This window comes from Manihot esculenta, chromosome 16, assembly GCF_001659605.2.
Source record: "Manihot esculenta cultivar AM560-2 chromosome 16, M.esculenta_v8, whole genome shotgun sequence".
NCBI classification, from domain to species: Eukaryota; Viridiplantae; Streptophyta; class Magnoliopsida; order Malpighiales; family Euphorbiaceae; genus Manihot; species Manihot esculenta.
Window position 1 is genome coordinate 4,489,497 of NC_035176.2, and position 72,089 is coordinate 4,561,585.

Sequence of the window (72,089 nt, forward strand, 5' to 3'; positions counted from 1 at the left end):
TTGAAAAATAATGACAAAAAGAATATAAACTTTTAAAATAATTTGCAATTCCACTCTAGATTATAATTTAAAAAAAAAAAACTTCTTTTGATTGTTATATTCGCCTTTTTGAATTCAGTAAGAAATATTCGATTTAAATTGAAAAAATTAATTAAATTGAATTAATTTAAAAATTCAGTTTGATTTTTTATTTATTTTAGATCGGTTTAATTTTTAATTTTAAAATTTTAGTTATTTTGATTCTGTTTAATTTTAATAAAAAAATTAAAAAAAATCGAATTGAATTAATTAGTAATAATAATATGTTATTTTTAATAGTATAGAGAAATTAAATTATATTAAAATTAAAATATTTTAATTAAATTTTAAAATATTTAAAATAAAATGTAAAAAATAAAAAATTTATTAAAAATTGAAATTGGTTAAATTGAATCAAATCGAATCAAATTAAATCGATTTGATTTAATTTAATTTCTGATTAAAATCAATTCGAGTTGATTTTTATAAATACTAAAATTTAAAATTTAAATTTATTTAATTCAATTTAATTTTAAATCAAATCAATGGACTGATGGTTTTATCCGTGAATGCTTAAATAAATATAATAAATAAGTTAGATTTTTAACTTTAGATTCGTCTGGAACAAAAAAGAAAGTGAAGTGAATAATTTCTAATGTCAAAGTCAATGAATAATAAAATATAAAGAAAATTGTTTAGAGAGCTTAAAAAATTTTGTAATAAATACACCTTTAATTCTTTTTTTTTTTAATTGTCTTTTATCTTTTATATGTTGTGGGTCATTAATTTTTTTTTGTGTGGCTATTACCTACAAGTGGAGCACCACCACTAAGCTTATGTATATGTTTTATCTTATGGCAATGTCAACGGTCAGCAATAGACATAAAATTTTAAAATGTTAATTTTATTTTTTAATGGATTATCATATTTAACCTCTCAAATTTTTAATAAAATTTTAAAATGTTAATTTTATTTATTAAGTGTAATTCATATATGATAAATTTTTATAAAACTACAATTATTTTTATTTTAAAAAAATTATAATTACTCAACTTTTAGTATTCATAAAAATATAACTATTGAATAATTAAAGTTAATTAAGCCCATTTTGAATATTTTAGTCAATTAAGTTTTATATACCTTAATAATAAATTATTATGTAAATTTAAATTTGATTCGTTTAATAAATAAAATAATATAAATTAAAATTTTTATCATGCCTAATATGGAATAATCTATGAATAGTGATGATCTGAGATACAGAAAATAGGGTTTTACAATGGGTTCTATAAAACTGAAAAAGCCTTAGACCTAAAGGAGAGTATTTCTCCTTTTATATGTTTCCTTTTGGCTGCTAGTGATGTGTAATAGAATGTGTATCATTGGACCACCTGCCCCTGCTACGTTGATACGGAAGCACGAGGGAATCAGAGCTCTGTCCCATGCATAACGGCCCCTGATTCTCCCCAGGTACGCATGCGGATGGTCCCACAAAGCGAATGGGCTGAACTCCTTCTGGGTTCCGAGCTGGGCTAGAAGATAAGGATAAGGCTAGGCTCAGAGGGGATATGTTCATTGGGCCGAATGAGCTGGACCGGCCTGATTGGAGAACCTGACTGGAGTCCGGTCTTTGAGCTGAGCGGGCTGGACCTGACTCTTAAAAGAGATTTAGAAGCCTTCGGATTATGGGCTATCCTAATGGGCCTGGCCTCAGTCCGGGGTGAAGAAACCCAGCGGTCATCAATTGCCCCTTTACCTTCTCGTCAGTTATTGCTTTGACTGATGAGGGGGTAAATCTCAAGAATCATTATGACCGCGTCTGTTTATGTACTGCTTCCTTCGTAATGCCTTTTCATCTTTTTGTCCTTTTGACTTTCGAGTCCCCTCTGTCTTTTTCCATTTCTGGCTTTCCTCTGTTCTTTATGCGTACTATCGTCTTCACTTTCTTGCTTTTATTTTCCAGATACGCCTTCCTTCCTTTTCTATGAATATCCTTTAAGGATCCTGACGCCGCTAGCCTAGAGTCTAGCATCGCATCGTTCAGCATAAGAACCTCCTTCTCGGGGTATCTCTCGATATCGCCCCTTTCTTCCCTTTCAGGACCTTCGCCAGGATGGAGGGGTCTTTCCTTCTGATCCATATACCTCTGGTATAATTGATCTTCATGCAGGTGTGAACTTCTTTCTCTTATTTCTTTTCTTCCATGGGATTTTTATAGCATTTCGAGATTGCTTCTCAAGTGTCAGCCACTAATTTTATTCTCTTCATATTTTCTTTTGAACCTATCTGTCCGAGCGGGGGTTTCACATTCATGAGGCATCTGTTTAGTACCTTATTCGGGCTGGTCAAGGCGAGCCGAAAATTTTATTACTTGTCCCTTATAGATGTCCGTTTTGATCTTGCTTTTGTGATTCTTGTTGAGAGCCATTCTGACTTGCCTCGGTTTTAGATTTTTTGCAGTTTCTTAGGTGAAGATGAATCAGATTGAACCCCCTAAAATTCTTACGCTATCCAGGGGGAGCCTGAATGTAGCCCCGGACGCCCTTCTGGTTGGGCGATCGGCGGGGGGGTTTACCCAGCTAGTGGCCGAAGTTATATCGTTCGGGTCGTCCAGCCGGCCTCCTTCTCTTGTTCCTGCCCAAGCTCCGGAGCCGAGCTTTCGCGGTGCCGAATCTTCAAGGCAGCCAAGTATTGACAAGTCCGTCTCAGCCGCACTAGTTGTTCAAGCTCTCAGGTTCCCTCGGGCTTCAAGGCCGAGCGAGGACTCCGGTTTGACGACAGCGAAGCCTGCCCCGTCTTTTGGCCATGCTTCTGGAGAGAGGCCTGAGGCCTTCATAGCTGAGATGGGGACCCTTGCTAGCAGGGCTGAGATCGCCTTTGTGAGGAATGTCTATGGGGTCCCTTCCGAGGTCGGTTCGACTGTCGAGGATAGGGAACTCAGCTTCGTGGATGATGGGGGTGTAGCGGAGAAGGTCGGAGGCAAGTGTCCCATTCTCCTCGAAGTGCTTGTCTTGGTTCGCGCTCCAAAGAAGTCTTGGGCTTCCGGGAGATCGGCTCCTGTCTTTCTTTCTCCCGGGGAGGAGGAGAAGGTTCTCGTGGTGCCCCTGATGTCTGCTCCTGACTCAAACTCATGGAATAACATGGTTTCTGAGGCTTACTGTGAGATGCAAGATGCTGTTCACACATGTAATATTAGCAAGGGTAATCTGCTAAAATTAGTCCAACATAGTATGTGTGTAGGTTTGCAACATTCACTTGTTCCATTGCTCTTCAGAATGCCTCGTCAATTTTCCTCGGCTTGCTCGAGTGTATCGTGCATCACACTTGGGCGACAGAAAGCCTGCTTATGACGGAACAGTGAGAGATGCTTATGGGGATCAACTTGTTCAGCTCTCCTATAATAACGAGATAGAGTTCGGTTGGCGAGTAGGGGACCTCTAAGGGAGTATAAGGAGTCCACCGAGCTAAAAAGGGAATAGGGTAGATAATAGCGCCTCTGGTTGTGTAAGTCCTTTGAGGATAGTTTTTCCTTCAGTGGAGTAGGCACTTGTAACATGCTATAAATGTACTTTTCTTTTAATGAAACTTTATTCTTATTTTGCTTGTTTTCTTCCTTTTGCTTTCAAACTCATCAGAACTAGAATTTTACTAATTGACTGAACCTTTGGCTTATAGACTCATTTATTTTGCTAAGGCATTCTTATCTGTAAGCTCTTTCCGGGCTGGACTCTCGTCCTGCAAGTTCTTATGATTCTTGCAAGGGCAGCCTCATTTTTTTCTTATTACTTCATTATTATGAGCTCAGTCATACAGCCCTTGTTTAATAGTAGTGTGTCAGATTGCGTACCTTTGAAGGTGATAAGCGGGGCTGGCCTTTTTGTTCTTAGTTCCAATTTGATAAGAGCTGAAACTGGGGTTTCATCTGCTCATGCCTTTGGATTTTACCTTGAATTGCCCCCTTTACCTCCTCAGCATTTATAACGTGAGTGGTGAGGGGGTAAATCCCTAAACTTCATTTGGAATGGCGCTGCTTCAATTTAGATGATTTTGCCTCTCTGTCTGGTGATGAGTTCGGGTATCTGGTTTCCTTTGAGGTTATCCTTTGTCAATTGGTGCGGTGTGGGCTGTATGCCCCACTGGTGATGATTTTGCCTCTCTCCTTCCTCTTCCTCTTCTTCTTCTTCTTCTCCTTCCCTTCTTCTTCTTCTTCTTCTTCTTCTCTTTTTCGATCTCCTTCTTCTTCTTCCCGATCTTTCACTCGACGTTTAGCATCCACTGGCTTAACATTTTGACTGTCACAATTATGCTTTTTCCCATAATTCATTACAGAATGATGTTTGTCAAAGCCACTAATCCCAGTCCCCTCTTGACTATCATCTATTGCAGGTATATCATCAGAGCAGGCACAGAAGTGATTAGGTCTCTCGCTCAAATTAGGTAGCTTTCCCATACAATTACTCTGATTTGTAGATGCGGAACCAAGTCCTTCCCCTCCTTCTCCAGATGCACTAGTATCCAACTTTGAAGTTCTCACAGCCAGAAATTCTTCCCTGGACTTAAGATTTTTCAATTCCATTGATAATGACCGCAATTTCTGCTGCAATTCAGTTGTAGTTTCCACGCACTGCTCAAGGTGCTGACGAACAAGAGCAGAGTTGAGTAATTCATCACAAAGGAACTTAAGAAGAAAGGAGATCGGAAAAGAGAAGAAGAAGAAGAAGAAGAAGAAGAAGAAGAAGAAGAAGAAGAAGAAGAAGAAGAAGGAGATCGAAAAGGAGAAGAAGAAGAAGAAGAAGAGGAAGAAGAAGAAGGAGATCGGAAAAGAGTAGAAGAAGATCGAGAAGGAGAAGAAGAAGAAGAAGAAGAAGAAGAAGGAGATTGGGAAGGAGAAGAAGAAGAAGAAGAAGAGGAAGAGGAAGGAGAGAGAATGGGTATTTTAGTCTTTTTAACTAAAATTAACGGTAATTTAACTGAAAATCTAACGGGAGGGACTAATGGCACAGTGACTAAATTGAAGGTTTTTTAAAACAGAGGGATGAAATGTTGCATTTCACTAAATTAGAGGAACTAAATTACAGTTTACCCTTAATATTATAATTACTAATAATAAGTCTTTATATTTATAAATAAAGAACTCTCTATTTATTGAATTCTCATATGTGAAAAGCAATAAAAATAAAAATTTAAATAAAAAATCTTATATTTCCTTTTTATCTTAATTAAATAAAAAATAATTGAGAAGAGAAGAGTTAGATAGTAAAAAACAATTTAGAAGTATATTGTGTCAAAATTCTTGATTTAATTATTATTTTATTATTTTATTATTATATATAAAATACAAAAATTTAATAAACAAGGGAGATTAATTTATAAAAAATATAAGTATTTATTTATAAACAATTATAATATTTAGGGATCGGTTTGTTAAAAATATAATCCAATGACTATTTTATTAATGAAACAAAATTTTATAACTAAAATTTAAAATATAAGAGCTAAATTATATGTTTTATTAAACTATGAAGTATAATAGAAAGAATTATTATCAAGTGCTTAAATTTTTAAAAATTTAACTATTTCATCCTTATTTCAAAATAATGTCCCTATATCTTATAAAATTAATCTATTTATTTATTCGGTCAATTAGTTAATTTATTTAAGTTTTTGGTAGAGTGGCTCAATAGTAAAAATATTTAAAATTACAAGGTTAAATAATATCTATAAAAAATTTATAAAAATTAAATAATATAAATATTTAAAGTAACAAATAAATTTTTTAATAAAAAAGCTAAAGAGTTAAATTTTAAAAAAGATATTCTAATGGTGTTAAAAAGGAAAACTTTACTTTTCTAGTAAAATCATATAATTCTTTTACATAAATTAAATTATAATATCCTATTTGAAAAAAACCCAACAACATAATATTTTTGTAATTATCTCCAAATATATTCAAGATCCAAACGTTATATTAAGCTTAGGTTTTTTGGTTTTTTTTAAGGGTCACTTACGGTTAAAAACTAAGTAAATGATTAATTAATATATCTTTTAATATTTCTAAGATATATTTTTTAAAATTATGAGATTAATTAATAAATTTTTACATATTATAAGATTAATAATAAATCTTTTATTTTTTATAATATTATCTTATTCTTGAACTCTTAACTGAGTGTGAGAAATGAAGATAAACTAAATAAGAGAAATAGAGAGAAAGCAAAAGAAGGCAATCTAATTTGTTTTAATAAGCTGAATATAGGCAAGATCATCTTAGGGATGTAGGTAGGCTGCGTAGTATTCGGTTCAAATCGAAAAAATAGATTGAATTGAATTAATTTAAAAATTCAGTTTGATTTTTTATTCATTTCGGTTCGGTTCGGTTTGATGTTTAATTTTAAAAATTTCAGTTATTTCGATTCGGTTCGATTTTGATTAGAAAAAATCAAAAAAATCAAACCGAACTGATTTAGTAATAATAGTATATTATTTTCAATAATATAGAGAGATTAAATCATATTAAGATTAAAATATTTCAATTAAATTTTAAAATACTAAACATAAAGTGTAAAAAATAAAAAATTTATTAAAAATTCAAATCGATCAAACCGAATTAAATCAAATCAAATCAGATCGATTTGATTCGATTCAGTTTCTTACTAAAATCAGTTTGGTTTTAGTTTTTATAAATACTAAAAATTTGATTTTTAATTTATTTAGCTCGATTTTAAATCGAACTGACCGAATACTCACTCCTAAAAGTAGTCCTACTGAGCCAACAAAAATATACATTTCATGCCTATCAAGTTTTAATAAGCGGAATATACACAAGATTTAGGAATGTAGTCATACTGAGCCACATGTCTATCAAGTTTTAATAAACTGAATATACACAAGCTTTAGGAATATAGTCATACTGATCGAATCAAATTTTAGAAGGCTAAAGTTTGAGTTCAAACTGACTTATAAAAACTTATACATGCTCGAGTTTAAGCTTGGTTCATCCTTTAAATTTAGAGCACAAGCTTGGTTCAAGTTCTAAAATTAGAGCTCAAACTCAGTTCTCCTATAATATTGAGTTTAGTCTGCGGAACTAATTTGTTCACAAATCTACTCAGTCAGTCAGCTCGCGAGTCTACTTATGAACTTAAAAATAAACCATACTCATGAGTTTTAACAAACCGAATCAGAATGAGTTTAATCTCGATTCGTTTATTAAACAAATTTAAAAATTAAATTCAAACTCAACTTATTTTTTAAATAAACCAAGCTCGATAAGTTAAGGTCAAGCTCAACTTATTTCTTAAATAAATCAAGCTCAATTGAGTTTTCATCGAGATGAGTATTAAATAGTTTACTTTGTTTAACCCTTATAAACATGTTTTAATGCAAATATTTTTTTTTTTAAATAGATCAAATAAGAAGACATAGAAAATGGAAGTTCTCTTCAATTATCCTTTTTTTTTCTTTCTATATACTCTATTTAATATTGACTAAAAAATTAAATTTATCTCTGAAATATACAATAAGAACTAAAAATACTTTATTTTGAACTATTATTAAAAGACAAATAATTATTAAAAGATAAATAAGGTTATCATTTAAAGATTTAAGAGTGAGCTACACTTTTATCGGTCTATTTATATTTATTTGTTTATTTGATATTTTTATAATAATTTAAAAATAAATTTAAATTAAAAAATAAAATTTGATATTTTTTATCTGTACAATATCCTTCAAATTTATTTCTTTTTCTATTCACTCCATTTCTCTATTCCAGACAAAAGCCTATGTCATATCTCTCTCTCCGTTTATAAGATTAAGACTAGGGGATGTGCAATGAAGAAAATACGTCCCATAAAAGAAGAGGAAAAAAAGATGGTAAATTCACCAGCTAAGTAGGACTGAACCAGAAGATTACTGCATCATCAATGCACCTGAATTGAAGCAATATAGTAAAGAGCTTGAAGGGTTTGTAAAGGGAAATAAGAAATGAAATCAATTAACCAGTATGAGTAAGAATAGTTGTAAAGCTTGGCAGCGACGTTGTGCTTATCTGATTCCACTATTCAATTAATTAACAGTAACAAAAGTAATCATTTAACAAAGTAATAGAATTTTTCTCCTTTGTGGCGGATGGCTTATCTGTGTAATTAGGATATGATAAGATCATTAACTCCTAGTGGAAATCCAGAAAATGGATAATATCCTTCTACCGGCCACCATGAAACCTACGTGCTGTTTCAATTGGTTTTTCACATTTACGTCAGCTTTAATTTATTTTCTATTGGATATTGCCTTTTAAGATTTGTGTGTCGTCAACAATCTTTTACCGACGGTTCATCACATATCCTCCCTGACGATGACACTTTCGAGTTTATCCTTGCCGACCTTATAATTAATCCAGCCACTGCTACTTGCTGCCTACTATCCAGTGGTTAATAGTGCTATCTTGTGGCATAGAAAATTAATAATATGATTAAATTAAAAAAAAAACTTTTGTTTTTTTAATTCATTTGTTTGAGTTAAAGCTCGACCTCCCAGTATTTAAGATTAGTTTATTGTTTTTTCATGTATAATGATAAGTTTGACTTTTATTTAATTCAATTATAAAATTACCATTTTATCAAAATTTGGTTATAATATGGTTGGATATCCAAATCCAGAGAGATTAATTTTCTGTGGACTCTAGAAAATTATTAATCTGGTGATAAAATACTTATTTTTTTATTGTAATAGGTTATATTAAATATTTGATAATTTCTCAAATCCATAATTCTAATTAAAATGAGTAGCTAATAATAAGATATATATATATATATATATTGTGAGACGTAAAGAGAATTGATCAAGTTGGGTGACAAAGCCTAAAGGGCTGAATCAAATAAACCCAAAGGCCCAATAGCCAGGTCCTTGACTTGGAATGAAGATCCGGAATAAGAGTGTTGAGTGCTCAAGAAGGAGGAAGCTTGTGGCGTACCCAAGAGAGCATGCTGTTGCCGAGGAAGCTACCACCCAGGGAAGAGGTGGATGGTGCCGTGGGGTCTAAAGTAGCAGAAAAGCTCGAGGGAAGTGGTTTCGCCGAGTGTGGATGGTGGGAGGCGATAATGCTCGAGGTGGAGCAGAGTAGGTGCAGGCCGAGAAAGATAGCAAAGACACGCTGCATCATCACGATCAGAACCAACATCAAAGAGGATGAGCCACCGTGAAGCACCAAATCCTTGAGTTTTAAATGAAAGGATATGCAATGCAAGTATAAAAAACTCACACTACTATACAAATTGGTCTAAAATTACAGTTGTAAATTATTATTTTATATATTTAAATTGTAATTATAAATCAACGACAATAGTTTATAAAAGTGATAAGAGCTACTCTACATTTAGAAAGAAGAGGAAAGAGCTTCTTTTAGCTATGAGGGGCAAGGGAAGCCATTGGAATCTACAGATAATGAAGGAGAAAAACCTAGAAACTCGACAGAGACATGGGAAAACTCTCTCACCAAAATGAGAAAGAGAGAAATAATATAAATCTTAGCACAATATTCAAATCAAGTAATTAAAAAAATATTACTCAATTAATAGGTTAAAATTTAAGTTCGACTCCTACTAATTAAGTTAAAAAGAAAAAAGAAAAAAAAAAAAAAAGGAAAAAGATGCCATGTTGCTGACTGTGGACAATCTAATTGGTAAAAGCTTAGCAGGACCAATTTGGAAGAAAGCCCTTTATGGCTTAGTGATCTTAAAATATAGCCACTTAATTAGTATAATTTTGAAAGAAAAGAGAGCTTCTAGTGGAACAACTCATAAATATTATTACCAGTAGATTGAAGCAGAAAGAGGACAGTTAGCATAGGCTAACGAGAAACTGATCATCCTCCACGTAAGCTGACAAATCAAGAACCAAAATTGCTGTCAATTACACTCTGTCCACTATCTTTCTGATTCAGAGAAACTATAAGATAAGAATTTCACAAGTCTATAAATAGGCATAATCCCATTCTCCAGTCTCACATCAACCCAGAAATTAAGATTCTTAATTCTTAGTAGTAAACGAAACATACAGTGACATTAAGTTCAATGGGTAAGTCAAGGTTAGTAGTCTGCCTGATAATTCTGGTTTTGGTCTTCTTTGCAAGGTCGGAGAGCCGTCCTCTGAGTTCAATGGTTCAGAAGAGGAACGCAAGGGAATTATATGAGGCCTTGAATGAGTTCGCAAATAGTGAAGCAAATAGCAGACATGATTATCCTGACAGGGTGAGCCCTGGAGGCCCTGATCCACAGCATCACGCAAGAAACAACTAGCTCCTTTGCATTACAAACTTTCAGACAGCGAGAGATGGTCTTAAAGTATGTGTCTGTATCTTTTTTTCTTTTTTTTTTTTTTTTGATATGGGCAATGTGCATTTCTAAATAAGGAGTTTTGGAGAGGTCAACTGACCGAGGACTTAGGTGTAATATGCAAATGTTTCTTGGATTATATATGAAATTGTTTTGATATAAAAAGTAGAAAATTTACTAATTTGTTCTTGAGTTTGTTATTGTTATGTTTTGGTCCTTTTATTCTAAATTGAATTATTTAATCTCTGAGAAATGCTTCCATTAAACTATGAGATCCCTTGGTGTAAAGTTTATATTAGTCAACCATTTTCTTAATCTAAAGTGAGAGAAAAAAAATTATTATACCTAAAATACCCTCTTTCCTCCATCATCCCAATAACAATCCCTCTCGACTAAATGAATTCTTACACTCTAAACTAATTGGGATTAATCTATTTAAAATTTAATTTTATAAAAATTATAACAATTAAAAATAAATTAATTATATTATCGATAATTTATTAAAAAAATTAAAAAATAATTATATATATATTGTTAATTGAATTCTAAATTTTATATTTTAAATTTTTATAAAATGATAAATTTACTCTCATTTAATTTATTTAATTCACTAAAATTCATAGCACATTCAATAAAATTAAGGGTATACCTACTCATATGTGTAATTAACATTGATGATACGACTAATTTATATTTAATTATTATGATTTTTATAAATTTAAATATTAAATAATTTACATTCAATTAGTTAATTTCAATTAATACAGTGGTGTAAATATGTATGCAGTCATCCCTCTCTATTGCATACACCAATTCCTCGTCAATATTCGAAAATTCAGAGCTATTTCCAGTTCAACAAGGATCAGTGAACCTAGGGTTTCCTCATATTAGAGCAAGAAACACATTACGAGAGTAGATATTTAGAGTATTTAATAAAATTGATTAATGAGAAATTTTTTTATCAAAAGAAAAATTAGATTACTTTTATAGAAAATAACTTATTTTTTTAAAATAAATTATTTTACACATTAAAAATTTTATTAATACTCTATATATAAATTTGTTAATATACTTAATTTTTAACATTATATAATAAAAAAATTGTAAATAAATGATTTATTAAAAAATATTATTCATAATATATTTTTCATAAACAAATTCTATAGAATATATCTTTTATGTAAACAAATTATGTTCTGAAAATTGATAGAGTTTAAGGTTTTTTTTATTTTTTAAGAAATTAACTTTTATTGAAAAATATTTCAAGAAAATAACTTATTTTCCTTTTTTAGTCAAAGTGTTAAACATAAAAGATGCTAATAAATTTATATATAGAAAATTTAATAGTATTAATAAGATTTTAAAATCAATATGTTTTAATTTTAAAAAGAGAAAATCACCTTTAAAAAGCCTAAACCTTTTTTGATAAAAAATATTTTTTATTAATTAAGTTTTTAAATATATCATAAATTATATGTAATATTAAAATATATTTTTTTATAAAACAAATAAAGATTAAATCATAAATTTAAAAATTCGCTCAAAACTTTAAATAAATTATAACAAAAGTGAACGTAGAAAAAGGAAATATGGCAGCTATGGGGAGCAGTATTCGGTTCAAATCGAAAAAATCGATCGAATCGAATTAATTTGAAAATTCAGTTCGGTTCGATTTGATTTTTAATTTCAAAAATTTTGGTTAATTCAATTCGGTTCGATTTTAATCAGAAAAAATTGAAAAAATTAAATCGAACCAATTAATGATAATAATATGTTATTTTTAATAATATAGAAAAATTAGATTATATTAAAATTAAAATATTTTAATTAAATTTTAAAATATTAAAAATAAAGTGTAAAAAATAAAAACTTTATTAAAAATCAAAATTGATCAAATCAAACCGAATCAGACCGGTTCGGTTCGATTTGATTTTTGACCAAAATCAATTTGATTCGATTTTTATAAATACTAAAATTTCAGTTTTCAATTTATTTGATTTGATTCGGTTTTAAATCAAATCGATCGAATGATCAGCATGTGGGAGAAAAAAAAGATTTAGGATTTTGTCCATAAACTCAAACAACAATAGTGGTTTTTAGATTTTGGAGCATTAAGGAAAAAATTAGAGCCACGTCCATCCTTAATCTTTTAGCAACACACAGTTTACTTGTAAAAAAAATTCAATGACTAGATTCCCACACATATTTATCACCACAACACTTCTATCCTCTTTGTCTCATATGCTTGCTTGGTGACAAAACAGTGCACAAACTTTTCATGCTTTTCAAAGCTCTTTGAACCGCACACTTTGGCTAAACATCACGCATATAGTCAATATATAACTATTTTAAATTGTTATAACGTGATTTTATATTCAACTATAATTTCATTTTTCCGACCAAATTGAATGCCCAGTAAGTGTCTGCATAAGTGTTAAGATCTGTACTAGCTGACTTGGTGAGATGAAGCCCATGGTTTGAACATCCTTTAAGACAGCGTAAGGTTCTGTTTCACAGCGGTCCAGTAATTAACAGTGATAAAATGGGACACATGATGAAATACATAGGAGACATCAGGGCGAGTGAAAGCAAGATATTGGAGACCCTCGACTATGCGGCGGTACAAGTGAGGATCCGGAGCTGTGGACTGTCTTTTAAGTTCAAGCACAGTTTAAGTACATGTAAGAGTGCTAACACTGTTACATTTGAACATGTTTGCCTTTAGTTTAAGTGAATCACAAATGTGTTGATGTTGAGTTAATATTATTTCATTGGGAAAGTGATGAACCTCGATCAAAGAAAACAATTAAGATTATCTATGTTGGGTTTTAATTAGATTAAAAGCAATAAATAAAATAAAAATAAAATAAAAAATTTTCCTATCAATATAGATCATAAAAGTAATAAAAATAAAAATAAAAATAAATAAATATTTTTTTTTGAACAAAATGTGAGAACGTTCATCTCGGTTGAATTGTTACAAATCACAAATCGTCCAAATCGTCCAAATAATTTTAGAACAATTCTAAAAGTTGAGAATAGGAAAAGTTTTGAGTATTAACTCTCTACCTTCCTACGAATTCTGAAAACTCTCTAAAGTCTATCACAATTAGCCGTTATAATAGGTCATTTTATACTAAAATGTAGGGATTTCAGTAGAATATTTATTTATTTATTTATTTAATTAAATAAATAAATTACATTCAAAACTTTAATAAATAAATTATATAAATCTTAGATAATTTTAATTAAGTCCCTACTTAATTAATTAAGTCAAAATCTAATCCTTTCAAATTATAATTTTATCCTAATGTCATAAAAATTATAATTTTATTGTAATTCTAACTAATTAATTAATTTGAAAGTTAAGAATATTGTTTAGTAACATGTCAAAACTATCCAAATATCTAGAATGTCAATAATAGTTTGACTTAACCTTTCAGTGTATGGTTTTTTAGTGCAATTAATATTTCTTTATCACAAATACTTCGATTTAATATTTTAATGCATGAAACGTGTTTGTTATATTAAATAATATTAGTTTTCATTTATTAGCCATTAGTCTATTGAATAAAATTTCAAATCTAATTTGCTAATTTCATTTCACCTTACGCAAGGATTTCATTATCAATGCTACTGAAGAACAAATGGAATGTTTTCTAAGAAACTTAGGATGATAAATCATATCTCAATCATTTAAACACCTTCATACAGTTTCTACTATATCTAATTTATGCCCATTTATTACTCATGAACTGAGTAACATGTAAGATGAATAAAAAACATATAAGTTTCTATATAAGATAATTTATTGATTACAAGTTAAAGGATCACTTACGCAACAATCACTTGAGTAATTCATAAACACGTGTTATTCTCTATATGGATTCCTCATACGGGTCAGTTCAGTATATTTATTTATAAAACAAGCAATATATTTATTTATAAAATAAGTACCAACATATTAGTTCTAAATATCTCACATATCTCAATTTATAAGATCAATTTCTTTCTCTAAAAGGAAAGAATATAATATGTATCAGTTTCAACAGTTTTAATTATTGTCCAGTAATAATAAGAATATTGACTAGAAACATTTAGAGAAATTATTTAAATGCAATAGAAATTTCACAATTACAGTCATATTATAATTTCATTTGCACAGTAATATAATTTTATAAACTTTACCTTTACATTAAAAATAAATAAATGTATTTATTACTGTATTAAATACTTAAAAATATATGAAAGATAATGTCTAACTACAACCAACTGATTAGTTGTAGTGCATATAACTAACAATCTCCCAGTTACATAAAACCAATCATCCATGTGTCTTATCCCATAAGCATCCATGTGGCAATTTTGTTTTTACTGGGACAATACCTTAGTGAGAGGATCTACAAGATTCTCATCAATCGGAATTTGCTTTATTTCCACATCATTCCTTTCAATAATCTCTCTATCCAAATAGAATCGCCTAAGTACATGTTTGGATCTTTGATGAGACCTGGCCTCCTTTGCTGGCATAATAGCTCCATTGTTATCATAGTACAAGGTGACTGGATCAACAATACTAGAAACCATACTAAACTCTGAAATGAACTCCTTGATCCAAACTGCCTCCTTTGCTGCCTTAGTGGCAGAAATGTACTCGGCTTTAGTCGTAGAATCTGCAGTGATTTCTTATTTGAAACTTTTCCTACTCACTGCCCTACCATTTAGAGTTAAAATATAACCAGAATGAGATTTTCTATCATCAGAACTAGCACCCGAATAACTATAAACTTTGAGTTCATCAGTCCCTCCATAAACTAGAAAATTATCCTTAGTTCTTCTCAAGTACTTAAGGATTCACATAAGTCTGCTTGGTATCTACTAGCCATACTCAAATCATATGATACATCTCGTCTAGTTTCATAGAATTACATATATTATGGATCCTATAGTAGAAGCATATGGAACTCTTTCCATTCTTTCTCTTTCAACTTGTGCCTTAGGACACATGTTTTTAGAGAGACAAACTCCATGTGATATAGGTAGGAATCCTCTATTGGATTCCTCCATACTAAACCGTTTTAGTACTTTGTCAATGTATGTGGATCGGAATAGGCTAAGCAACCTCTTAGATCTATCTCCATAGATTTTAATTTCCAGAATTTAAGTTGTTTCTCCTAAATCCTTCATGGAGAAACTCTTGGACAACCATATCTTTACAGGTTATAGTAAAGAAATGTCATTTCCTATTATTTATATGTCATTTATATATAAAATAAGAAATACAACTCCACTCCCTCTAACCTTCTCATACACACAAGGTTCATCCATATTTTTTTGACAAAATCAAACTGTTTGATTGTTTCATCAAAACGGATGTTCCAACTCCATAAAATTTGCTTAAATCCATAAATGGACCTTTACAATTTGCATACCTTATTAGAAAATTTATTGAATGCAAAACTTTGAGGTTGTGTCATATACACATCCTCAAGAAGATTCCCATTTAGGAATATTATTTTGACATCTGTTTGTCAAATTTTATAATCATGATATGCCGCCATCTCAAGTAAAATCCTTATGGATTTAAGCATAGCTACTAGTGAAAAGGTATCATCAAAGTTAATACCTTGTCTTTATCTCTAATCTTTAATAACTAGACTAGCTTTGTATATTTATATATTGCATTCCATGTCAGTTTTTCTCTTAAAACCTACTTGAAATGGATTTTATCTCTTTAGATGCATCAACCAAAATCCATACTTGGTTAGTGTACATAGAATCCATTTCGAATTTTATTACATCAAGCCAATCTAAAGAATTAATATTAGACGTTACTTCCTCATAGCTGTTAGGCTCATCAGACATGAGTTAAACGTCGTTATAAGTCTCCACAAGAAGGTCTAACCTCATTGGAGCTCTACTCATCCTCATAGATCTGCACAGTAATGCTTCAACTTGTGTTTCCATAGTAGACATTGTAGTCTCTAGTTTTGGTTCCATTTGGACAATTTGTAGTTCCTGAATTTCTTCAAATTTTATCTGACTCTCACTACTTATTTTAAGAAAAAACACTTTTTCTAGAAAGATAGTATGTTTTGAGACAAACATTTTTCTCTCAATAGGATGATAGAAATAATATCCAAGAGATTCTTTTGGATATCCGATAAACTTACATTTATTTGGCTTAGCTCCTAACTTATTAGATATCAAACGCTTCATAAGCGTCACATTTCCAAATCTTTATGCGTGATATAACTTGTATTTTATTAGTCCACATCTAATATGGAGTCTTATCAACAGATTTGGATGAAACTCTATTAAGAAGGTATATCGTAGTTTTGAAGGCATAACCCTAAAAGGATAAAGGTAAGTTTGCAAGACTCATCATGAGTCGTACCATATCTAATGAAGTACGATTTCTCTTTTCTAAAACTCCATTATGTTATGGTGTTCCAAGTGGAGTCCATTATGAGAGAATCTCATTCTCAGATAGATAATCACGAAACTCCTGACTCAAGTATTCACCATCTCGATTGGATCTAAGTGATTTAATATTTTTGTCAATTTGTTTCTCAACTTCGAATTTGAATTCTTTGAACTTTTCAAAAGATTCAGATTTGTATTACATTAAATACACATAACCATATTTACTATAATAATCAATGAATCTAATGAAATATGAATATCCACCTATAGCTTGGGTAGTCATTGGTCCAGATACATCTATATGTATAAGACCTAATAATTCTTATGACCTTTCACATTTTTCTTTAAAAGATGTTTTGCCATTTTACCCATTAAATAACCTTCACAAGTTTTATATGATTCGTAATAAAAAAGATCAAGATATCCTTTTTTTATGTAACTTAGTGATTATTGTTTTATTTATATGACCAAGTCTGCAATGCCAAAAATAAGGTAAAAGTTAATTATCTATTTTAGATTTCTTGCTATTTATATTGGGAATATGCATTTCAGATGAAACATCACATAAACCAGCTATATAAATTCTAGTTACATAATAAATATCTTTATTATAAAAAGAACAAGTATTGTTCTCAATAATAAATTTGAATCCATTATTCAAACCTAAATATGAAGCTAAGATAATATTTCTGCGAAATACTGGGATAAAATAACAATTATTTAACTCTAATACTAAGCCTATGGGTAAAGGCATATAATAAGTCCTAAAGCTAATGCAACAACTCTTGCTCCACTTGCTACTCGTTGGTCCACCTCTCCTCTCCTCAACTTTCTACTTCTTTTTAGTTTTTGCATGTCATTACAAATGTGAAATGCATATCCGGTATCAAATACCCAAGTGCAGGAATTAAACATAGAAAGATTAATCTCAATCATAAATATACCTAAAGTAGAAAATTCGTCAAGTTTCTTTGCCTTCATGGTAGCAAGACACTCCTTGCAGTTTCTCCTTTAGTAACCTTCTCTGCCACAATGATGGCAAGTACCCTCATCTTTCTTGATACCTCCAGTGGGCTTCAGTACTATATCTGCTACTTCTTCTTGAGCTTCTTTTTTTTTAGCCTTAGAAGAATAAACTAGAAGAACTGATACTTTTTCCTTCTTAAGGGATTTCTTAGCAGTTACAAGTATATTCATCAACTCAGGTAGTTCAACATCTAGTTTATGCATGTTAAAATTCATGATAAATTGAGCATAGCTAGGTGGCAATAATTGCAAGACCAAGTCAATATTGAACTCATTGGTCCATGATAAAACCTAAGCGAGCAAGTCAATAATTGTTTTAAGGTCTTATACCTCTCTGTCCTACTCTAAAAGCTAAACAACTTTTTGACGTGAAATATAATAGTGTGAGCATCTATGTTCTCATATTGTTTCTGAAGCTCAGAACTCATGCTAGCTAATATCACATATGCAGCTTGCATATTATCATCAATATAACGATTGTACTTATTCTTGACAGCATCACTAGCATTCTCATTAGGAACATCAGGTACGACTTGATCAATAACATACAACCTCTTTTCTTGCTTAAGAATAATTCTCAAATTGCGATACCAGTCCAAGAAGTTCGTTCCAGTTAATTTGTTAGCATCAAGTATGCTACGTAGTGACAGATTATTACTTATGGAGGAATTATATCTAAAAATGCAGAAATAATAATTATTAGTCTCATGCATTTTCCTAATTATTAGATAAGGTCTTTAACCTTTAATTAGTCTCCCACTATTTTGTTCAAATTAATAGCCCTATCTATTAATTTAAAAAATCCAATGGTAGATCTCCTAGCATGCTAGAATTCCATTTAATGTAAATAATCTTGGGTTTGCCCAATAAATTATTTAAAATTAAATTAGGTAGATTATATATTTTTTCAATCATATCTCTATGTGATCCTTAGATTAGTTAGGTGACAACTCTTTGTCTTTATTACATCATATATGTTATGTCTAACCCTTACCCTAAACTTACATGATCATAAGTTTGTCCATCCAAATCAACTAATTAAGTTAAAGTTAAGTAGAACCATTGTTTAGAAATATCAAATATTTTATAGCACTAAACATATTCAGGTGAATAACATTGGGTTTGCTCAACAAGTTAATACAAACTAAATTCTGGCTTTATGCTATAACAATGGACTGTAACTAACCATATTCTTAACATGTACTTAAAATTTTAATTAGGAATTTTAATTTTAAGATTTTCATTAAGGTCTCATTCATAGGCATCGTTATTCTATCGCTTACATATCATATATATATAAACATACACCTACTAACATGCCATTCTAATTGGTATGAACATTTTAAAAATAGTTCCCTTGAGACATAAAGAGAACTTGATGGTTAAAAATATAGGTGGCAGCTTCTTTGATCTTCTAGAAGTCAAATGGGCTCCTCCATTACACCATGTCCAATACTCCATGTAATTTTTAATGCCTCCTATATTTCTTGAATTACAAAAAATAATTTTATTTACATATTCTAATTATATAATTATTACATAATTTGAATAAGAAACCTTGAGTTACATTTAACACTACAAAATAAAAGCGGATTAGTAACGAAAATTAGTAACGGATAATATCGGTTTCTAAATAATAACGGAATAGTAACGGATATTAAGATAGAAAACAAATTAGTAACGGATTACAAAATCCGTTACTATTCCGTTACTAATTTTTGTAACAGATACAAATCCGTTACTAAATTATTTTTATTTTCATTATATAGTAACGGATATCCAAATCCGTTACTGAAGTGCAATTCGTTAACATATTTTAGTAACGGATTAGGATATCCGTTACTAAATTATAAGTTAGTAACGGACTAAATCCGTTACTAAAGTTAAATTGCTAACTTAAAAACTTTCCTCTTTTTCTCCCCCGTCATTCACAAAAAACTCTGAGCTCTGCTAACAAATTAAATCCCTAGCTATATCAATCGATCCCAGCTTCCTCTCTTGGTTCATCGCCGGCGGAATTTGACGCTAGACCAGTTGACGCCACTCCCCTTGGTTCATCGCCGTCAACCGTCTCTTTCTTCCCTCCCATCGGTTCATTGCCGTCTCTTGCTCCCCTCCATTTGGTACATTGCTGTCTTCTATCAGAGATTGGTTTCAGATATCGTGTTCTTGCTTTCAGACCAGTTGACGCCTGCAGACCCCTTTCTTGCTTCCAGAGATCGCGTTCATCTCAAATTTTTCTTCTTCTTCAGTCTGTCTATAAAGGTAAGGATATTAGGGTTTAAGATTCTCTGCTTTCAAATTTTTTTTTTTATTGTTTTAAGATTCTCTGCTTGTTTTGGTTGAATTAGTTGTGTATGTAATTGTGGATCTGTCTGGTTCTTGCTTTCTTTAATTGGAAGGGTTATTTGGTTATTCATCGCTTTTTGGGTTTTCTTGATTGATTGTGCTGTTTGTTGAGGATTGTTCCGATACCAATTGCATTTTCTTCATTTGATTCCCTTCTTTTTTTGTACTCAACTATGTGTTTCAATTGTTTTGCAATTCCAGTAGGCATTTAGTTCTTGAATTTTTGGTTCCTTGAAGATCAAGGGTGAATGATTTACCCTAATTGGTTACAAATCCTGCTTTTCTTGTTAGTTTATCGAGTCCGTAAAGAAGGGTCTTTGTCCAGGGACCATGGTATTTATAGATCAAGCCTATATGGTTTTGGCAAACTTTAGATTTTAAGTTGGCAGGCTACAAAATTTGGTCCTTCATTATTCTTCGTAGGATTTTCCGCAGAAGCTGGACAAATTGGACAGATTGGTAAATTTCAGCTCTTCAAGTGAATTCCATAAATGGGGTACTTTCATATCCTCTGTTAACTGGACTTAATTCGGAGCAGTAGGGATGATGAGGGAGTGAAACTTCCCAAATAGGTTAATATTGATACTCAGAAATATATATTATTCAAAATATATGTATCAGCAATATTTCCATTTTCCAGCTAAATTCTTCTCCCTAGCAATTCTGGTTCAAATTTTCTTATACCAAAATGAAAAGGAGAAAGTGTATGCAATTTTATTTTTGCTTCATTTAGACAGCAAACCTAAAGGTGTCAAATAGAGAAATGACATGTTTCTAGAAGAGAAACTAGACATGATCCGTTCCCTTTCTCAATGCAGTCCTTCAGTTAGCAGTAGAGCTATCTGATTTCATCACAGATTCAGCCCCAATAAGTTTATTTCTGATGGAACACGACATCCTTGCTGCATCACATATGTTCATTTGTCTTTTGGGTGATTCAGTCGAGCACCACTCTAGTTCTTAATATTGAAATCAAGAGTCTTGCATTTTGTTTCTGTTCATGCTAAACTATGGGATTTCTATTGCTAGTTGAGCCCTATTCTTCACTGATCCTGTGTACAAGTAGTGGATTATCTTTCCCAATTACTTGTTCTGGCAACGCCATTTTTGTGAAACTTTGTAGGTTTAGACCATCTTTAAACATGTCATCAGTAGGTAGGTCTCTCGGCTGAAGACATTTCCAAGAGCAGTATCTTTCATTGAGGTTACCCTTTCTTCTCTTGTGATTTAGGATAAAATTGCAAGGTTGATTTGATGCAATCCCATTAAATATCTTTCATTTTCACTATGTCCATTGCCACTGCAGCATGTGTCAGTTGTTGATATTATATTTCAAGTTGCTGAGCTTTCATATTGATTGTGATGACTCTCTGTGTCCCCTTTCATGCATCCAAAAAAGAATTAGGGAAGCCAATACTGCTCTATTGAATAAGTAAATGAATAATTGTTCATTAATATTGGAAAGATTATTTTAATTTAATCAAAATCAAATCACCAATATTAAACTTAGTGAATAAAATTATGATAAATCAATCATACTACTTTTGGAGATTAGATTGGTGATAAATCAATACAGTTCCCAAGCAACTTCAATTTAAAATTAAATTAATACTTAAAATAATTGTGGCTTATAGTCTGTGGCTTAAATTAATACTTAAAATTAATTAAATTAAAATTAAATTAAATTAATTAATTTTAATACTTAAAATTAAATTAAATTAATTAATTTTAATACTTAAAATTAAATTAAATTAATTAATTTTAAAATTAAATTAATTAAAATTAAATTAAATTAATTAATTTTAATACTTAAAATTAAATTAAATTAATTAATTTTAATACTTAAAATTAAATTAAATTAATTAATTTTAATACTTAAAATTAAATTAAATTAATTAATTTTAATACTTAAAATTAAATTAAATTAATTAATTTTAAAATTAAATTAAAATTAAATTAAAATTAATTTAAATTAATTAATTTTAAAATTAAATTAAAATAAAATTAAATTAATTAATTTTAATACTTAAAATTAATACTTAAAATTAATTAAATTAATTAAATTAATACTTAAAATTAATACTTAAAATTTATACTTAAAATTAAAACTTAAAATTAAATTAATACTTAATATTTATACTTAAAATTAATACTTAAAATTAAATTAAAATTAATTAAATTAAAATTAAATTAAAATTAAATTAATACTTAAAATTAATACTTAAAATTAATTAAATTAAATTAATACTATTTTGGAGATTAGATTGGAGATTATTTTTAGTATCATTCATGGTAGTCTGTGGCTTATTTTGCTTTCTTTTCTCTCCTTATGCTTCCTGTTGGCTGCTGCTATTGTTTTTCCTCACTTTAACATGGATATGCTTATGTCAAAACTTTATAGATATAAAGAGCAAAAGAATAGCAGACACCCTATAAATTTGGTGTTAAAAGTTGACATTGATTGAAACTATATATGAATGCCTTATTAGTGAGTATTCAAGAATTTGAGTTGAACAAAACATGTATTGTTTAGTCTATGAATGCCTTTTAGTGAACTCTCTCGTTCATTTCAATATAGTATTCAAGTTAATAATTGCTCAAACCATATTATTTAAATAGCTCCACATATCAATTTAGTTTTTCTAGATGAGGATATCGTTCTGACCAACTCATTATTTATTATTATATATTCTAGGTACAATAGATACAATATGCCTTCTGATAGAGGTTGGATGTATGCAAGACTAAAAGATGGTCTACTAAATCCTTTATTCCTTGAAGGATTAAATGAATTCATATCAGCTGCCAAACAGTTTCCAGATTGTTTGAATGGAGAACTAATTAGGTGTCCATGTAATCGATTTAAGTGCCAAAATCGCAGTTTTGAAGATGAGAGTATAGTTAGGTTTCATCTTATGAAATATGGGTTTGTTAGAGACTATTATGTATGGTATTTGCATGGTGAAATTCAAAAGTACAATGCGGTCCATGGGAGAAGTAATGATTCGACTGACAACACGTTCAATGTGGAATATCAACATAGTGAGTTCTCTAATGCTTATGAACAACTAGTTGTAGATGCAGCAGGACCTAGTTTCTCCCCATCAATAAGTAATGAGCCTCCAAACCAATATACTCAGAGATTGTATGACATGTTGGCTGCTGCTAATCAGGAATTGTGGCCAGGTTGTGAAAATCATTCACAACTGTCAGCTGTGGCAAGGATATTGAATATCAAAAGTGAACATCATTTGTCTGAACGCTGCTTCGACAATATTTGCCAATTCATCAAAGAAATTTTACCTACTGATAATTTATTTACTGATAATTTCTACTCTACCAAGAAATTACTTGAAGGCTTGGGATTACCAATTCAGAAGATTCATAGTTGCTTAAATGGTTGTATGATTTATTGGGGTGAGGATAATGAATTACTCAGGTGCAAAGTGTGTGATCATCCGAGGTACAAACGATTGCGAGATAGCCAGAGCTCTAGTAAAACCCAAGTTGCTTATAGTAAAATGTATTACATGCCAATTACACCTAGATTACAAAGGTTGTACGCATCTAATGCTATAGCCAAGGATATGACTTGGCATGCCAATCATGGAACTGATGATGATTTAATGTATCATCCATCTGATTCGCATGCATGGAAAGCTTTTGATAACAATTGGCCTCATTTCAGTGCTGAGAAACGTAATGTCCGTCTAGGACTATGTACTGATGATTTTCAACCCTTTGGACAATCTGGTCAGCAATATTCATCATGGCCTGTCATATTGACACCGTACAACTTACCCCCATGGTTATGCATGAAAGGTGAGTATATGTTTCTCACTATACTTGTCCCAGGGCCTAGAAATCCAAAAGATAAGTTGGATGTGTATTTACAACCCCTAGTAACTGAGTTGAAAGATTTATGGGAGAATGGAGTTGAAACATATGATGCATTCAATAAAGAAAATTTCAACTTACGAGCTGCTTTAATGTGGACTATAAGTGATTTTCCTGCGTATGCAATGTTATCTGGATGGAGCACTGCAGGACGGACTGCTTGTCCTTATTGCATGGAAGATAGTGATGCATTCACATTGACAAGAGGAGGTAAGCAATCATGGTTTGATAATCATCGTAAATTTTTACCTCCTAGTCATTCTTTTAGAAGAAATAAAATAGCTTTTAGGAAGAATGTATCTGTTACTAAGAAAGCTAAACCACCAATTTCTGGTGAAGAAGTACTGAAACAGATTGATGAATTGGGATTTAAGAGGGTTACAGATGAAGATGCATTTGAAATAAATTCTCGTCTATCAAAGCAATGCGGTTGGCGAAAAAGAAGTATTTTGTGGGATTTACCGTATTGGAAAAGTAATTTGATTCGGCACAATCTTGATGTAATGCACATTGAGAAAAATTTCTTTGAAAATATAATAAACACTATAATGAGTGTTGAAGGAAAGACAAAGGATAATGCCAAGTCAAGGGCAGACCTAAATGTGATCTGTGATCGGCCAGAGTTGGAAATGGATCAAGTCACTGGGAGATATCCCAAAGCTTGTTATACTCTAGATAAGCAAAGTAAGCAAGTGTTATGTGATTGGCTGAAAAATCTCAAGTTTCCCGATGGATATGTTTCCAATATGGGGCGATGTATTGATATGAAGAAGCTGAAGATGTTTGGTATGAAGAGTCATGATTGTCATGTCTTCATGCAGCGGATTATGCCAATTGCATTTCGTGAGTTGCTTCCTTTGAATGTTTGGCAGCCCTTAACAGAGTTGAGCAATTTTTTTAAGGAATTAACATCTACCGCTATAAGTGAGAGTGATATGTTGCGGTTGCATGGTGAAATTCCTTTGATCATATGTAAGCTTGAGCGTGTTTTCCCTCCAAGCTTCTTTGATTGTATGGAACACCTCCCCGTTCATCTAGCATATGAAGCATGGCTGGCAGGTCCAGTGCAATATCGATGGATGTATCCTTTTGAACGGTAAGTTCTTTTAACTTCACTTTAATTAAGTTATTTAATAATGTTTACTAATGTTGGTCATATATTTTATAGATATCTGCGACGGCTTAAGAATAATGTCAGAAATAAAGCTAGAGTCGAGGGATCAATATGTAATGCGTACCTAGTAGAAGAAGCAACTTCATTTTGTGCACATTACTTTGAGCCGTATGTCCAAACTAGACATCGAAAAGTGCCAAGGAATGTTGACATTTCAGAAAGTACTAAAAATTATGAAGGCAACCTCTCAATTTTCATGCAGTCAGGTCGACCAATAGGAAAAGGGACAACTCGATATCTTATGGAGGATGAGTATAAAGCAGCACACATATACATATTATTAAATTGTCCAGAAGTGAAACCCTACATTGAGTAAGTTATCGTTAATAAGTAATTTATATATTACTTTTTTAAATTACTATATAAATTACTTTTTCTAATTAAGTTGAGATTTTTCCAGCATTTACATCGATCAATTGCGCTCAAATGATCCGTTAGTCAATGATTCTCAGATTGACATCAAATTGGAGAGTGAATTCTCTATATGGTTCAACAATTTTGCTCATGATTCGTGTAGTAATATATCCAACAAGTTTATCATATCGCTTGCAAAGGGTCCATTACGAAGTGTGACATCATACAATGGATATATGGTGAATGGATATAAGTTTCAATTAAAGTCATACTGTATAAGTAGAGCAACTATGAACAGTGGGGTGTGTATTAAGGGGTCAAATTACAGTAGCGAAGAGAGCGATTATTATGGGCAATTGCTTGAAGTTATACGTTTGGAGTATCCAGGTCTTCCAATAAAGCGAGTTGTACTTTTCAAATGCAATTGGTTTGACCCCACTCCAAATATAGGAACAAAGACCCATAGTAAATATAAACTTATTGATGTAAATCATAAACGATCTTTTAATAGATATGAGCCTTTTGTGCTGGGAGTACAAGCAATACAAGTGATATATACTCCGTATCCTAGCCTAAAGCGAGATAAAATTGAATGGTGGGCTGCTGTAAAAGTCAAAGCACGTTCTGTAATTCAACTTCCAACACAAGAAAACACACAACCTGCTGATGAACCATTTCAACAAGATGAGATGGAACACACTGCCATTATTAGAGAAATTGATGAATCAACACAACAATTAAATGATCCTATTGGGGATGTTATTGAAATTGATGATGGTGAAGAAAATGATGAAGATGAAACTATAATAGCAACAGAAACTGATGATGATGATGATGATGGTACTGATGACTTAGATGTAGATAGTGAATAAAAGGTATAACATAATTGATATATATTTTTATTCACGTTTATTAAATATGTTAACTATATGTGATTTGTTTAATGTAAATTTTTACAGGATGAGAGGACGAGGACGTGGATCTTCATCACGAGGTCGAGGAGACCATGGCAGGGGTAATGACCACACAAGTGAATCACAGAATGTCAATCAAGATTTGGTGCAATACACTGCTTTGATTCCTAGACCAGACCAGGGTGAGAGATCCACACAGGGTGCTGCACCATCCACTCCTGCTTCAGTGCACACATCTACTACTACCTCAGCTCCCATTGGTTTGCCACCTATTGCATCGACGGCTACATCTGCATCTGCATCTGCTTCTGCTTCTGGTAGTTGTGCACCTACAGAACACAGACCACATATTTCCTTAGTAAACTCAATGTGAGTAAAATTTATAAATATTTTAAAATATCCATCTAATTTCTGTGCTTATGTCAAAATAATTATTTTGTCAATTACTCTTTTACAGTATGCAGCCTTCTGATCCGATTGCTAGGCGGATTACCTTGATCTTCAAGGAAAAGTTAGTAGCAGATGGCTATTGTTGAAAAAATGTACCTGAAGAGGTTAAAGAATTCTATTGGCAAGAATTTAAGGTAATACATCTGCTCTTGTACGTGTGATTAATTTTACTGTGCATTATTTGTCATTAAATGTGAGTAATATTACAGAAACACTTCTTATGGGAGGAGGCAATAGAACAGCTTATGAAGATAGCCTGGAGGAAGAAAGCTGCTGAGCGGTATCGTAGCCTTATGTGTAGCGTAAGGAATGGGAAGGAGAAGAGACTATCACTGACAGAAGGAGTAATGGATGCATGGCAATCCGCTTGGGGAGCAACTGAGTATAAAGAGAAATGCAAAAAATTCTCAAATAACAGAAAGAGTGAAACAGGTGGGCAAGGCGCTAGCCCATCAAGACATTGTAGAGGATCCATATCTCAGTATAGGCATCAAGAACAGATGGTACGTAATATTCATTCTCACTTAAAATTTTTCAAATACTTTAAATTTTATTCAATTTATTGTGAATTTATATTGAAGCATGTTATTACTATTTATATTTTACTTGCAGCGCGAAAGACTAGGCAGAGATCCTCTACCTCATGAGTTATTTGAGGCTACGCATAAGAAGAAGGGTACCTCAGAGTTTGTTGATGCACGCTTAAAGGCCATTCATGTGAGAAATTAAATAAATTTATAGTAAATTATTTGATTTGTAGTTTATATTGTTATATCACATGGTATTTTTTTGAAGGACCGCTTTCTGACTTTGAAAGAGCAAGCATCACAGACAGATAATGACAGTAGTCAGGCATCCCGCATTGATGAGGCTCAGTTATACTTTGAGGCAGTAGGTGGAGAGAAAAAAAGAAGGGTGTATGGTCTTGGATCACAGGCTTCAGTTTTCTTCTCAAACAAGACTTCTGCTAGTACATCCTTCACATCAGCTCAACAAAATCAGGATCTTCAAAATGAAATGGCTGATCTCAGACGCAAGCTACAGGAGCGTGAGGATAATGAACAAACATTGCTTGAGCAAAATGTGCGGATTACCTCTGAGCTCTCACATATGAAGGATTTACTTATGCAGCTTGTGAGTCAAAGACAAGGCAACCAACCTTCAGCTCCCGGTGAGGGAACTTCTGCACAGCCTCCTGATCAAGCAGATGAAACTAATGATGAGGACGAGGACGAGAACACTACACATTTATAGTTTCTTTTTTCATTACACATATGTACTAGGATAATAAATAATTTGTTAATTTTTTTAGTTTAAAATTGCACAACTTGATGTTTGGATATATGTTTGATTTGATTTACATAATATATGATATTGGATTTGAGTTCATTCATGACATTTGGTTTTTACATTTTGTTATTGAGATGAGTTGTAATAGGTGAGTGTATTTACATGTTAAATTGTCTGATTAGATTATATAATTTATAATATTTTATTGTAATTTTATAAATAGTAACGGATTAGTAACGGATTAAGTTGTTACTGATCCGTTAAAAATAGTAACGGATTAGTAACGGATTAAGTTGTTACTGATCCCTTAAAAATAGTAACGGATTAGTAACAGAAAAATCTGTTATTATGTTTTCAAAATTAGTAACGGATTTCTGTAACGGAAAAATCCGTTACTAAACAAATCCGTTACTAAAACCATCTAAAATGAAACTAAATTTAGTAACGAAATTTCTGTTACAAATCCGTTACTAATTTAGTAACGGATTAGAATATCCGTTACTAATGCATTAGCAACGAGGTTCACTGTAACGGAAAATTTCCGTTACAAATCCGTTACAAAATAGTTTTAGTAACGGATTTTTAATAATTAGTAACGAAAATTTCCGTTACTAATCCGATAAATTTTTGTAGTGTAAGGAAAGTTAGATAAGAATAGAATTTTATAATCCAGAATAATAAGGAAAGGCAAAATATGCAGACCCTATTTAAAAATTACCAAACTGATCAAGTCATTCATCCATACACACTGGGCCTTTAAATGATGTCCATAATCATTCATCATGCAAATTAATCATATTAAATGCATATAAAAATAACTATTAATTTATATTATATTCATTATTAGTTTTGTGTGCTAAAATTAAGAAATTAAATAATTTAATATTTTAATTTTGGTGTCAACAAAAAGTAATTCATGAATAAAATAATTTTATTTAGACCTCTAATCACATATTAGAAAAATTAATTTTAATAGTAATTTTAAAATTAAATTAATGTCCTTAATTTCTAAAATTAATTTTATAAATAAAATAATTTTATTCATATCTCTAATCAAACTAGAAATTACACTAGAATAATTTTTTAATTACTGTCAAAATATTTAAATGATCCAAATTAATAAAACTATTTAAATTAAATATTTGATTTATAGATTGACTTTTTTTTAGCAAAAAAGGACCACTTTGAAAATTTTCAAAAAATGGAGGAACCAAATCATAATTTGAATAAGAGTTCATCTTCTTTCTTGGAAAGAAGCCCTAGCGGCCGCACTCTTCTACACAACAGCCCGTCGGACGCTCACCAGATGCCGCCAGCCCCGTCACCATCGGTTGCACAACACTTGAATCATTATCGATATATTGTATTTATATTTGTGGAGTAATTTGCTATATATATTTTAATTAGAATTAAATTGTTAAAGTAATGATTCTTTTAAAGGAATTGTGAAAGGAATAAAGGAATATAAGTTAGGGAAAATTACTTTGTAGTTCCTGAGATTTAACGTAATTAACACTTCTGTCCCTCTATTTTGGCGACCCAACACTTAAGTCCCTCACTTTCTTTTCTGTCCAAATTCGTAGTCCTTCCGTCCAAAATAGCCGTTTGGGACACGTGAATTGACAAAATTAACCCTCTTCTTCTTCTTCTTCTTCTTCTTCTTCTTTCTTCTTCTTCTTCCTCCCCTTTCTGCAACTTCTTCTTCTTCTTCTTTCTTCTTCTTTCTTCTTCTTCTTCCTACCCTTTCTGCAACTTCTTCTTCTTCTTCTTCTTCTTCTTTCTTCTTCTTCTTTCTTCTTCTTCTTCTTCTTCTTCTTCTTCTTCTTCTTCTTCTTCTTCTTCTTCTTCTTCTTCTTCTTCTTCTTCTTCTGGGATTTCACATTGAGAGAAGGTTATTTTTGGAAAAAATTATCACATCTCACCTTTGACTCTTTGACCAAACGGTTTAAATGGACGGAAGGACTACAAATTTGAACGGAAGAGAAAGTGAGGGACTTAAGTGTTGGGTCGCCAAAATAGAGGGACAGAAGTGTTAATTACGTTAAACCTCAGGGACTACAAAATAATTTTTCCATATAAGTTATTATATTCTTTTAAAAAATTATATAATGAAATTTTATTAAACACTATCAAATTTCAACCTAACCAAAATATAAGTAGGAAAAAATAATATATTAATTTTTTTAAAATTATAATAACTATCTTTATGAAAATATAAAAATTAATGTATAAATTTTGTTAAATTACATCGATTAAATTATATTATTAAAAGAGTAAAAGAGGAAAATAAAAGGGCAAATGCCATTGGTAAGAGCTTAGTCGGATCAATTTGAAAGAAATCCCTTTACGGATTAGTGATCTTAAAATGAGATGGCTACTTGATCAGTATAATTTTGGAAAAGAAGGGAGTGCTTATAGTGGAACAACTCATAAATATTATTATTACCAGTAGATGGAAGCAGAAAGAGAACGGTTAGCATAGGCTAACGAGAAACTGATCATCCTCCACGTAAGCTGACAAATCAAGAATCAAGATTGCTGTCAATTACACTCTGTCCACTATCTTTCTGATTCAGACAGACTATAAGATATGAATTTCACAACTCTATAAATAGAAATAATCCCATTCTCCAGTTCCATATCAACCCAGAAACTAAGATTCTTAATTCTTGATAGTCAATGAAACATACAGTGACATTAAGTTCAATGGGCAAGTCAAGGCTAGTGCTCTGCCTGATAATTCTGGTTTTGGTCTTCTTTGCAAGGTCGGAGAGCCGTCCTCTGAGTTCAAAGGCTCAGAAGAGGAATGTAAGGAAATTATACGAGGCGTTGAATGAGTTCGCAAATAGTGAAGCAAATAGCAGACGTGATTATCCTGACAGGGTGAGCCCTGGAGGCCCTGATCCGCATCATCACGCAAAAGATAACTAGTTCCTGATCACTTTTTGAAAGATATGGTTTACATTGCATTACAACCTTTGAGACATCGAGAGGTGGTCTTAAAGTATTTGTGTCTGTATCTGTGTGTTCTTGTTTTAGTTTCAGTTGTGTTAGGGAAAAAGAGTGAAGAGAGTGCCAATAACGTAGTTAGCAGAAACACTTGAGTTCAAGGAGGGAAAAAAGGTGACGGTACTCCAATTGAAAATCTCACATATTTGAGAGTTCACGTGGATCCGAACTAAATAATAATTACCATAATGCATGTATTTCTAACCTTCTTTATTAATAAAATCAGTTGCTTATTAAAATAAATTCTTTCATTCTAAATAAAAAAATAATAAAAGATAAGAATGAAATTCGCATAGAATATTCTGCATTTATACCATGTGAACATGTAAATCTAATTTAGATAAGTCTTGAAGAGCTACAGCAAATACCAATAGAAGCCTCCAAAGCCCAATATCAAAGCTGCACCAAGCTAAAAAAACTGTTTTGCTATAAAAAATGGAAAATTTACTAATTTTTTCTTAGAATTTTGTTATTATTATGTTTTTCTCCTGTCCTTCTAAAAGAACTATTTAATCTCTGACAAATGCTTTCATTAAACTATAAGTCAACCATTTTCTTAGTCTAACGAGAGAGAAAAAAAAAATATTATCCCTAAAATATATTCATCCATTCATCGTCCCAACCTCAATTTTTGAGAATTTGGACCCATTTCCGGCTCAACAAAGATCAGTGAACCTAGGGTTTCCTCATATTAGAGCAGAAGCACATAAGGAGAGAATGGAATATATACCTGCTTTCAAATTTCTATATTATTCTCCTTCTTTCAAACAACTGAACAGAAACAAAACCCTTAAAACCCTAGGTCCTCTCCAATTGAAAATTTCTATATATATTATTATATATATATATTAAAATATTAATTTTTTTACAATAATTTTAAACTGTTATCAAATTATTATCTTAATAGTATTAAGATATTAATTTTATACAATCGCTACTAAAATAATATTGTCTAAATTCTAAAATGTAATAATGATATCAAAAGAAAATAGATAATGATAAATAATTTACTAACAACAAGTTTTGACGAAAACATTTTCAAGGACTGAATGGCTTAATTTTTGAAATGCAGGCATCAAATTGTAATTAGTGATAAACATAGACTAATACTTGGTTTATTTAATAAAAAATATTTGAATGGAAATTTTTCATATTTTCTTATATTTGGAGTATTCATTAAAATTGATTGCACTTTAAAAGTTTTATTAACAACTTTATATATAAATTCATTAATATTATTAATTTTTAATATTATAATCAAACAATTGAAATAAGTTATTTTTTAAAAAATATTTTTCATAAAAAAAAATTAATAAAAAAATTTCTATAAAATGTACTTTTATATACATATTATTTTTCACAAATAAATGGAACATAAAGCTCTGTTTACTTTTTAAGAAATTAATTTTTATATGAGAAATATTTTTAAAAACTAACTTATTTTTTAATTTCAGTCGAAATTTTAATGTAAAGGATGGTAATAAATTTTATATATAGAAAGTTTAATAGTGCTAATAAGAATTTAAAATTAAAAAAAATAATTTTATTTTTTAAAAGGAGAAAGTCTCCTTTGCAAATCCTTAATTTTCTTTTAGACTAAAAAAAATAATTAATTAACTTTTCTGAATGTGTCAAATGTTTGAAAATAAATAAATAAATATATTTTCACGGCACGAATTTTATTAAGGGAAAAGAATGAAGGTGGAAAAAGAGGAATTTGGCAGCTATATGAGCATGGTGGACAAAAGAAGAATTTAGGATTTTGTCCATAAACGCAACAATCATAGTGGCTTTTGAATTTTTGAGCATTAAGGAAATTAAACATTAGAGGAGCCACGTCCATCCTTAATCTTTTAGTTTTACTTGTAAAAATATTGAATGACTAGACTCCCACTCATAATTATCACCACAACTCTTCTATCCTCTTTGTCTCATATGCTTGCTTGCTGACAAAACAGTACATAACTATCGACAGCATTTTCATGCTTTTCACAGGTATTTGAACGCCATGGATATACCCAATATCTGATTTTATATTTAATTCATTCATCTGAAGCAACTCAAATTAGAAAATCTCCTTAAACGAGGGGGAGATAGGTGCTTTCGGTGAGTCGAGACACTAGCACAATTCATAATAATATTATGGAAGATTTTCTATTTAATTTTTAGATATTATTATTATCAACAACTCAGTCCATGTACTTTTATAAATCTATTAAAACGTTCTTATCTTTTCTCTCCATCAACGAAATAGTCCTTCCGTTTTTTTTTCCGTTAAAAATAAATAAAAAATGAAAAAAAAATTTAAAATTCAATTTTGCCCCCAAATAAAACCTCTTATTTAGTTTTTGAATATTGCTATTATTAACAAGTCAGTTCTTATATTTTCAGAAATATATTCAAATGTTCTTATCTTTTCTCATATCTATTAAAATATTCTTATTTTTTCTCATATCTATTGAAACGTTCTTATATATTAAAACGTTCTTATTGTTTTTTTCGGTCAATGAAATAGTCCCTCCTCATCCTTCTCCTCCTCAAAAAAGAAAAAAAAAAAAAGAAGATGATGATGATGATTGAGGAGAAGAAGATGATGATGATGAAGAAGGAAAAGAAAAAGAATCACCTCTTCATCCTCTTTAAAGAAGAAGAATAAAAAGAAAAATCAAAGAAGGATAAAAAAAAAAGAACCAAAGAAGAGGAAGAAGAAGAAGAAGAGGAAGAATCGATGAAGAAGAAGGGAGTAATTTGGTCTTTTGTTATATTTTAACGCAAGAAATAGACGGAATAACTATTTTGTTAACGGAGAGAATAGATAAAGACGTTTTAATAGGTTTCTGAAAATGTAGAAACTGATTTGTTAATAATGACAATACCCAGAAATTAAATTATAAATCTCTCTAATATTATTTTAGGATATTTGAATATTTTTTATTTCTTACTTTTTTTATAAGTATATTTATTTTCTAAGACTTACCAGATTTCTTATAGAAATTTAATTGCTCGGAACATTATCATATAATCAATCAAAAAGAAAATTCAGAATCCATCATTTGCCGTAAATTTCATCCTCTTTTATGATTTTTATAAAATGCAGTGATTAATTTAGTCTCTTGATCAAATTGTTCAAAAATTTCGGACTGATTGTCACTCAGTAGAAATAAAATATATAATTCAATGAGTATAAAAAGTAACTTGTCTTTACAACTAGTAAAAATTAGTTTCATCAAAATGCTTGATTTGAATACGTTATAATTCATGATTTTGTTGAAAATAAACTTATAACTATATGCCTCTATTGTTATAATGCCTTAATGATTCTTAGATTAAAGCAATAAAAGTAAACATAGGTGGTTTATCGTGTGGAATTTGATAACAGTTGGGTCTTCAACACTTCGATTCTTACTAAATTCATAAGAGAGGATTAAGCCAGAATCTCATAATAATTCAGCACACCGGTCCACGTTTTTAGACGCGGTTCGAATCTCAGAGGTTTGACCTAACACGGTTAAGGCCGAGAAATCAAAGTCCAGCTTACTCGATTTCATGGGCCAATAGGGTTATAATCCCTATACATCTAGGACTAGACCCATACAAACATTGAAGAAAATTAAATAGCCGCCTAATAATAAAAAAAAAGGAACATCTATACATACAGTCATATATCATAATAACACGTTACGAAAAGACAAAAGGGAATGAATATAGAAAATAAAAAGGATGACCCATGGAGGTGGATAGTAATATATTCTAATACTAACCTCTATTGGATCTCAAGTCCATCAAATTCAATTCAAATGATTCATTTTTTAATAATTCTCTTGTTTAAAATAAAAAGATTCATTTTTGTTAAAATTTAAATATCATTTTAAAAGAACTTAACATTGTTAGATATATATTTTCTACCAACTAGATCACTTGTATATTATCTATCATTGTATTTATCTTTAAGTGTATATTTTCCCTCATAACTATAAATACCTCATGGTATATTAATGAGAAACTAAGCCATTATTCTCTCAAATTCTTAAAGTTTTCATCAGCCCGACCCTGGTTTCACAAGGACCAGATGTTGCTTTCCTGGTTACTTACCTCGCTAACTGAGGAAGTCTATCCTCATGTCATTGGACTTTCATCATCTCAACCCATTTGGGAGACTCTCTCTTCAGCTTTTAGAGTGTCATATCTCAGAACAAGCAATTGCAACTGCACATTGAACTATAGGAACTAAAAAACTGTAATAAATCTATTTGTTCTGCCTCAATGTTTTTGTGTTTAATTAATGAAAACTCCTATTTCTTCTTTAAAAAACTGTAATAAATCTATTTAATGGGATGGAGTAGTAAATGATTATAAAAAATTAAGAAAAATAAATAAAGTCCTTTAACATAAAGAACTAATCTACTGTTCATAATGGCAGTGGGATAAATAGTACACTGGCCTTTCGCATGGATAGAAGGTTATTCATTAATTTCTCAGAATCAAAAGTTGATTGTTGACTGTCCAAAAGCTTTCAATCTTTAACAGAGGAAAAATAAATTAGAATTAAAAAAATTAAGGTGAAGAAGAAGAAAGCACTATAGTTAACTTATTCTTCTGCGTCCATCTTTATCCAACTCTGAATTTTTTTTTTTTTTTTTTTTTTGGTCTTTCCTAATGTGCATATCACTTTCCACACTTTAAATATGTTTAATATAATCCATCTGTGAGGATTGACAGAGTAAATGAGTCAACTCTCAATAATAGTTTGGCTCCATTTGATTATTTTTTTAATTAGTCAAATGTGAATTTGATTTTAAAATTTTATTTAATAAAATAATCAAGTCCCATCTCATGAATACTTTTTATTAATGTTTTCTTATAGACTCGTAAATTTTATCTATTTATCGATTTAAAAAATGATTTATTTAATCTTTAAGAGTTTTGTTTTTAATCAAAGATTTTGAATTACAATTCTGAATATAAAACACTTTTCAAACTTAAAAGCACTTAATATACCTTTTTAATATAAATTTAAATTAATTAAACTAATGTATTTCAGAGACTGAATGATTTATATTACATTAAATTGAAGTAACATAACTATAAAATATCAAAGTAACACAATCATAAAATTAAACCGAATCGAATAAATCAAAAATTGAAATTTTAGTATTTATAAAAACCGAATCGAATCGATTTTGATCAGAAATCGAACTGAATACGAACTGGTATGATTTAGTTCGATTCAGTTTGATTCGGTTTGGTTTCGATTTTTAATAAATTTTTTATTTTTTACACTTTATTTTTAATATTTTAAAATTTAATTAAAATATTTTAATTTTAATATAATTTAATTTCTCTATATTATTGAAAATAACATATTATTATCACTAATTGGTTCGACTTGATTTTTTCGATTTTTTTCTGATAAAAATCGAATCAAATCGAAATAACTAAAATTTTTGAAATTAAAAACCGAATCAAATGGAATTGAATAAAAAATCGAACTGAATTTTAAAATTAATTCGATTCAATCAATTTTTTTAATTTAAACCAAATACTGCTCACTCCTAATAATAAGTGCATTAAAAAAAAACACAACATCAATTCTCAAACTGCCAAATTAGGAATAGGTGGAGGCTCTATTTTATTATGAAAAATGTGGAAAGATACCTTATGGGATATAGAAAGAGCCAAAGAGGCAACCCATTTGTTTGCGGCGACTCAGTTGTAATTAACAAAGTAATTAAAAATGTGAAATGAGTATATTTAATTATATATATTAATTAGAGGAGCTTTGGTTTTCATGCTTAAAAAGTTTCCATATCTCTTCCCACATGTTGTTCTTATTTTATGTTGAACGGTCCAAAATATTGCATGTAAAGAAAAGGTTAATTTGTCTAGTAGACCGACAACATCTAGTTGGTAATGTAATTTAAGATGTGTGGCAACCGAGGGAATGGATTAGGTTTGATTTAAAATTAAATTGAATTAAATAAAATAAATTGAAAATTAAAATTTTGGTATTTATAAAAATCAAATCGAATCGATTTTGATTAGAAATTAAATCAAATCAAATCAATCTGATTCGATTTGATTTAATCGATTTAAATTTTTAATAAATTTTTTATTTTTGACACTTTATCTTTAGTATTTTAAAATTTAATTGGAACATTTTGACCTTAATATGATATAATCTCTCTATATTATTGAAAATAATATATTATTATCACTAATTAGTTCGTATTTTAAAATTTAATTAAAAAATTTTGACTTTAATATGATCTAATCTTTCTATATTATTGAAAATAATATATTATTATCACTAATTAGTTCGCTTTGATTTTTTTAGGTTTTTTCTGATTAAAATCGAACCGAATTGAAATAATCGAAATTTTTGAAATTAAAAATCGAATCAAATCAAAATGAATAAAAAGCTAAACTGAATTTTTAAATTAATTCGATTCAATCGATTTTTTCAGTTTGAACCGAATGCTGCTCACCCTACTCCATATACCGATTTCACCTTATAATAGAGTCGAAATTCATCAAATTCAATATTGATCTAAATTATGGATGAACCGATTAAAATCGCTAAGTTTTATTTTTTAGTTGAAATAAAAAATTTTCTTTTAAAAATATTTTAAGTTATTAGATTTTATCAAAATTGGACCAAAATCCAACGGTGACTAAATTGAGTTTAGACTAAAACTGAAATTTGATTAGAAATGAAATTGAAATCATATCTTCCAGAGTTTATACGTGTTGGTTTAAGGTTAATTTCTCTGCCTCCTTGCAAGCAGTTAACTTCATACGAAATAGGGTGTTAATCGTCTAACAAATTTCGTGGCAAGTCTCTAAGTATAAGCTAATAGCATAATTATGTATGAGTTATCGCTAGATATTAATAAATAAAATTTTTATTTATAGAAAAAATCAAATTAAATTTATGGTTAAGAGTCGAAACCAAAACGAAATCGGCAAGCTAGCGTTGTCTAGAGTTGCATGGAGAGAGAGAGGGGGGGAGGGGGGAGGGGGGAGGGGGGAGGGAAAAAGAAAGAAAGAAAGAAGAAGATAAAACCTTTAGGTGGATTTAAGAAGAGACAATACACTACACGCAGGATTTTGTCCTCTCTAGTCGCCACGACCATTAACGATCAATATTCAAACTTTAACATCTTTCCCACACGTTCATCAATTATAAATTCATGCCTCTATTACGTTTCTAACACAACATATTATACTAATCCTAGTACTACCTTAACCAAATCAAACACTCTTAAAACAACAACTGCCTTTACTCATGGCTAATGCAGTGCAAGCTTCAATGCTGATTCTTCTCATTTTATCAGTGAATGTGGTTAATTTGCAGGCAACGAGTTACCGAGGTGCTAACTCTATGCCAAAGAGAATTGATAGTAGTTCTCTTTTAGAACGATTAGGGTATGATCTGTCTAAAATGAAGCATGTTATGAAGGATACATCGACTTCAAGAGTCTCACCTGGTGGTCCGAATCCAGACCATCACTCTGAACCATCGTCAGCTCAGCCTTAGAGAATGTAGCAGAAATTTCCATCAGCTTCACTGCATGTGAAAATGCATGGCTACCTGGTAACCTAAATAATGCAGCTTCTTCAATAGTGCCTCTGCCATTTCTTGTTATGAAGCTGCTTCATTATATCATGTTTTTTTTTTTTTTTTTCTGGCTGTTTGGATAGACATTATATTCTATCCTTATTAGTGAAAATGTTTTCCTAATCTCTTTTGAGTAATGAAAATGAGTTAAGTTGAAACCTAATCCTATAAATAAATTAAGTTACTTTTTCTATGCTGGAAAGAAAAATCATTGATTTTCTGAAAAATCAAGAAGAAATTCAAATTAAATAGAAACAATTTTCATACTTTCTGTAACTTTAAATTTTTTAACTGAATTACTACCGACTAAATTAGACTTTAATTTTAATATTTGGTTAATTTTTCGTGGGAATTTTCAAAATATATATAAAGGATAAATTATTATAATTCCTTAAAGATTATTTTGTAAACATTTGTCATTTTTTAGTTACCATATTTATTTTTTCCCAATTTAATTTAATTCTTTATTTTTTCTATTAAATTTCTTACTCGAAATGAAATAATTTTTTTAATTTATAAAATTTTATTTTTAAAGAAAATAAAATTGTGCATAATTTATTAACATTCATTTAAATTTTTTTCTTATGAAATAAATAATGTTCAAATATAATTCATAAAAAATGAATTAATTATTTAAAAAAAAAAAACTAATTGAGTGTCCACAGATATCCTTCCCAATATCCTCTAAAAAATTTAAATTTCAAACCCAATTGGTCATTCAATTAATCCACCAAGGCATATGATTGAAAATTTTAAAGTTTAAATGGATTGTTTTATTCTCAAATGAACAATAATATATTATTCACAACATGTAACTTTAATGTATGTTATAAATTAATGATTAATAAAATCAATCTATTTAAACGTTAGCATATAAAAATATTTAAAAAAATATTAAATAAAAAAAATTAAATATTTACTGTAATTTATATTTATATTGTTAAAATTTTTCAATTTATTATAATTATAGTTAAAAAATTAAATTAAATTTGTATAAATTAATGGTAAATTATAATATAATCTGTAAAATTTTATTTAAATAATAAAATAATTTTTAAATATATATTTTTATTATAATAATATTATTTTTCATTAATTTTATTATTGTCTCTCTATTTTTATTTTTATATAATATCATAGATATAAATAAAAATTTTAAATATAAAAAAAATAAAATTTTATATTTTAAAATATATAATATTTTATTTTATTTAAAATATTATTAATAAAAAATAAAATTTTTTAAATATAAAAAATATAACACATGATTTATAATATTGAATATAAAAATTTTATGAAATATTTTAATATATATTATTTATATGTGATTTTTATATAATAGAAATTTATTTATAATAAATATTTATTTAATATAATATATTTAATATTATATATAATAACTATAAAATATATTCAATTTTAATATAAAATTTAAATTAAAAAATTATACATTTTATTAATAATATAAAATTTTAGGAATTATATTTTAACTTATTGTTAACTTATACAAATTTAATTTAGATGTTTTGTCTATAATTATAATAAATTAAAAAAATTTAGTTTTTTTTTTAAATTTAAAGTGTCGGATAAATATAAATTATCATAAATATTTAAATTTTTTATTTAATATCTTTTTAAAAAATAAGTTTTTAAAATAATATATATATATTAGAGAATTGTAGAATTAAAATTTCATAACAAAATAAATAAAAATATCTTATATTTTTAAAATATAAATATAAAAAATAATAAAAAAATTAATTTTAAATTTTAAATTAAGACATTATTGAAACAAACTATTAAAAAACTAATTATTTAACTACTGAGAAAATGAATAAGCTTTTATTTATTTTATATTTTTAACAAGTTATTAATTATTTTATATCAATATAATGCTATTTAAATTATTAAAATAATATACTAAAAATAAATTAATTTAGTAATTTAAGAATGCATTTGATTTTTAATACATATGAAGAAAAATAAAAACAAGTAAATTTGTAGTTTAATTGCCATCAATTTCCAATTTTTAGTGGCTTAATTAAAATAAATACACAAATTTAAATATAAAAATTTAATTTAATAAGTGTTAAATTCATTCACATAAGAGCTTGAGCTCTCTATAACCTTACAAGACAGATGGTATCTTGATTCATATATAGAACAGCTCACATATCACTCTCTTGGCTATTTATATATAATTGCTCCATTAACAATGAAATGCAATGATCTTATTTCTGAAATGACTTGAGTGGATCCTTAGGGTCAATATCAGCAATGAGTGGAAGATCAACTGGCAATTTCTCTACACTCAACCCCTGTTCCTTGAGCTTCACGACCACTTCCTCGAACACGAACTTGTTCCCACTCCGACTCAGGTGCAAGCCATCCCTGCATTAATTCATTGGTATTGTAGTTGTCTTTAGAACTTAGAAATCTCAAGTTTCAGCCTCAGTCGGAGCTAATTATACTAGATAAAAGAGCATATGTAACAAAATCGAGAATTACCTTAGATAAGCATTTTTCCAGTTAGAATTTTGCTGCATTTTGGTCCAGATATCTACCACAGGGCATCTACATTCTTCGGCAACAGCAATACATGCCTTGGCATAAGCACCAGCAGCTTCATTTGTCCTCTCGGACAGACCTAGCAGATTCTCAACATAAGGATACCTAGAGAAGTGTCCGAAAACGAGCTAACATTAATTAGATTGTCTTGAAGAATTAACAAAACGAACGAGAAGACTACATACCTGAGGCGTGCAGCTTCGTCGATTGGAGGGGGAGTGATGAAAAGAATGATAGTGTTTGGCCAGCGAGCCTGAGACCCCCAAAAACAAAATTGAAACATGTGAGATTTTGCATTGTTTGCAGGGCATGGTATAGAGTTTCCAACCGATATTGGACCTCCCGTGAGATTTTGTCCAAACGAGAGCTTTAGACACTTTTCCATGAATTCTACCAATTTAATTACATTATTCAAAATCATGATGGATCTTATTCAAAATTATGGTAGGACCTACTAAAAGTCTAATATATGTATTTTATATTGATTAGATATATTATAATAAATTTCTAAAAGCATAGGCATCGAGGAACCTAGAAGACAAACAGAAACCAACAACCGCCTAACTTGGATGCATAACTAAACCCACTAGAAACCCATCAATGGCCATGATGCAGTTCCAACTTGCGGGTCCCATTTATTATGATACATTCTCATACACTTAAATCAATAACATCAACTTCACTGAACAATAATGAATTCCATTAAAAATGGCTGCATTTTTGCAAAAGACATACCCATAGGCAAAACTATCCCGTTTATTCAATTTAAATTAATACTATAAAAATGTTTGGGTAAGTTGCAGTATAGTCCCTGAGATTTAATAAAACCAACAACTTAGTCCCTATGATATAGTAAACAATTTAGTCCCTGAATTTTTATTTGTTAATAAAATAGTTCTCTTATTTGGATCGTAAGTATTCAATTTAGTCCCATTTAGTTTCAAATAGGACTGACTTAAAATATCACAATCCTGAAGGTCACTATTGTACTACTAAAGTAACCCTTTGTTTAGATCAAAAGAAATGAAGAAAAGTTAAAAAGGAAAAGAAAATCATTTCTCTTGTTTGGACAAAAAATATGAAGCTAAAAAATACCCTCGATATGAAGAGATTAATCAGTAGAATTTTTATAAACTTAAGGGACCAACTAATGAGTTTTTCCAAACCATAAAGACTAAATAGTAAAATACCTAATGATTAAATATATTTTTCAAAATTACGAGACTAACTAATGAATTTGCCGTAATAAACACTAATTTTTTCTTAATTAAATTATTGACATGATAAACACAAAGGTAAGATTAGACTAAACTAGCACATATGTCAAGCTCTATCAATATAAGGTGACTAATACTTATCCTTTGTTTGGATCTTAATTTTGTAGGGGAAATGAAGAGAAAAATAAAAGAATAGAAATTTGATTTCCACAAGCTATCATATAAATAAGCAATAATAATAGCCAAATGGCCAACAATAACAGCGACAACTGGGCCTCACCCACTGCATATTTTGTTTGGCACCATCTTACCCTTTTACTAAAATAGACCCCACTTTCATCCATCAATCAACCAAACCCAAAAGTTTTGTCAACCCAATGTACGATCATGATCATATCTCTTAAACATTGCATTAAATTCTATACATGTTCGTACAACCCACTCATTCACTATATAGGATATTGATTTCCCTACTGTTTTTTCTTTTAAGAAGAAAGATTTGAGCCCACCATTTTGCTCTTGAATGCCACCAGCTGACTATTATAATATGCATGTGTTAAGAGAATATATATATAAATAAGAAAAATTTACCATGTAGTCTCATCTTCAAATATTAATTTTTCCTATACATAATTGACTTGTGCATGGTCAGAAGGACCATGTGGTGATCATTGATCAAGCTGGTTGAATTGATTTCTATGTTGTGCCATATATGCACACAAACTCTTACACACGAGTTCGTGTGTGGGTGTGTAATGTAAGAAAATTTACAGACTGTGAGAAGGAATATACCTTGAAAAATGAGAAAATGGCGTGAAGATTTTGCTTGTATTCTGGGAGAGGCACGTGCTGCCAGGCGGAGCATCTATCTGGAAGACAAGCATCATTAGCTCCAAAAAACACCGTTACAGCTAATGGTTGTGCACCACCATCTCCTCCCCTTTCCACCGGCGGATCAAAAACCCTCTCCACCACCTTCAACGCCCATCTCGTATTGTACCCACTGTACCCTCTCAACACAACATCAACCTGAAAAATCAAAGAACCACCACGAATCTTCAACAATACCAACAAAGAAACGAAAGGAACAAAGAGAGTAAAAAATTTTAATACCGTGCGAGAGAAAATATGAGCGAGAGAAGCACCCCAGCCTCCATCATCGAAGGATTCTTCAGTGATAGAATCACCAAAAAGATAAATCTTTGGTCTCATTTCGAGCAAATCTGAGATGGGTATTGCTCAACTCGACCTTATCTTCACGTGACACATGCAATATGAAATCGAAAACTCTCTGGTTTCCTTCTGTTTGTGAATCAAGCAACTCTAAGTTTATGGCTCTCTTTTAAAAGCTCTAAGTCACCCTACCCTAAAAGCTGTTTAAGGGCTACCCTATAGAGAGGGAGAGAGATCAAACAAAGTCTAGTTTCCTTGGTCTTCTGGTTTCTTGGACTTGCAGTTATTTATTTATTTCCATTCCAACCAACTTGGTCGAACCAGAAGCGGAGTAAAGACCAAAGTAGCCTCAACAAATCCTTACATTAGCAGAAGTTGCCACATGAAGACGGGCAACTGCCAACTGGTTTATTATAGGATAATTTACATAAACATACCAACTTAGGAATTATTATTATATATAAATTTTAAAATAATTTATAATAAAGTTCTTGACAGCTAGCAAAATCTATAATTTAATATTTATTATTTTAATATTAAATAATTTAATTCTTAAAATTTTATTCTGTAATAAAGTTTTATATTATAAAATAAATTTATGGATCTTACTGTTATAATTTTTAAATTGGTGTTTAAATTGTTGATATCTCATGGTTGGGTAGTTGGTAAATGATGATCGGACGGTCAGAATTAATTGGTTACCCCTATATGGTACATAAGAGAAAGGACGAAAATGGATAGGAGAGTTTGTTAGAGTTACGGCAGCGCAGCAGCAGCAGCCAGGCATTTAAATTGCTGACGCGACTGATCATTGAATGTAGACTTGACATTAAAATAGAAGGTGAAGGTGAGGGTGAGGGAGCGAGTGAGTGGAGAAAACATACGGCTTTACTGTGTAATTTCATATCTCTCTTTTTAACTGTCTATCTGCCATTGCTTTGAAAGAAAGGATGCTTTCGACTCTATTTGGAATTATTGCTTAGGATTGGACGGAAGCTTGTGAATTGTTGATTCCAATTCTTAGTTGTCAAATGAATCCAATTGAATCACAAGATTCAATATATAATATTCATTTTTTAAATATTTTTATTATTTTATTAGATATTATAATAAACTGTATATTTTTTTATATAATTAATTTTAGCTGAAATTCAAATTCAAATTCAAAATTACGCATACATATATAAAAGCCGCTCATTGGTACTATTTTCCTTCTTTTTCATTGATTAATTTGTTGTATCTCTTAATTTTATTTTTTTTTTTGCCATTTCTTACCCTTATTTTGAATTGAGATTCTAACTACTCGATTTTCATTTATGTGATTTTTGTTTGATTTTTGCCTGCTTACAATTCACTTTAATGAATATTAAAATTATTAATAAAAAAATTTTACATTAACATTAATTTTATTATTATAAAAGTTAATATATAGCATGAATAATTAAATTTAATAATATATAATAATAATAATAATTAATAAAAAGTTATTTTTATTTTTTTTAAATAAAAATTAAAAATTAAAAAAATAAAATCTAAAATCTCTCAAATTTATTTAGATGCACTTACCATCATATTAAACTTATGAGTGTTGTAATTATTTTTAACGTTAAAATTTATTATTTTTAATAATAATAATTTTATTATAAAATATTGTTATCCATAATTTTATAATTATATATCACTTTCATAACTTAATAATAGAAAATTTTATATTTTTAATAATAAATATTTTCATACTTAACTTTTAGAAAAATTATTATTTAATTTCTATAATACAAAAAATTTATTAGTTTGATATTTTGATTTTTAAAAATATATTAAATATTTTTAAAAATCTATTAGTTAATTGCTCCATTAATTTTAACGGGTAAATATTATAAAAAAAATTAAAATATTTTTAATACAGAGAACTAATTAATAAATCTTTTAAAATATTAATTTAAATTAAAATAATTATCAAATTAAATTAATTTAAAATTTTAATTTAATTTTATGTTCTACTCGATTTGGTTTTATATTCTTCTTTGTTCAATTTTATATTTTTTTAATATTTAATTAGATTCGATTTTATTAAAAAAATTTGATAAAATCAAAACGAAAATCAATTAATAATATTACATTGTTTTAATAATATTATAGAAATTAAATTTTAACTAAAATTGAAATATTTTAATTAAATTTTAAAATATTAAAATAAAATATAAAAAATAAAAAATTTATTAAAATTTTAGAATATTAAAATAAAATAAAAATTATTAATGAAAATATATTTTTATGTAGACTATTAATTTAAAAAATTAAACTAAAAAAGTTTAAATATTATTTAAATAATAATAATAATAATAATAATATAGTATTATCTAGTGACGAGAAAGACGAAGCAATGAGCAGAAGTTCCTAAATTTGTTTTGTTTATGGGTTTTCTTAATTTTTCTTTTTTTTTTTCTTACGCTGCAAAAATAAGTCATGATTAGGGTTGCCTAGGAATTTGCACGCCTCCTTTTTTTATATTTTTTCTCAAAGGTAATACTATATTCATTAAAATGGAGCCTTTCATACTTATATTTTGGAATTAGGAACGGATTTAGACTGGGCAAGGGGCTATGCCCCTGAACTTTTGACAATTTTTTTATATATTTAATTAATTAAAGGAAAAATTATCATTACATTCTTAATTTTTAAAACAATTTATTAATTTATTTTTATTTAAAATTATTTAATAAAAATAATTATTATTCTATAAAATTAAATTCTTTAATTTTTTATAAAAAATTTATTAAAATATCTTAAATATTTATTATTTAGTCTATATAATTTTAATTATATGTATTATTTAATTTTTATAAATTTAAATATATAGACTATTTATCTTTTGTGATAAAAAATAAATAAATTAACTAAAAATTTAATTGATAAATAGAATAAACAATATAAAATTTTTAAACATTTAAATTATTTTTATATATATTATTTAAATTTTTTTATATATATTATTTTTGTTATTAAAAAGTGATTGTTATTTTTATTCATCTCTGTTTATATAATTAAAATTATATATTTTAAATAGTTTAAATATAAGAAATAAATTTTAAATAAAAATAAAGTTGTTTTATGTACATATTTAGAAAAAAATATATTTTAAATTCAATAAATAACTTGTTATATTATTTAAAAATTAAAGATCTTATATGATAAAATCAAAAAATATTTTTATATATAATAGTTTAAACTACTTATTATTAAAAATAAATAAATTTTATATTCTATACTATATGAGAAAATTAATTTAACTTGCAAAAACTTCACGTATATAAATTTTTTTTGTTAATTTATTTAAATTTGATTTTCAACTTAACAATTTTATTTTTTATGTGTATATAAATAATAATTTTATCTGAAATGAGTAAAATTTGAAATTTTATTAAAAAAATAAAATTAAATTCACCTAATTTTAATTTCTGCATCTCTCACCGTTTGGAATAAAAAGTTTCAAAAGAATTTATTAATTTTTTATTTAAAATAAAAAATTACTTTATTTTCTAATTTATAAAAATTATTTATTTTGTTAAATAAAATTATGCAAAATTTTATAAAAATTTATTAATTTTGATTTACTTAAGATTTTATGGAATAAAAATTATTTTTTAAATTATGCAAAATTTTATAAAAATCTTAAGGATACGCTAAGCCATATAAGCCACATAAAATTAGGAGCGAGCAGTATTCGGTTCAAATTGAAAAAATCGATCGAATTGAATCGATTTAAAAATTTAGTTCGGTTTTTTATACATTTCGGTTTGGTTCGGTTTTTAATTTTAGAAATTTCGGTTATTTCGGTTCGGTTCGGTTTTAATCAGAAAAAATTGAAAAAATCAAACCGGACCGATTAGTGATAATAATATATTTTTTCAATAATATAGAGAAATTAAATCGTATTAAGATTAAAATATTTTAATTAAAATTTAAAATATTAAAAATAAAGTGTAAAAAATCGAAATCGATTAAATCGAACCGAATCGAACCGAATCAGACCGGTTCGATTCGGTTCGGTTTCTGACCAAAATCGATTCAGTTCGGTTTTCATAAACACTAAAATTTAGATTTTCAGTTTATTTGATTCAGTTCGGTTTTGAACCGAAACGACCGAATGCTCACCCCTACATGCAACGGCTCCATTCTCAGAATTATGGGCTAGACACCACTCGCCATCCCTGTGTTTAGACCTGTCTATGATCTGGTTTGAATTGTAAATCGGACCGAAATCAAATCGATCAAACCTGAAATTAGATTAATCAACCGGTTATGGTTTTTTAATCTATCTAAATCTTAAATTAAAGAGCAGATTATTAGCCCCTTTTCTGAATTCGTAGGAACAGGCAGATTCAAATTGATGGTCTCTGATTTAATTTTAAATTTTTAAAATAAATTATTTTATAAAATTGTATCACTTAAAATTGATACACAAATAAATTATTTACTAAATAATTAAGTTTAAATTCTTTTTTTAATTTGTAAAAAATACTATTTTTATTTAAATGTAATTTTATTTTTTATGTTATGAGTAATATTATTTAATTTTTTATATTTTACAAATGAGCATATTTTATAAAATTTACTTATATATTTAATTATCAATTCAATAATATTTAATATATTATATTTGTTGGCCAAGTGGGCCAGCATCCTGCTCAGATCCCTTCGAACCATGGCGCTTGGGCTTGCTATGCTGTAAGGAATTAGAGTTGCACCTCTGCTAAAAGCTTAAGCTTTTGGCATGGTGGTAAGCGCTCGATCCTACAATTGGTATCAGAGCCAAGGTCATGGGTTTGAATCCTAGCAGGTGCTGGGGAGGGGATTGTTGGCCAAGTGGGCCAGCATCCTGCTCAGATCCCTTCGAACCATGGCGCTTGGGCTTGCTATGCTGTAAGGAATTAGAGTTGCACCTCTGCTAAAAGCTTAAGCTTTTGGCATGGTGGTAAGCGCTCGATCCTACAATATTTATTTTTAATTTTTTTCAAATTAAAATTAAATTAACCATTTAAAATTTAAATTTAATTAAATCTATAATCAAAAAAAATTATAACCATGACCACTTTAAAACTAAATTAAATTTTTTACATTTCATTTTAATTATAGATTTAAAAAATTTTTTACCACATCTATTTTAAACTTTTTTATTGTTTATTTAATCTTTTTTATAATAAATTTAATTTTGATTTAATTGATTCAATCTTTGAGTTTTGATGCAATTTTAATTGATTTGTAAATTTTTAAAACTCGATGTTTGTATTATTTTATATTTTAATTCAAATGTTTAAATTTTAGATAATATTGACCCAATATTTATATTTAGGTATAATTTTAATCAATTTTTAAAATTAAAATTAAAGATAAATAATTTAATTATTAAATATGCAGTTGACATATTTAACGATAATAAATTTTATTTTATAGTAATAATTATAAATATTTTATAGCAGATATATTAGCAATATATACAAAATAATTAAAATTAATATATCCATTATAAAATCTTTATAATTATTAATATAAAACAAATTTATCTACTATTAAAACTATGAACGGCATATTTAATAGTTAGATTATTATTATCTTTAGAATTAAATATATCATTTAACTATAGTTAAGTATGAATTAATATTATTTTCATATATGAAAATACTTCATATTTAAAAAATAATAAAAAGGTTACATTTAGCATTCTATCTGAATTCTTACATTTTTATTTTTGAAAATCGGCTAAAATTAGCCCAAAATACAAGCGTTAGGTCAATTCATCTAAAATTTAAATGATTGGATAAAAAATAAAATTTTGTAAATGTTTAATATTTTTCAATCATTTGGTCATTAGTTTATAATTAAAAAATAATAGCAATAATACATATGGTATGCCAGCTAGATTATTAAATTTAGAAATTTACAGATTAACTAAAATTGTATCAAAATGCAAAGGTTAGGCCAATTAAATCAAAATTAAAATAATTGGATTAAAATATAAATACGCGCAAACGTTGGGCCTTTTTAGATCAATTGGTTTTATTTTTTAGTTACAAATTGACTCCAACTGTGTACAAATCCTGATTCCGCCACTTAGTACATGCATCGCACTAGATTAAAATGGTGGATACTAAAAACCACAGAAGGAGGAGGAAACTTCTACAATCAACTCTAGTCTCCATCGCCAAAGCCAATAGAGAGATTTCACAAGATAGTCAATATCAGCGAGAGGGAGAAAGAGGTGGTTGTCAATAACTAGAGAACCGCGAGCTATTGTAACCATCCATCATTGGAGCATAAATACAGAGGAACTCCATCTGTAAACTAAAAGAAATAAAAAAAAAAACAAGTAAAACAACATAAACACTACAAAAATATAGGAAAACAAGCAACATATACAAAAATCAATATATACAAAAATATATATAGTCTCATCCAGAACAGGAGCTATAGACATACAGTAGAAGCTGCATTGAAGAGGAGAAAACAATAGTGCTTTGCTTTTAGTTTTGGCTATACATATATAGGTATATTAAGATAACCTCTAGCTCTATCTCTTAAATAAATGAAATATAGAATTAGTTTTACAGAATCTGTACATTTGAACTAAAGATAAGATAAAACCTATCCCTCAATCGTTTGCTTAAAACGCCCCCACAAGATTGGGGATCCATCACGAACACTAATCTTGGTACGGTTTTGAATGAACATAGCCTTTGACAATGGCTTTGTTAAGAGATCTACTAGTTGGTCCTTTGCCGAAACATGAGCAACTCTAATGTGTCTCTTTTGAACTTAATCCCGAACAAAGTATACATCAATTTCAGTATACTTCATTTTGAAATGAAATATGGGATTTTGACAAGTATAGATTGTGGATAAATTATTACAATAGATTGATAAGACTAAATTTTGTATGGAAATACATAATTCAGTCAAGAGAAATTTTATCCACATGACTTCAGATACTGTTGATGCCCTGTTGATGCCACAGTTCTCCATTCTGCCTCAGTGGATGACCGTGTAATAGTCTTCTAGTTGTGAGAAGACCAGAAAATAGGTACAGAACTAAGATTAACTATATTCCCAGGCGTAGAAGTGCGATCATTTGGATCTCCTGCGCAATCCGCATCAGAGAATGCATGAAACGTCAAGAGTGATTGTGAAGATATATTGAGTCCATGATCAATGTTTGACTTAAGATAGCGCAATAATCTCTTTAATGCATCCCAAGGAGCTTGAGTAGGATGGTGCATGAACTAAGAAAGCTTTCCAATCGTAAAGCTACTGTCAGGACGCGTCCAAGTAAGATATTGAAGAGCTCCAACAATTTGTCTATACTTGGACTCATCAATAGAAGAAACTGAAGGTAATGACTTAACAAGCATCCCTTTTGAAGCAAACGATGTAGTGACAGATTTAGCTCCATCCATTCCAGTCTTTTCCATAATCTTTCAAACACAATGATGTTGAGACAGAAAAAGTCCATTTGATGTCTTATGAACATTTATACCTAGGAACAAATGTAAAGAATGTGGATCTTTTAATGAAAATTGTGTGGAAAGAACGCCAACAAATTTGTTAATAAATTGTTGATCATTGCCTATAAGAATAAGATCTTCAACATACACCAAAAAATAACAAGTTAGAGATCCTTGCCGATAAATAAGTAATGAATAATCACTGTTAGCTTGAGTAAAACCATATGACAAAGCATAACTCCGAAATGCTTGATACCACGCATGTGGGGCTTGAAGAAGACCATATAAAGCTTTAACCAATTTGCAAATAAAATCTGGTTTAGATTGATCGACAAATCCAAGAGGCTGACGCATATAGACATTTTCCTATAAAGGACCATGTAAAAATGCATTATTCACATTCAACTGCAAAATTGGCAATTTATTAGTAACTGCAAGTGTTAGCACCACATGAATTGTAACTGGTTTCAGTACTGGACTGAAAGTGTTTCCAAACTGGACTGAAAGTGTTTTCGAAACCAACCTCGGGCCTTTGACTATACCCCTTGGAAACCAAACTGTGTCTTACATTTATTAATTGATCCATCGGATTTTTGTTTAGTACGAAATATCCATTTACATCCTACTAAGTTTTGATCCGAAGTTGATGGAACTAAAATCCAAGTACCATTTTTAATTAAGGCATTGTATTCAATCGATATAGCCACCCTCCATTTTGGTGATTTCATAGCCTGCGAAACACAAGTTGGATTAAAAGATTCAAGCGGATACTTAGTGACCTGATTTATTTGTTTAGATTTAAAGATGTTATTTTGGGACTTTGTTTGCATTGGATGAGTGCGAACCGGAACTGAAGCAGGGGAATTAAGTATGGAACCTGTATCAGTAGAGGAATTAGTTGAAGGAACTGAACGTGCTGGACAGGAGGAAGACACTGGAACAGTAGACAAACGAGATGAAGACTCCGGAAATTGAACCCGACGAAGAAGCTGAAGGTTTAGACGTATCTGCAGAAGAGTTTTAAACATGGAATGGACGTGATAAAGACAATGGAGAGTATGGAATGGCAGAAACAATTTGTGATTAATCATGGTCTGACCCTTTCGGAACTACTAGATTACTAGAACCCGTGGAGATAGAATCAGAAGTATACCACATGTAGCTAGATGGATTAGACACAGTAGGAAATTTTGTGAAACCTGAAAATTTATCCTTAATAAACACCACAAAACATAACCTGCCAAAAACATAAGCATAACATAAATAGGCACTTTGATGATTATAATAACCTAAAAAAACAGAGAACATATTTGATATCAAAATTATTTTTGGCATAAGGATGAAGACAAGGGTAATAAAGAAGCCCAAATACACGAATATTAGAGTAATTTAGTATTTTTTTTAAACAATTCCAAGTAGGGAGAGGAAAAATTGAGAATGGATGTAGGAAGGCGATTTATAAGATAAACAGTTACCCTAACGCATAAGACCAATATAATGGTGATAACGATGCATTATGAAGAAGTGTTAAACCTTTTTCAACCATATGGTGATGTCGCCTTTCAGCCGCACCATTATATTGAGGAGTATGAGGTGATGTTTGTAAGTGAGTAATCCCATGAAATTGAACAATTGTAATTTAAATTTAGACACGAAAAATTGAAAACTTTCGATGCTAGATGCCCAAGACGCTGATGCCAAAAACTGAAAGATGTACGAACACTAAACCGAGCAGTTGGATGAGACAGTAGCCGATAGAGAAGATTCCTAAGCACTCCCTTTGTGATTATTTCCCCCGTTCGAAGGTCTTTAACAACAAAATAATCAGAAAAGAATTCAATTGACACTTGATTATGAATATATCAAACATTTGTTATTCGCAAACCTGAACCATTAGTTAGATGCCAGCAGCCCAGTCGGCACCGGCTACGTCTCCTTTCTCTCCCCAGTCGACGATAAATCTTTTCTCTCCAGTGGCGACATCTCCCACTTCCTAGTCGGAGACAACTCTTCCCTCTCCTCGGTCGACATCGGCGACATCTCCTTCTCTCTTCCGACTGCCCTTGCCTCTCCCCAATCGGCATCGGCGACATCTCCTTTGATTGGAACTCTCTTCAGGTTTGCTATTTGATTACTATAACACTGTTGATTTTTAGAATTTATGGCTATTAATCTGATGTATGGACTAAAAGTTGCTATTAAAGTGTAACGACCCGGAAACCGAATCGCTACCGGCGCTAGGATCCAGATCGGCTTAAGGCCGCCGGGACCCATAGCAAGCCTAACATACAACTTGTATACCTGTTTAATCTCATACATGATCAACATATACATAAAAATTTTGAACTTTCTCATCCATTTACCAAACTTAACCTGTGCATGAACAACTCATAAGCATAACCATCAACCCCACATTGGAGTCCTCATCAATGCTCCAATGGGGTAACATAACATATAATAAGTTTGGTTTTCATAAATAATGATAAAACATTTTTATAGATCATGTACAAAGGGATTAACTAACATACTAGAGTCAAGCACATCTCTAAACCTCAATACTCATCATTACATTACATTTCTGTACTATTCATTACATCATTCTCATGTCCACAGCTAACTATTACATAAAACATAACTTTACTCTTGCTGACTTCCTGATCTAGCCCGTACCTGCAAACCTGGGGATTAAGGGAATGGGGTGAGCTACTAGAGCCCAGTGAGCAGAATAATAAATACATTTAAAACATATACTATCATGGAATGCATCACATCACAGACAAATCACATCAAGGATGAACTTATCACCAATAGCCCACTACACATTCTAATAGTGCCAGGGGCGTAGAATGGGCCTCACTAGTCTTCCTCTTACATTAACATAACATAACATAACATCCCAATATGCCAGGGGCGTAGAATGGGCCTCACTGGTCTTTCTCTTACATAGTGCCAGGGGCGTAGAATGGGCCTCACTGGTCTTTCATACCGTATCATCACTATCTCATATCATATCATATCATATCATAGTGCGGGCTAAAGGATCATCCAACATTCATCCACATCAACAACATATTATGCAATGCAACATATTCGTGAATTCTAATGCAAGCATCCTAATATATCTCATAGCATTCATGATGCGTGAATCATGCTAAAACTTTCATTATTTGCTTTGAAACATAAAGAGTCATTCCACTCACCTCAGGCTAGCTCTGACACGACACTGAAGCAGTTATCTCACTGCTGGGGTCCTCAGTTCCTCGGGTCCGAACCTACACAGGTGGACTCAAATAAGGGACCAAACATACATGAATATGACTCTAAAATACTCCCCAAAAACCCCCTAAAATACCTTAAATCAATCATAGAAATCATGCAAAGGAAGGCTGAACATGGCACTTTCGGCGGCAGGTTCGGCGGCCGAAAGTCCCTCCAGAGCCGAAAGTCATGCACCTTCGGCGGCACTTTCGGCGGCTGAAGGTTCCTTCCAGAGACGAAACTCATGCATGTTCGGCGGCACCTTCGGCGGCCGAAACTCCCTTCCAGAGCCGAAAGTCCACTTTCGGGGGCAGGGTTCGGCAGCCAAAGGCTTGCCTCCACAGGCAGGTTCGGCGGCCGAAAGTCCCTTCGGCTGCCGAACCTGAGTTCTTCCAAAGGGCAGAATTCAGCCTCTATAATGCACATTTGCCTCCCAAACCATTCAACTCAAAACCAACACTTCCACAACATGCATACACACATACATAAGCTCATAGGGGCCTCAAACTATCCTAAACCCCAACTAAAACACAACAAACATACATATGCAACACACATTGTTCATATACTCAACATTAACCAAAAACTCAGTATTAACCTAAACATGCATTTCTACCCCATAAACTTCCATAAAACTCGCTTAAAACATGAAATAAACTAAGGATCTACTCTTACCTCTTGGAGATTGAGATGAGAGACGATCCAACTCGGAGATGGGAGAGATCGAGTTCCTAGGGTCTCCAAGTTACCAACTTCACTCTTTTTGCTCAAATATCTTCAAACCAAGATAAAACTTGTTAAAACTCGAAAGATTTGAGGAAAATCAACAAAACCAACCATGGGAGAGCATGGACTCACCGTTGGCCGAAAATAGGGGAGAAAACTCGCCCATTTCGGCCATGGAGCCCTTTTATAGGGGCTGGCCAGACCACCTTCGGCAGCCTAAAGTGCCTCCAAAACTCATGCAAGTTCGGCGGCCGAACATGGGGTTCGGCGGCCGAACATGGGGTTCGGCGGCCGAACATGGGGTTCGGCGGCCGAACTTGAGGTTCGGCGGCCGAACCTGGAAATGTCTCCATGGTCTTTTTCATTCAAAATTCAGTTTCTTTCTTACTTAAAATCATAAAATACATTAAAACATTTTATAAAAACATGATTTTACCCTTCTAGAGATTTCCGACATCCGAGATTCCACCGGACGGTAGGAATTCCGATACCGGAGTCTAGCCGGGTATTACATAAAGATTTTTAGAATTTATGAACTATTAATTTGATTATTTGGATACTGTTAAAAAATTTAATTGCAGTTATGAATAGACTTTTTAAGGACTCTTGGTAGTCAGTGATATTTAATCTGATGTATTGGTGATGTGCTGTTATGCGTTGCTTTCTCTTCTCCTATAACAGTTCACTGCTTTGATACTGGATGGATTCTGCTTTTGGTTTTTATTATTGCTATTTGATTACTGTAACACTGTTGATTTTTAGAATTTATGGCTATTAATCTGATGTATGGACTAAAAGTTGCTATTAAAGATTTTTAGAATTTATGGACTATTAATTTGATTATTTGGATACTGTTAAAAAATCTAATTATTTGATTACTGTAACACTAAAAGTTGCTATTAAAGATTTTTAGAATTTATGGACTATTAATCTAATTATCTGATTATTAATCTGATTATTTGCTATTTGGTCACTCTTAATCTGATACTTTTATATTAATACTATCAGATCCCATGCTGTTTAAGAAAAATATGTGTTAATTTACCAGAATGATATTTGATGTAGTGAAGAGATTATAAAGTCTAAGTACCATCTATGTAATCCACCCGGTTCGTGTCATTAAGCATTTCTCCAATGTTTCTACTGCTAGGTTGTGCATATCTTATGGATAGTTTTAGTGAAAATTATTGCAAGTTCTTAGACTTTTACAATCTATGTTTTAACTGTTGGTAGTTTATTTGTGAGTTAAATTATTGATATTATTGTTCTCTGTGATGAGTATGAGTGTGTTGACTTAAGTAGAGGTACCTTTGAGCAAATCTTTAGAATTCACAATTTTAATATGTAAGTTTAATTTTTATTTTTTTTATTTTATTATTTTTTAAGATTTGTATTATTTTGCAATTGTGATATTCTAATTTTTCCGTATTTGTTTTTTTGAAACTTTTCAAGCAATTTGATATTGAGATTAAAATGGCCAATTGAATATATTTTATGTTCAATTAATGTAGTTTAATGGACTTTTGGAACATTTCATTTGTTTAAAATTTTATGTTGGATAGATAACTGATTAATGGTTGTGTTGTGATGAATTTGTAATATATTTATTTTATTTTAGTATATTTAAATTTTCTAATTCAGGTTTGTTATTTGTGTTATAATATCCAAATCTTTAAATTTTTTATCATTGAATTGAATTAAAAAAAATCGGGTTCGGTCGGGTATTATGCAGGTATTGTTAAACGGATTTGGAATGGGTACGGGTAATAAAATTAAAATACTAAACGGATTTGGAATGGATTCAGAAATTTTATATATAATCGGATTCGGGTTTGAGTACCCTCAATTTTGCGGGTACCCTACCCGTTTACATCCCTAGCTCTACAGTACTCCTTCGCTTTGAAACATTGCTTAGCATTATGCTTGGGTCACTATCTGGCATTGAATCAAAGAAGACCCTCTCTTTGTTGAATAAGAGGCAGAACTTGGTTAGCCGTGATAGTAAGTAGAACCTCTAGTAGTGTGGTGATAATTGGTTCCTTTCTAAACCTGGTTTGTAGTTATTCGGGTAGGATCTTCCGAAGATACAACTCATGAGCCAAGAGTTTGTCTTGCAACTCTTCAAATGTGATCATCATATCATGAACTTGAACAGTTGCGTCTATGTCTCGAAACTCAGAACCAACACTATTTAGGATGTGAACAACCAAATCAACATCCGAAATTGGACTACCACAAAGGGCGAGGTCATTGGCAACTATTTTGATAAATAGAAGATAATCAGAAACAATTTTATTCTCCCTTCTTACATTAGATAGTTTTTCACAAAGAGATAGAACTCCAAACAAGGAAATCTGAATTGTATCCCATGCATCAGCAAAATTGGTTGCCGAAGCAATTGTATGCATAGCCGAAAAGCTTTTAGAAGCAATAATGGCTGCCAACACCAACTAATCTTGACGAAACCAAAATTCATAATTAGAATTGCCTACCTCTTTTCCATCTGTCTAAATATTAGCATGAGAAGACACCAAAATACGAGTGACATAGCCAATAAGATTATGCTCACGGAGAATCGAAACAATCTGAGGTCTCCATGTAGGATAATTATGAAGTGTGAGCTTAGAGATGAGAACTCTCCTAGAAGAGTGTATAACATTTGAAGAGGATGTGGCCATAGTAGCTGAAGGAAGAGGAAAAATAAAAAAGAAATTGTTTGAAGAGAATTTGGATCGAGAAAGCACAATAATATGCTTATAACTCTGATATCATATAGAAATACAATAAAAGCTGAATTGAAGAGGAGAAAAAAAAATCGTGCTTTGCATTTAGTTTTGACTATACATATCTATAGGTACATTAAGATAATATCTAACTCTATCTCTTGAACAAACGAAATATAAAATTAGTTTTATAAAATTTATACATTTAAACTAAAAATAAGATAAAATTTATTTTTTAACCTAGGGCTAAAAAAATTGAAAATCAAGTAAAATAGAATCTCTTTACCTCATAAAAAGAAACAAGACTCAAGAATCTGTGAGAGAATTCTATCTCTAAAACTTAGAGACAAAAGCAATATTCTTCTTCTTTTTGGATGGATGAGATTATTAAATTTGACATTTTGAAAAACGTAAAAGTAAACAAAGGATGAGATTATTCAATTTTTTTTTTTATCGGAACAGTATGTTTTCAATGACAATTGAGGAAAAAGTAAACAAAGGAAAAACATAGGGATACTTTTTTATCTAAAAAATTAAAATTCATTTTTCTAAATATAAATAGCTTAACATATAATTTTAATCACACATAAATAGATTAATAATTAAGTGAAATAAATTAAAAAATTATTTTTTAATAATAAAAATAAATTCATTTTTCTAAATATAAATAGCTTAACATATAATTTTAATCACATAAATAGATTAATAATTAAGTGAAATAAATAAAAAAAATTACTTTTTAATAATAAAAAGAGGTGTATCAAATTAAATTAAATAATAAATAAATAATTTAAAAAAATTTAGGTGAAAATTTGAAATTTTATAAATGAAAAAAAAATATTTTCAATTGAAATAATAGAAGAGAGAGATTAAATAGTATATATATATATATATATATATATATATATATATATATATATATATATATATATATATATATATATATATATATATATATATATATATTTTAATCAACTGAGGGGTATTTAGTAAGTCTATCAGCGGTATTTTAGATCAGTTTTAAAATTAGAACGGTTTTCAATTAGTTAGGAGCTGATTTGATTTGATTTTGTATTTAGATAATATTATCTTTTATAAATTATTAATTATAATTCTTTAAAATTAAAATTTTATATTAATAAATTATTTAAATTTATAATACGTAAATTAAAAATATTATAAATAATAATTAAACTAATTGTAATATTTATTATATAATATATTATATCAAATGTATATAAAAAATAATTAAATTTTATAATTTTATTTTTAATCATTATATATATTGTATAATAAATAAATAAATTTATATTTATTTTAATAATATAATAAATTGATATATATCTTATTAATCATTTCACGAAATATAATTTACTAAATATATATCAAATAAAAATTAGTTATCGATTACCACTTACAATCAATTATCAATAATGACTATTAATTATATTTAATAATTAAATCAAACATGTTTTATTAAAAAATTAATTTTATAAAATATAAAAAATATTTTAATTAAATAATTATAAAATATGAATGAAAGAGTAAATTTTTTGAATATATAAAAAATAATGGTAATTTTTCTTTATTTATTTATGTTGTAAAAAAAATTACCTAACACCTCTCAATAATTTAAAAATTTTCAGTTGGGCTAAATAGCCCCTTGCGGTTGCCTCTCTCCACCTCTGATAATATGTTATAATACCTATAAAATAATAAATTATTTTAAAAAAATTTCTATATATTTTCTAATAAAATAATTATTTTCCGGTTTCAAAATATTTAAAAAATTTATTAGTTAATTTTTATTTTAAAATTATTTTATTAAATATTTTTTTATTTTATAAATTTAAAATTTTAATTATTCTGTTAAAAAATTATTAATTAATTATTTTAACATTAATTAAATAATTTTAAAATGGGTACAAATTAATTAATTTTATAAAAGTTGTAGACTTGATAGTAGTTTATCCAATACAAATCAAGACAAGAAATGAAAGGTGATGAGATTGATGCAACCTCTAAAAGCTTCAAGTTGCATTTCAAAATCATTGCATTAATTAATTATAGAGATGACTAATTTGAAGGAAGTTCAAAGGGAAAATTAGGGCGTGAAGCATCTAGAATCATCATACCAATAATAGAATCCAACCGAATCGAATTTGGAGAGTTTTGTTTATAAGTTTAAGCTGAATTTATAAAATAAATATTAAATTCAAATTCTATTCGTAATAAACTAATAAAAAAAATATAAAAAAATTATCATTTTATAGAGAAGTCTCAATATTCCATATGCCTTCAACTTTCGATGTGGAATTGGTATTGGCGAATGAGCCTGCTTCACAAGTCTTTTCACGAGTCAGTTTGCGAACTTGTTCATAAACTTGAAAACGAGAGCTGCTGTTCACGAGTCAGTTCGCGAGCTTATTTATAAACTTGAAAACGAGCCGAACTCGCGAGATTAAACGACTCAAACTCGACTTGTTTATTAAATGATCCTAAAAAATGAGTTCGAACTTGACTTGTTTAGAAAATGAGCCGAATTCGATCGACTTTTTATCGAATTGAATCTTGAATAACTCACAAACAATTTAGTTCCTTTACGCTTCTAAGAATCATACATAACATATTGAAAATTATTTTATAATTAATTGCTTGCAACTGTGCTTGTGGTCGAGGGTTTCAATTTGGCTGCGGTAGTTTATGTGATCTATACTTATGGTTCTTTTGTTCTTGTAAGTTGGAGGCTTTCTTAGTACCTGCATTATGCTTTGCTATCTTAGTTTGCGAAAGGTGGTCTAGCAGTAGCTTACTGAGCGAGTCACAGAAGACATGATTGGATTAATGAAGAGCACACCTCCACCATCTTAGTCGGCATCTTTTGATCTATTGAAGTCTCCCTTGACCCAAGGCTTAAAGATGACAGCTCCTCCTTGCAGCGACACACCTCCTACATCCTTACTTTAATGTGATAATTGCATGTACTGTTGTTATTAAACACTGGCCTTCTTCTATCTGGTAACTATGAATTTGCTTGAACTTTTATGTTGCAGTTGGGCCTTGGAGAGTTCCTCGTACCAGTTGTTCTATTTAATGAATATCTACCTTTTCTTTTAAAAAAAAAATAAATAAATAAAAAACTCTTTGTTATAGAATCTTACCACCTCTAAATATAGTCCAACAATCAGCCACCTCCTCTTTATGAATTATTCTATTTTCTTCTTCAAGGCAACTGATGATCTGAGATCCAATAGAATAGGGTTTTACAAGGGTTTTTGTCTTGAAGAATAAAACTTGGCCTATCTCCCTAAAGGGGTATCCCTTTTATCCTTTTCTTCCTGCTTGCTGGTGATGTATAACGGCTCTCCCATGATTGGACCACGCGTCTCTGCCATACAGATATGGGCGTACGAGGATATCGACGCCTGCTCCATGCGTAACGGCCTCTGATTCTCCCCCGTGCGTACGTTCGAGCGGATCTGCCAGGCTGTATGACGAGTCTCGTTCTGGATTCTGGGCTGGGCCGAGATCTGGGCTGGACGCTGAACCCAGGAGGAGAAGGAATCCGTGGGGAGGTTATACGGGCTGGGCCGATCTCGATGAGGAAGAATCTGGTGGAGTCCGGCCTCAGGGATCTGGTGGTCCGGGCCTGTTTTACTTGAGAGGGCGTGTGGGCCTTCCTTTCATGGGCCATGGCTGTAATCTAGGCCCAGAATTGGGGGTAGGGAAATCCAGCGGTCATCAATTGCCCCTTCACCTTCTTGGCAGTTATTGCTCCGACTGCCGAGGGGGTGAATATCGAGAACCATTATGACCGCGCCTGTTCGTATGTAGTTGCCTTCATAACTCCCTTTCATCTTTTTGTCATTTCTCATTTCTTGAATCCTATCTGCCTTTTTCCCTTTCTGGCCTTTCTTTGCCTCTCATATACTCTGCTCTTTTTACTTTCCTGTTATTATCGCCTGGACATGCCTCTTTTTTCCTTTTCCATGAATATCTTTTAAAGATCCTGACACCGTGGGCTCAAAATCTAGAGTTACTTTACTTTGTGCTAAGACTTCAGATTTTGAGTATATATCAGCGTCAACTCCTCTTCACTCCTAGGCCCTTTGTCGGAGAAAGGGAGTCTTTCCTTCTAGCCCTCTGTCTATTTCCTTCTTCCAGCGAGATTCTCCTGTTTTTTCTGTAAAGGACCTATTTGATGCCTTCTTCAAACGGATTGAGGTGAGCCTGGGGCTTCATTGCTTTGTTGCCCCAGAGGTTTGCTCTAATCTTGCTTTCATTATCTTGACAAAAGATTATCCTGGCTTATCTCTGTTTGGAACTTTTTGGCAGTACCTGAGATAAAGATGGGTCAGTCCAAACCTCTTGAAAGTCTGATATTACCTCGAGGGAGTCTGAAGGTTGCTTCAGCGGTCCTCCTAGTAGGGCAGTTGATGGGTAGGGCCGTTTGGCAGGTCGTTGAAACTGTTTTACCTAGATCGTCTGGCTGGCCTCCTCCTCTGGTTGTTGCTCGAGCTCCAAAGAGGCTATGGGCTGTTGGGAGGTCTGCTTTGACTTTACCTTCCTTCGAGAAGGAAATTTCCCCGATGTCCCTGTTGTCTGCTTTTGATATAAATGGAGGTGGCGAAAATGATCAATTTATTGTCCCCTTTGGTGTGGAATACCTGTATTATGAGAGGCTGAGATCTGCTGCACTCAGTCAAGCTTCCGTCGATGCCTTCGAATATATGCTATGTGATCTTCTTGAAGCCGTAACTCGAAGACTTATATTTTTCATGCGTGATATACGAACAACATATAATATCTGAGCCTGTTCGTATGTACCGTGAATCACACTTGGGCAACCGAATGTTTGCCTATAGGGGAACAGTGAGAAATACTTATGGGAATCAACTTATTCAATTCCCCTATAATAACGAAGCAGAACTCGGCCGGCCTACAGGGCTCGTTTTCCGTATCCAAGAGTTCCTCTGTATCGAAAACTAGGATAGTGTGATAGGTGATAGTGATGTAAACGTAGACGATGTATCTGGTCATGTAAATCCTCTGAGGATAGCTTTTTATTCTGTAATGTGGGTATTCGTAACGTGCTGTAATGAAACTTTCGTTTTTCCGTTCATATCCGAACTGTTCCTTCTTTATTATGAATGAGATGTTGAGACTGTTTTCTTCGTGGTTTTCTCTGAGAAGTCTACGATATTGTTTTTTCCTTCTTGCCTTTTAATTGATCCGACCCGGAATCCATTTAGCCAGTCTGAGTTTTCAGTTTACTCTTTCTGAGCTGTTCCAACCGACCTGCGAGCTCTGTCTACGTTCAATGAGCCGAGCTCTAAGTTCCCTTAGCTTTTAATTTATTTTTTCCGAGCTGGACTAACCGACCTGTGAGCTCTGTCTGCGTTCAATGAGCCGAGCTCTAAGTTCCCTTAGCTTTTAATTTATTTTTTCCAAGCTGGACTAACCGACCTATGAGCTTTTGCTTTTAATCAATGGGTTGAGCTTTTGATCCATAACTTTGTAGGATTCTGAGGCGTCTTCATCGCTTCGTTCTGGGCTCCTGGCCTTTGCTTAATGATGATCCTTCTTAGGTGATAGGCTGGTCTGACCTTTACCATGCTTCCCCCTGTTTGTCTCCTTGGATCTTTCTATGACTTGCTCTTTTTCCTTAGTTTTTGCTGCCTGAGTGGCGATAATGTGCATTTGGCATGTCAGGTCGTCCTGAGCGAGAGATTCGATTGGAGCTCGGCCTCAAGGTTTTGACAATTTGGGTTTGTTTTATGTAGATAGCGTGTGGGCCTTTGGCTGATGGGCTATTGCCGTGGGCCTGGCCCTTTGTAGGAGTGGAGAAGCCCAGCGGTCATCTCTTTGCCCCTTTACCTTCTCGCCGGTTATTATCTAACCGTTGAGAGGGTAAACTTCGAGAGTAATTAATGATCACGCCGCTCCAAGACAAAACTGCTCAGAACAACGTTTCATCTCATTATTGCCTTTCACTTCGAATTCTCCCTGTCTTCTGAAGAAACTCGCTCTCTTCTGCTCTCTGTTTTCCTGCAACTTCTTCTGCTTTTTCCACCCTATTGCATTTTCAGGTACGCTTTTTTGTTCTTCCATGGAGAGTCCAAAGCTCCCGGATGTCGCTAATCTTAGGTCGCATATCACTTCTTCTACCATAAATAAACATATTTCTCGGAGGTATTTAGATACTCCGCTTTATCTTATTCGAGCTCCTTTCCAAAATGAAAGGATAGTTCTTCCAAACCCTCCCCCCCTGGTTTGATGGATCCCCAGAGGGGGCGTTGTATAGTCTTTTTCCTCAAACAGAGGGATTTCGGTCTACCTTTCCCTTTTACTCCTTTCTTTGTCGAGGTTTTCCGATACTTTGGAGTAACCCCCCGGATGTTATCCCCAAATTCTATTTTGTTCATGAGTTGTTTCGAATCCATTTGCCGAAGCTGGGGTTTCACACCCACGGCCTGTCTGTTCGTCACTTTCTTCCGTCTCGTTAGGGCGGTTCAGAATTTCTATTATTTTTCCCCCCGTAGTGGGTTGTCTCTTTTCACGGGCTACAAGGATTCCATAAAGGGATGGGTTGAGAATTTCCTTGTGGCGGAGCTGAAATTAGAATCCGCCTTATCATGGGAAGTGGATCTAAGTTGGGAGGATGTTCCTCCGGGCTGCAATGACCTGCCCCGATTAAGCCTTATTGAGCAGGTGGGGTTGCTTCGATTGACTTTTGTCGAGAGGAAATATGACGTCGAGAAGTGTATGTTCGTGTCTAATCTTAGGGATATCCGGGACACGGGTATAGTGCCTTGTTCAGCGATTCTGTTTCTTCTTTGTAAATGATATCATAAAATGCGTTAATTCTTTGTAGTTTTGTGTTTTTGCAGCTTCTGACGTCAAAATGGAAGAGATCAAGCATCCGAAGAACTTAGTCCTGTCTCGGGATAATATGCATGCCATTTTCGATGCCCTTCGAGCTGGGCGTTCGGTGCCTGATGTAACGACCTGAAAATCAGACCGCTACCGGCGCTAGGATCCAGATCGGCATAAGGCCGCCGGGACCCGTAGCAAGCCTACTATGCATCCTGTACAGTCGGTATAATCCCAAACATGATCAAACATTTTCATAAAACATTTAAAACTTTACCTTTAACCAGTTTGACCTGTATATGCACTATGACTGAACTCATAGAACCCCTAGGGTCAGCATACCCTATGTCAAACTCGGTCCATCACAAATAACAACATAATATAAATTTCATGTACAAAGGGATTATCCAACTCGGACCAAGCACAATACTATAACTCTGAACATATTACATAAGATCATGTTACAGCATAACTCTTTAACATTAATACATAAACTTACATTACATCATGTCCACTACTATTCTATTACACATCATAACCATAGCCATAGCTTGGTGACTTCCTGAACTATCTCCGACCCTGCATACCTGGGGTTAGGGGAGAGGGGTGAGCTATAAAGCCCAGTGAGCAGAAACCATAAAGAAAAACAGTTCATTTTAAAGTATGCTCTCATGGAATGCATCACATCACAAACATATCACATCAAGGATGAATTTGTCACCAATAGCCCTCTACATATCGTAATATGTCCAACTATACCAGGGGCGATGAGGCCACACCTAGTATTCACTTACATAACTCATATCATAACATGTCCAACTACACCAGGGGCGATTAGGCCTCACCTAGTGTTCGCTTACATAACATGGTGCCAGGGGCGACCTGGTCTTTCTATCTCATATCATACCATGGCATATCATAGCATATCATGTCGTACTGAGGGCTAAAGGGTCATTCAAGACTCATCCACATCAACAACATATTATGCAATGCACCATATTCATGAATACTAGTGCAATACAACCTACTACATAACATGGTAATCGTGATGCATGAACATGCTTAACATTTTGATTTATTTTAAAACATAAGGTTCAGTTCCACTCACCTTTGACTAGCTCTGGGTCGACTCTGAAACGACTGACACGGCTAAACACCTCGGTTCCTCGGGTCCGATCCTACACAGGTGGACTCTAGTGAGGTGCCAAACATACTCTAAACAACTCATAAACAACTCCCCAAAAACCCCCTAAAACATCATAGAAACATGCATGAAAAACAATCATGAAAGGGCTGGACAGGGCACTTTCGGCGGCCGAAGGTCCCTTCTAGAGACGAAAGTCATGCAGGTTCGGGGGCGCCTTCGGCGGCCGAACCCTTTCTCCAGAGATGAAAGTCATGCACTTTCGGCGGCCGAACATCATCTTCGGCGGCCGAAAGTCTGCTTCAGCTCTGAAACATAACTTTCGGGGGCAAGGTTTGGCGGCCACTCCATGCATCCATAGGCAGGTTCGGCGGCCGAAACCACCTTCGGCGGCCGAACCTGAGTTCTTCCAGAACCCAGCCCTTGTGGACAACAGCCTCCCAAACCATTTCAAACACCCCAAAACAAGCACCCAAACTTCTTAACACATGCACAAACTCTTTACCATGCACAAAGGAGCTTAACAACTTGATTAAACTCCAAGAACAACATCAAAAGCATGCATAGATAGCTTATGACCCACATAGGCCAAAACCATCAAAACAACCCATAATCTCACTTACTCTTTCCCAATCATGCATACACTCTCCCACATGCATAAACTAGCTTAACCTTTCAACATAGCATCACATAAACACACATTGGGCATAAAACCCACATAAACCCTAACATGCATATCTACCCATACTCAACCATCAAAACATCAATAAACTAACTTAAAACTTCATTAAAACACTAGGAAAGCAAGGATCTACACTTACCTCTTGAAGATCGAGAGGTGGTGCGATCTCTAACTCGGAGGTGTGGAGGATCCAAGCTCCAAAAGCCTCCAAACTTCCAAAACTTCTATTTGAGCTTCAAAAACTTCAAAACAAGGGTAGATCTCATGAAAAACTTGAGGGATGGTAGAGAAAACATGAAAACGACCAAAGGAGGACCAGGACTCACCTGAGCTCGAGAATGGGGAGAAAACTCGCCCATTTCCGATCTGAGGGCCCTTTATAGGTGACCTGCTGAACCACCTTCGGCAGCCTAACGTGCCCCCTAAACTCATGCATGTTCGGCGGCCGAACTTGAGGTTCGGCGGCCGAACCTTGGCTCATTCAAACAAGGCTTTCGGAGGCCAAAGGCACTTCCGAAACCTTCTCATGTTCGGCGGCCGAACTTCACCTTCGGCGGCCGAACCTGGCAAAAGTCTCCTTGGTCTTTTCTTTTCAAAACTCAATTCTTTTTCATTTAAAACCATGAAATCAAGTGAAAACATTTTAGAAGCACATTTTAACCCTCTGGAAGACTCTGGCATCATCAAAATTCTAGATTCCAACGGAGATTCCGCCGGAAGGTAGGGATTCCGATGCCGGAATCTAGTCGGGTATTACACCTGAGGTCGCTGCAGAGGTGGCTCAAGTTGCTTCTTCCAGGAAAGTTAGCCGACCTCCTACCAAGGCTTCCTCTCGAGATCCTAAGCTGAGCTCTCGAGGCTCTAAGTCATTTCGGCCATCTAGTCGTGGCAAGTCGGCCTTGACTATTAAGCCTACTGAAGAGCCTAAGTCTGCTCAAGCTTCTTCAGAGGGTGTGAGGGAAGTTTCTCTAGCCATTGTGGAGCAGACCGAGGTCGTTGAACAAGCACAGTTGGGTCTTGCTCATTCTTCTGAAGAGGTGTCAGGGGGAAAATTTAAGTCCCCCATTACCGAGGATGAGGAGGCCCCTGGGAAGGGAAAAGAGATCGTCCTTGTGGAGGATGACGTCTTGGAGGCGCCTGCCAGGGCTGCCCCTGCCCCTGTGGGGGTCAGGTCTGAGTCTGGAGATCCCGTAGGGAAAGCCGGGGACAAGCGTCCAGCGCCTCATGGAACATCTGCCCCTCCTCCTGCTCAGAAGAAGCCCAGGGCTTCCAAAGGATCTTCTCCTGCCCTTCCTCCTATTGGGAAAGGAAAAGATGTTCCTGTTGTACCTCTACTGTCTTCTACTGACAACGACACTCTGAACGCAGCGGACATCACCTCTCAATCTTCGGCCAATGCCGTCGCCGAATTTCTTAGAGAACGGATGTTTGGCGGAGCTACAGAGGCCTCGGATTCACGCCTACTTGCCCTTACTGGTTTTTTAGCCAGTTCTACCAAGGAGCAAGCGTCCTTCCGATCCCGATCTCGTGAAGAGCTCGGGAATACGATTAGGGAGATGCTTTTGATGGTAAATTATTTTTCTCTCTCTTTTGGTCTTCTTTATTTCTTTCTTTTGACGGTTGTTCTCCCCTACTAGGTGACGGGTCTTTTTATGGAGGTGGACGCTCGCGACCACTCCCTCCTGGAGTCCGTGGATCGCCGGATTGAAGAGGCGCGCCTGGAGGAGAATATATCTGCCACCAATGACGCCAGAGGCAATCTTCTAGCTGCCCGGGAACATTCCCAGTCCCTCCAGGTGGAGTTGTACTCTGCGTTGGAGGCCCTTAAAAGAGCTGAAGACAGAGCGGCTGAGGCAGCAGAGCACACCAAATCCCTGGAAGCAGAGTTGTCTCGTACTCGCAGGGTTCTCAAGGAGTCTGATGAGAGGACAGCTGAGGTGGAAGTTCGTTGTGTGGAAGTTTTAAAGCAGCTGTCCTCTATGACAGCGGCTCTTCAGGAAAGAGATGAGGCTGTAAGTCAGAGGAATGAAGTCCAGTGCCAATATGAAGCCTTAAAGGCTGATTCTGAAGGACTTCAAGTTTGCCTGAATGAGGTGAATGCTCAGAAGGAGAGGGCCCTAGCTCGGGTGGAAGTCCTTGAGCAGGAGCTGAGCACGAGCTCTGAACGTATCAGAGTCCTGGCTTCATCGGCGGAGGAGTCCCAACTTCGCCATCAACAGCTTAACCATGAAGTTAGGACTTTGGAACGTAAATGTTCAGCCCTGCTCAAGGTGGTGAAACATGCTGAAGGCAAGGTCCTGCTAGAACGCGAGAGGTGTCTAGCGGAATATCAGGAGTCGGAGGAGCTGAAAAGAAAGATTGAGCAGGCCTGTGAAGCTTACCTTCAGGACTACAAGGATTCCCTTGAGCTGAAGGCATTTATAGCTGAGGCCTGTGAATCACATCTTGATGAATATAAAGCCTCTGCAGACATGAAATCTGCTGTTCTTCAGAAAGCCTTCCGCATGTACGTAACTGGTTACAATCGCGGTATAAGAGAGGCTAGACATGCTCGTGATACTCCTCTGGCAAAGCTTCGTATGGCCGAAGTGGACTCTAATGGTGAGCCGGTGTTGTATGGAGAAGATGATTTCCCTATGCCTAGAGGGGACTGTCGCGTTGGAGGCCCGTCAGCTGTATCTTCTGAAGAAGAATCCGAGCCGGATGGGGAGGACATGGGAGCCCTTGAGTCTGAAGGAGGCGACCCCAAATCTGAAGGGGAGGACCTCAATCTAGGGTTGGAGATTGCCCCTGTTGTTGAAACTGAGACATCTGACCCAAAGGATGCCGGGCTTCCTCCAGATACAGTTGTAAATAAACATAATGTAGGCGAGGATGTTCTTACAAATGTAAGTCCTTTAAGGACTATCTTTCCTTCAACCTCGTCCGATAAGTAGATTGTAACAGCCCTGTATTCTTAATGAAATTTTAATTTCTTTTGACTTGAACTATTTTTCGCTTTATAATTTATCTCTCCTTCTCGTAACTGTAATGCTTACACTATATATTTTTATTCATAAGCTTTTTCTGAACTAGATTAGCCTTTAGTCATGAGCTCGATTCTCAGCTGACTGTCTGAACTCATGAGAAGTCAGATCACATACCTCCTAATGGTGATTAGCAGGGCTGCCTTTTTGCTTTTAGTTTTGACTTGTCAGGAAATGAAGCTGAGGTCCTTTCTTCCCAAATTGCCCCCTTTACCTCCTCAACCTTTCATTATATGGGTGGTGAGGGGGTAAATCCTTAAACTCTGTATATGCTTGTGTGGGCTTATTTTAAATGACTTTTCCTTTCTTCTTGGTTATGAGCACGGTCCTCCGGCTTCATTTGCCTTCCTCTATGTTTTCGAGCGTTTTTATGTGGCGAGTCTATCCGAGTTGGGAGCTCGGCTCTTTACTCTTTACTTGGGCTTTTATACCTATGGCCTGTGATGTTTCTCATACCCTTGGATGTTTTCCGGGCTATTTGTTGTCTCGACCTCTTTCTAGGCTAGATGAGCCAGCTTAGCGTCAGCGATCATTTCTCAATTTTAGTGCCTCTTGGTTATAGTGTTCCGAACTCCTTCGGGAGGTCGGAATTTGGCCTTTCTTTGGTAGCCTTTGGACTCATCTTTCTTGTAACGACCCGGAAATCCGACCCGTTACCGGCGCTAGGATCCAGATCGGCTTAAGGCCGCCGGGACCCGTAGCAAGCCTACATACCTCCTGTAAACCTGTGGAATCCCATACATAACAACATATACATGATCTGTAAAAATTTTTTTTCTTTTCTCTTATCCAAGCAAAACCTGTGCATGCACAAAATCATACATAAACCCCACACTGGAGTCCTCATCAAATACTCCAATGGGGTATCATCATCATACATATCAGCTTGGATAATCATGGTCATTAACATCATTACTCATTAAACACTCTGTACATAATGGGGATTCACACACCTCTAGGTCAAGCACTACTATAATCCTCAATGCATCATCAAATCATTCATTACATTACATGGTCATAAATACTCGTTACATCATGTTCATGTCCACTACTATCTATTACAACATACATGACTGAACTTCACTCTAGCCGACCTCCTGATCTATCCTGTACCTGCAACTCTAGGGATAAAGGGAGTGGGGTGAGCTACTAGAGCCCAGTGAGCAGAATAATAAAACATCAATTTAAATCATGCTTTCATGTATGCGCCATAACACAAACATTTCACATCAAGGATGAACTTGTCACCATTTAGCCCCTATCTTTCTTACTTATACATGCCGGGGGCGTAGAGCCGTAGCAGGCACACCCGGACTCCCATAATCAGTCATAGTGCCAGGGGCGTAGAGCCGTAGCAGGCACACCTGGACTCACATAGGCTATCATGACATAAAAAGGGCTAATGGATCATTCAACATTCATCCATATCAACAACAAAGTATGCAATGCAACATATTCGTGAATTCTAATGCAATCCACCTGATATATCTCATGGCATTCATGATGCGTGAATCATGCTAAAACATTTCATTAATTTGCTTTAAAACTTAAAGTTTATTCCACTCACCTCTGGCTAGCTCTGAAGAGACTCTGAAGCAGCTGGCTCACTGCTGGGGGTCTCGGTTCCTTGGGTCCGAACCTACACAGGTGGACTCAAATGAGGGACCAAACATACATGAACATGACTCTAAAATACTCCCCAAAAACCCCCTAAAACATCCTGAAAGCATCACATGAAAACATGCGAGAAACGGCTGAACAGGGCACTTTCGGCGGCAGGTTCGGCGGCCGAAAGTCCCTCTGCAGCCGAAAGTCATGCAGGTTCGGCGGCACTTTCGGCGGCCGAACCTCCCAGACAGAGACGAAACTTGAGTTTCGGGGGCAGGCTTCGGCAGCCGAAACTGCCTCCACAAGGGGGTTCGGCGGCCGAAAGTCACTTCGGCGGCTGAACCTGAGTTTCTGCCAAAGGGCAGAAACTTGGCTCCCTTGTGTCCACAGCCTCCAAAACGCCTCAAAACATGCATAAACTTATTTCTACACATGCATACACATCATACATCACACCTAGGGGTCTCAAACTATAATATACCCCAACTACAACACTTCACACAACACATTTCCAACATACATTGTTCAAAGCACAACATAAACCCATAAACCTAACAACAAGCCTAAACATGCATTCTACCCCATCAACTTGCATAAAACTTTCATAAAACATAAAAGAAGCATAGATCGAAGCTTACCTCTTGAAGATCGAGAGGAAGAACGACCCTAGCTCGGAAAATGGAGGGATTTAGCTCCAAGACTTCCAAGCTCCAAAACTTGTTTCAAAAGCTTA

The 72,089-nt window shown here is 32.2% G+C and overlaps 4 protein-coding genes across 4 annotated transcripts; 2 read left to right on the forward strand and 2 right to left on the reverse strand.

The window, feature by feature from the left end:
• Positions 1-17,789: 17,789 nt before the first annotated feature.
• On the reverse strand, positions 17,790-18,517 carry LOC110603991. Its single transcript, XM_021742003.1, has 2 exons — positions 18,173-18,517; positions 17,790-18,095 (listed from the first exon to the last, which is right to left on the reverse strand). The coding sequence occupies exons 1-2, from the start codon at positions 18,515-18,517 to the stop codon at positions 17,790-17,792; spliced, it is 651 nt and encodes a 216-aa protein (XP_021597695.1).
• Positions 18,518-22,864: 4,347 nt separating this feature from the next.
• On the forward strand, positions 22,865-24,897 carry LOC110603992. The gene is made up of 2 exons (XM_043952075.1): positions 22,865-24,734; positions 24,872-24,897. The coding sequence occupies exons 1-2, from the start codon at positions 22,865-22,867 to the stop codon at positions 24,895-24,897; spliced, it is 1,896 nt and encodes a 631-aa protein (XP_043808010.1).
• Positions 24,898-26,538: 1,641 nt separating this feature from the next.
• On the forward strand, positions 26,539-28,196 carry LOC122722139. Its single transcript, XM_043952076.1, has 5 exons — positions 26,539-26,861; positions 26,950-27,007; positions 27,152-27,445; positions 27,555-27,659; positions 27,738-28,196. The coding sequence occupies exons 1-5, from the start codon at positions 26,539-26,541 to the stop codon at positions 28,194-28,196; spliced, it is 1,239 nt and encodes a 412-aa protein (XP_043808011.1).
• Positions 28,197-40,912: 12,716 nt separating this feature from the next.
• Positions 40,913-44,090, reverse strand: LOC110603364 (GDSL esterase/lipase At5g45920). Its single transcript, XM_021741070.2, has 5 exons — positions 43,758-44,090; positions 43,437-43,673; positions 41,613-41,680; positions 41,368-41,532; positions 40,913-41,250 (listed from the first exon to the last, which is right to left on the reverse strand). Exons 1-5 carry the CDS (start codon positions 43,854-43,856, stop codon positions 41,091-41,093), a joined length of 729 nt encoding a protein of 242 aa, XP_021596762.1. The 5' UTR covers positions 43,857-44,090; the 3' UTR covers positions 40,913-41,090.
• Between the last annotated feature and the right edge of the window lie 27,999 nt (positions 44,091-72,089).

Excerpts from the sequence above, each read along its gene's own strand:
- LOC110603991 (XM_021742003.1), bottom strand. The coding sequence starts at position 18,517 with ATGCATGAGACTAATAATTATTATTTCTGCATTTTTAGATATAATTCC. Across the intron at positions 18,096-18,172 it reads CTCACACTATTATATTTCAC|GTTTTATCATGGACCAATGA; the intron begins GTCAAAAAGTTG and ends TTGCTCGCTTAG.
- LOC110603992 (XM_043952075.1), top strand. The coding sequence starts at position 22,865 with ATGCCTTCTGATAGAGGTTGGATGTATGCAAGACTAAAAGATGGTCTA. Across the intron at positions 24,735-24,871 it reads TTATACTCTAGATAAGCAAA|CGGATTATGCCAATTGCATT; the intron begins GTAAGCAAGTGT and ends GTCTTCATGCAG.
- LOC122722139 (XM_043952076.1), top strand. The coding sequence starts at position 26,539 with ATGAGAGGACGAGGACGTGGATCTTCATCACGAGGTCGAGGAGACCAT. Across the intron at positions 26,862-26,949 it reads ATTTCCTTAGTAAACTCAAT|TATGCAGCCTTCTGATCCGA; the intron begins GTGAGTAAAATT and ends ACTCTTTTACAG. Across the intron at positions 27,446-27,554 it reads ATAGGCATCAAGAACAGATG|CGCGAAAGACTAGGCAGAGA; the intron begins GTACGTAATATT and ends TTTTACTTGCAG.
- LOC110603364 (XM_021741070.2), bottom strand. The coding sequence starts at position 43,856 with ATGAGACCAAAGATTTATCTTTTTGGTGATTCTATCACTGAAGAATCC. Across the intron at positions 41,681-43,436 it reads CCATTTTCTCATTTTTCAAG|GCTCGCTGGCCAAACACTAT; the intron begins GTATATTCCTTC and ends TGGGGGTCTCAG. Across the intron at positions 41,533-41,612 it reads GACGAAGCTGCACGCCTCAG|GTATCCTTATGTTGAGAATC; the intron begins GTATGTAGTCTT and ends ACACTTCTCTAG.